This window comes from the organism of the source record quoted next, unplaced genomic scaffold, assembly GCF_019419815.1.
Source record: "Pyrus x bretschneideri cultivar Hongxiangsu unplaced genomic scaffold, Pyrus_bretschneideri_v1 Contig17, whole genome shotgun sequence".
Classification (NCBI taxonomy): Eukaryota; Viridiplantae; Streptophyta; class Magnoliopsida; order Rosales; family Rosaceae; genus Pyrus; species Pyrus x bretschneideri.
This window is the reverse complement of record NW_025999468.1, coordinates 4,645,032-4,703,866: the sequence shown is the minus strand read 5'-3', so window position 1 is coordinate 4,703,866 and position 58,835 is coordinate 4,645,032. Positions and strand designations below refer to the sequence as shown.

General features: G+C 37.7%; 4 protein-coding genes across 8 annotated transcripts; 2 read left to right on the top strand and 2 right to left on the bottom strand.

Annotated features, from left to right (window-relative positions):
- The first annotated feature begins 3,311 nt into the window (after positions 1 to 3,311).
- Positions 3,312 to 5,098, top strand: LOC103939737 (glycine-rich domain-containing protein 1-like). The gene has a single exon (XM_048581751.1). The coding sequence runs from the start codon at positions 3,389 to 3,391 to the stop codon at positions 5,096 to 5,098; it is 1,710 nt and encodes a 569-aa protein (XP_048437708.1). The 5' UTR covers positions 3,312 to 3,388.
- Positions 5,099 to 9,393: 4,295 nt separating this feature from the next.
- Positions 9,394 to 11,240, bottom strand: LOC103939730. 2 transcript variants are annotated; one of them, XM_048581540.1, is made up of 2 exons: positions 9,916 to 11,240; positions 9,394 to 9,879 (listed from the first exon to the last, which is right to left on the bottom strand). In XM_048581540.1, the coding sequence occupies exons 1-2, from the start codon at positions 11,185 to 11,187 to the stop codon at positions 9,601 to 9,603; spliced, it is 1,551 nt and encodes a 516-aa protein (XP_048437497.1). In that variant the 5' UTR covers positions 11,188 to 11,240; the 3' UTR covers positions 9,394 to 9,600. The 2 variants fall into 2 exon arrangements, with proteins under 2 accessions (XP_048437497.1, XP_018501150.2); XM_018645634.2 differs by having other exon boundaries at positions 9,394 to 11,240.
- A 1,607-nt stretch (positions 11,241 to 12,847) lies between these two features.
- LOC103939729 (protein odr-4 homolog) lies at positions 12,848 to 20,766 on the top strand. 3 transcript variants are annotated; one of them, XM_048581538.1, is made up of 14 exons: positions 12,848 to 13,405; positions 13,500 to 13,563; positions 15,698 to 15,746; positions 16,528 to 16,734; positions 16,806 to 17,021; positions 17,187 to 17,282; positions 17,889 to 17,977; positions 18,068 to 18,196; positions 18,607 to 18,727; positions 19,182 to 19,260; positions 19,362 to 19,471; positions 19,722 to 19,900; positions 19,994 to 20,090; positions 20,311 to 20,766. In XM_048581538.1, the coding sequence occupies exons 4-14, from the start codon at positions 16,654 to 16,656 to the stop codon at positions 20,605 to 20,607; spliced, it is 1,494 nt and encodes a 497-aa protein (XP_048437495.1). In that variant the 5' UTR covers positions 12,848 to 13,405; positions 13,500 to 13,563; positions 15,698 to 15,746; positions 16,528 to 16,653; the 3' UTR covers positions 20,608 to 20,766. The 3 variants fall into 3 exon arrangements, with proteins under 3 accessions (XP_048437495.1, XP_048437494.1, XP_048437496.1); XM_048581537.1 differs by having other exon boundaries at positions 15,698 to 15,767; XM_048581539.1 differs by lacking the exon at positions 15,698 to 15,746.
- A 3,477-nt stretch (positions 20,767 to 24,243) lies between these two features.
- Positions 24,244 to 30,554, bottom strand: LOC103939727 (phosphoglycerate mutase-like protein 1). 2 transcript variants are annotated; one of them, XM_009349837.3, is made up of 10 exons: positions 30,265 to 30,554; positions 29,584 to 29,645; positions 29,381 to 29,488; positions 28,183 to 28,262; positions 26,774 to 26,936; positions 26,176 to 26,250; positions 25,959 to 26,047; positions 25,076 to 25,195; positions 24,813 to 24,857; positions 24,244 to 24,727 (listed from the first exon to the last, which is right to left on the bottom strand). In XM_009349837.3, exons 1-10 carry the CDS (start codon positions 30,413 to 30,415, stop codon positions 24,613 to 24,615), a joined length of 1,008 nt encoding a protein of 335 aa, XP_009348112.2. In that variant the 5' UTR covers positions 30,416 to 30,554; the 3' UTR covers positions 24,244 to 24,612. The 2 variants fall into 2 exon arrangements, with proteins under 2 accessions (XP_009348112.2, XP_009348113.2); XM_009349838.3 differs by lacking the exon at positions 30,265 to 30,554 and adding an exon at positions 29,741 to 29,817.
- Positions 30,555 to 58,835: the final 28,281 nt, after the last annotated feature.

Here is a 58,835-nt window from a genome sequence, read left to right as displayed (position 1 = left end):
ACACGATGCAACATATATGGGAGAAGAAAAACGTGAAGACGAAAGGAGGACCATGGCAGCTAAGCCAACATAATGATGACCTCCAATCCCACTAATCTTAATCTATTATCTAACGTTAGCTTTACAGTGAAGAAGGGCCGAAAGCAATGGATAAAAACAATAGATGATGGAGGACCAAAAGCAACAGCTAAACACCAACAGCAGCTGAGCTGTTATCCACCCTACTTTTAATAATGACACATCCAATACATATGCATCCCATCGTTGAAATGGGTATGCAATTGAAGTGACCCCAACTTCTTTAAGTTTTACACTAACTAACCGAACTCACATCTACGCATTTTTTCTTACCTTAGCATAAATAAGATGAACACTTCTGGAATTTTCTTACCTCGTGTATGTATTAGCTTCTCTACAAAGTAAATAAAATCTAACCCTTCAGAGAGTTAAAATTTGGCAATTTCTGAGGAGATTCTCATGCGAAATGGAAGAAGAACTAAGAGAATCTATTTGAAGAATCTGATGATGAGACTGAGCATCTTCAGCAGCCAGAGAATGGTTCCCGGTATTATGTGTAGCTCAAGTTTGCTCGTCTTGGGAGGCATTTCACTGTAACTACACTCAACAGGAGCAGTTACGCTCGTGCCAGCCTGAAAAAAATCAACTGTTACAACCATGGTGCTCAATAGTTTCGACAGTTCCAGGTTGTGTCAATCCAAATGTCTCTTCTATGGTTGCAAGTTCACATTACGAGCACTAAATCAGAAGCCGGTTTTCATGTACTACCAAATTCATATATGCTTGTTACCAGCTTTCTGTTGGCCATGCCCGTTGTTAATGACTTAATATCAAGGTGTCCGTTGTTCTCATGTTAAGAACTTGACTTCGTGAATTTGTTCAGGTCCGATTCGAAATGGCACAGAGGAAGAAGAATCTGATTCAATGGTTCATGCCCCAGATCTCGTCAAGATTATTGAAACCTCAATCCACACTTTTAAGCTTTTCCTGAAGATAGATAAGAAAAAACCAAGCTTTTCTAGTGTATGTTTTCTTTTATATTTCCACCTCAAGATGTCTTTATGCAAGTTATAACAAACTTTAATAGTAAAAGTGCGTTCGGGAAATTCCTAGCTTACTCGTTAAGGATTCTCAATTATGAAAGTCTACTGCTCTTGTTGATTACGTTGCTGTTAATTTCGTATTCTTTTACAGGTCAAAGGGAAATGATCATGTTTTATATGTTATGATACTCTCGTATTACTATTAGGACTGTTTCTTTTACTCAAATGGTTACAACATGTCTATTTGTGTTGAAAAAATGGATTAAATTGAAGGAACTGCACAAAATTAAAGAGGAAAGCTTGGAAGAAGATATCGTGGCCGCAATCACAACAATATCTGTTCAGCTTTTGTTTAGCCTCGTTGATGCCATGGTTCTTTCAAGGGATCTACGGCTTGTGTGAAAAGTTATTTTTAATCAGATTCTGATATAATTTCAGTTATATGGTTCATTAGTTGATTCCTTGTGCAACCATATTATGCAACCACGCAAGCTCAGATACCACTTGTTCGAGCCGACATCTCTCACTTCCTCTCAAACTCAAAGTATAGGGTTTTTGTCCCAAATAATCTCGGTGCAATTTATGAACAGTTCCTTTTCTGATGTGGGACAATGGTTCTGTTAGTACAAACTACGAATTCTCTCATTGAAATAATTAGCCTCGTTGATGCCATGGTTCTTTCAAGGGATCTACGGCTTGTGTGAATAGGTAAAAAGCAGCTATTTTGTTGTGAGGAAAAGATGGAAAAAACTGGATTTGGTAGATAGCAAGTTGCGGAGAGACCCGTCTCCTGCTCTTCTCTTGTTAATAGATTTAGGAATGACTTAAGCATGTATTTCTTTGATGGTTAGCAGCATTTTCCAATGTAATGAAAACAGCAATCTATGTATGAATGTTGAGAGGAACTTTCTTTTTCTTTTCTTCCATTGAGACAATGTAGAAGACGATTGATCAGTTTACTATATGAAGAACAAGAAGATCCTCAAACCAAGTTTTCTGAGGAATTGTAGTATGTCATCATTCTTTTTCATGAACTAGCGTTGCTGGAAAATTTTCCTGCATCCTTTACCATTCCTTGAATTATTTCAATGAGAGAATTTGTAGTTTGTACTAACAGAACCATTTTCCCACATCGGAAAAGGAACTGTTCATAAATTGCACCGAGATTATTTGGGACAAAAACCCTATACTTTGAGTTTGAGAGGAAGTGAGAGATGTCGGCTCGAACAAGTGGTATCCGAGCTTGCGTGGTTGCATAATATGGTTGCACAAGGAATCAACTAATGAACCATATAACTGAAATTATATCAGAATCTGATTAAAAATAACTTTGGTTAAAAATTCAAGCTTTGACACTTGACGGGGGATGTTTTGGATTAAGCCACACAATGGGTCGGTCATAATTTGGTATCGAACTTGTCATTCAAGAGGGTCAAATCTAAGATCTCCCACTTACAAGTTTGTAGGATTACCACTAGACTGTAATACTAATAACATTTAGAGTTAACATAAAAGAAATATTATTTTGATGGACTTCACACACAAGTTGTGAGCACTTCAAACAATAAAATTCCCACCAAAACCGTAGATTTTAAGGAAAAATGCCATATGTATGAGTGAGTGAGTGAGGTTCAGTGTTCACACAAATGAAACAAGGCAGGAAGGAGGCTAAACAGCCGTTGTGCCATGCTCCCTGGTTAGTGGTCACACGTTTGAGTACATCAGTATCTCCAGCGATAAAGCGACACCGTTCCAGAATCCAGATGGCATTCCATCGAACATTCGACCCTATAAAGGTCAACTCAAAGCAGCCCCCTAAACACATGACATTGACAAAGAGAATTCAAGAGCCTTGTAGGAGCAGAGTTTGATCTGACATTTCCAGCTAAATACCTCATTTTTCTTGTTCCTTCAGTGAGGAATGGAGAGGAAGCAAGAACAAGAGTGGGCCGAAGCACAAAAGATTGTGATAAGCGAAGACCTTGTGGCTGCAGCTAAACAGCAGCTGCAGTTTCTAGCAGTTGTTGATCGAAACCAGCATCTCTATGACGGTCCTGCTTTGTACAAGGCCATTTATCGGTATGCAGTGCAGGTTAACCAGTGATTTTTAACGGCTAGAACCTTCTTCTGGCAACATGATGTTCCAATGGAAAATCAGATAAGTAATTCAAGAAAAAGAAACTAAAATAATCAGAATACTTAAATGTGGGTATTTAGTTTGTCAACTTTGGAAATTTCAGGTACAAATATTGTTGGCTTCCCTTACTTGCCAAGTATGCTGAATCTGAGGTTTCAGAAGGTCCTCTCGTCGTGCCTCTTGATTGCGAATGGATTTGGCATTGTCACAGGCTCAATCCGGTAGACAACTTCACGGATTAAAACTCACACATGGTTCTTCAAGTTCTTTCACAATCATCCCAACCTGCATTTCTTTGTTGGTTTTTCAGGTGCGTTATGTCACTGATTGCGCAAATCTCTACGGAAGAATCCTTGTGAACCACAACATTGTATCCTCCGTTCAGGGAATCTGCAAAAAGAAAACAGAAGAAATTTGGATCAAACTATATCCTGAAGAGCCATATGAACTCGATATGAGTAGCTGCCTGTCACATGGCAGTGCCAAAAATAATTATGCAACTTCAGAAAGCACAAAGTATAATCTAGTCTCGGCTGTCAGAAGGCAGATTCCTTTCTTTTACCAGGTAACGGAACAGAGATGTCATCTGAAATTTGTTATCCTATCCAAATTTTTGCTCAATAACTGCGACATGTACAAACAGGTATCGAGATCTTACATGAATAACAAACTCTTTCTCGAGGGAGCTGTGGACAGATACAAAGGGTTTTTGCATTTGATCAAGAGAAATAGGGAGAGGTCTATTACGCGCTTTTGTGTTCCGACTTATGACATTGACCTCATCTGGCACTCCCACCAATTGCATCCTGCTTCTTACTGTAAAGATCTTGTGGCAATAATGGGCAAGGTGTTAGAGCATGATGACACAGATTCTGACCGAACCAAGGGTCAAAAGCTAGATGTCGGGTTTTCTGAGACCGGCAAACAATGGGAAGAGACGTTCGGTTCAAGGTACTGGAAAGCAGGAGCAATGTACAGAGGCAGTGCTCCATCTCCTCTCCCCACCAATCTCAGCCAACTACAAATACAAACAGGGAGAAAGAAGGTTGGTCAATCTGATCGGAACAAGAATATTATTCAACTTCCAAAGACAACGTTTGTAGAGGTAGATTCCAATGTCTTCATCTCCCACATTTTTTCATTACGTGAATTGCAAGAAAGACACACTGGTTACTATCCCGGGTGCTTTTCTACCACAAGTTGTTTCCTTGTCAAACTTTTAAGGTTTTACCTTTTCTGCTTCCTGATTCACATTCAGGTTATGCTGGAAATCGTGGCGGTCAAAGACTTACCAACCGGGCATAAAGGCAGCCTCTTTGTCACCTTCAGTAAGAAACAGCCAGATGTCTTCTTCAAGACTGGAAAAAGGATAAACATTTCTTCAGAATCAGAGCAGAAAACGGTGTCTGTTGTTCAATGCGAACCTGCGGGAGAGCTTGTATTCGAGCTTATGTCGTATTCCCCTTCGATTCTGTCAATGTCAAAGACTCCTATACTGCTAGGAACTTCAACAATCACTTTAGATGACATCCTCAACCCTGTTTCTAAACTGCAAGTGGAGAAGTGGTTTCAGTTGACATCGAATTCTGCAGGTCCGGGTTCAAAGCCCATCAGCATACGCATTGCTCTCTCTTCGACTACTCCGATTCCATCACCATATGGTGGTGAAGACAAGGCAAATAGATGTGGTGAGGGCGGTGGTAACTGTGGTAGCCAGTGTGGTGGTGAAAATATGGCAAATAGTGGTGCTTGTGGTGGATGCGGTGGTGCATGTGGTGGTAAAAATATAGCAAATAGTGGTGCTTGTGGTGGATGCGGTGGTGGATGCGGTGGCGGTGGTGGAGGAAATTGTGGTGGTGGTTGTGGCGGCGGCTGCAGGAGTGCCCGGTTTGGGATATAAATCAGAAAATGACTAGATATGCTATACCTATATCCAAAATAAATCAGTCGCAAACTTCATCCTACAAGTCTACTTTCAGCTGTAATCAATGCAATGTATCAGAAAATAATTCAATAAAATTATCTTCTCAAAGAAGTTAATTCTCTCTATTTGGTTTCTTGTACTCCAAGCTTATACTTTAAGGGGGCGTTTGTTTGCCCTCACTAAGTTGGACTGAACTGGACTGGACTAGTTATTAGTCTAATACTGTGTTTGTTCCATGCTGGGACTAACATTAATGAGACTAAAGGGGATTAGCATTGACAAAACCCTTCACTAAGAAGTCTTAGCGAGACCCCCCAATAACCATGGGACTAGCTAAGACTATCCTCTCTTTCTCGTCCTCGTCATGCTCAACGACCACTCCCGACAGACTCCTCGTCATCTCCGGTCACCTAGATCAATCATTAACTTTCCGACTCCCTTTCAGATCCATTTCACAACCAACTTTCATATAAAATATACCAAATTGAAGCTGGGAGTGACAAGATTACGATTTTACTTGAATAGAGGCCAAAATGTGGTCGAATGTGGTCGGAAAATGGCCTGGACGTCTCGGCCTGTTTGGGCTTCTTCAAATCCATGACAGTTCGAGCATTCAAAGTTAAGATCTCGGTCTAGGGATGGTGATGAATTTTTTGGCGGTGCTAACTTCATCCAATTTAACGAGGGTTGGCCGGAAAACACATCGGGAAACCTGCAACTCGTCGGGAAAATTGGAGCCATGAGATTCCATTCGAACAACACATAGCTAGAGAGGGAGGGAGGACAGAGAAATAGACACTAGAATCAATAAGGAGTTTGACCAGGAATGAGAAAGAGACATGAATTGAGAGGTCTAAGAGGAAAAAAAGAGGGAGAGGGTGGGACGATGAGAGAAGAGGAAAAGAGTGGGACGGAAATGGTAGGAAAAGATGAAAAAAAAGATAAGATCATAATAAAATATTAATAATTGATATATTAAATAATATAATATTATAATTTGTTATTATCCAGCTTCTTAGTCCAATACTGCACCAAACGCTGCACTAAGTTAGTCTAGTTTAGTCTAGTCTAAGCCAGTCCAGCTTAGTTCTTGAAGCTAATCCAGTCTGAGATAGTCCGGCGCAACAAACGTCCCCTAAGTAGTTACAAGCATGCACACAAAGTCTTAGATTGAATTTCTTCCGTCCAATATCGCTCGTTTAAAATAATAATAATAATATTTTAGGACGAAACCCTTTTGCATAGTAAAACATAACATGGTTGCATCAGAACTTTGTATCATCAAATTTTCGCAATTTTTTTTTCACTTCGGATGGATTGTCAATCAATTTTGTCTCATGAAAGTACCAAGTGACGGCCATTTTTGAAGCACATAACCTCATTACAACAAAGGAACACTGAAACAACCTTCTAGATCTTCGTTTAGAGTGGCAATTTTCACACTACACTCACCCCCTTGTTTATATCCTTTGATACAAAACAAAATAATTTGTCGTACATTTTAGCCGCTAAATTCAGCAAATCAAATGAAATCAAAGGCATCCAATTCTTAATCATATTCTGATTTGAAATATTTATTTTCCATTCCAGTTACCGCCATTATTGTAACATATTTCTCATATTCTTTCACGTCTGTTGACCAACTTTTGGATGCACAACTTTATATGGTACATCATCAAATGATGACACGTGTAAAGGAAATAAAGATATGTGAATAAAAAATATTTTTATTTTATTTTATTAGAATAAGACATCATCATAACGATGTATCCGTACCCTATAAATCCCGAATTAGAGAATCTAGTCTCTCCTCTAGAGTAATGATAGTGGGGGAAGTGATCCCTTCGGATCCCTCTCACTAAAGCCCACCAATTAATTAATTCAGATCTTTAAAATTTGATCTAACGGTTACAAACAGGAAATCCTTTTAAAAGTTATAATAATTTTAACCCTTAAAGGTTCATATTAATTGATTGATAGGTTTTGATAGGAAAGAATTAGAGATGACTCTTCCCAACATAATAAAGTCCACTTAGATGACAGTGGCAGACAAAATCAAAAGTGCAAAAAACCAGGGTGGAAAGGGCGTATTCTTCCTATTATTTAAACTCTACATAACGTACAAGTTGCAGCTCCTTTTCATTGCAATTTGGCAATAGAGGCAGATTATCTACCCTTTTGTTACGTGCTCTTTCTATTCTTTCTTACGATCACGATTAAAGCACGTCAATATTTTATATTAATTTTTTAATAAAGATAATAAGACAAAAATAATAAGAATATAAATTGTTAATGTAGCTTATCCGTGACCGCATAAATAAAAGTAGATAAGAAAGGCACGGTAAGAGGAGGGCAGAAAATCTGCCCCCTTTTGCAATAGAATAGAACTGCAGCATTCTTCCTATTACCACATCAAATGGCTCAAAGGCTAAATTTAAAATAGTTATATATCCATCCATGCAGATCCCACCACAATGGCAACCACTTGTCTAGTCACGTAACGAGCGTTATTCTCACGCGAAATAACATATATCCCACCAGTGCTCGCAAGAATATCGCCGCCACAGCCGCTCACAACGCTTATCATAATCGAGCTAAAAACATTAAACTTAATATCAATGATATTATCTTTAATCCTTTACTTGTCACCATTCTTGGTGACCAAATGAGCAACTTGTTTTACACGAAAAAGCTAAAGCACACCATCTTTTACTCTACACTACTTCCAATGCAATGACCAACATTAAAAAAACACAAACACAAACCAATAATTTACACTAAGACGGCATAATACAACCAAAACAGCAGCGCGCTCTTATCCACCTTGTCACAACACCCATGTTATGGATTTGTAACTCATGTATAAGGATATGTTAGATAACCCACTCTGTTATGGATTTATAACTCATCACGTCCAGTCCTATCCATCTCACATTTTGACATAACAAACAAAGCACCAGACTCAATTTCATTTTAATTGCTCACAACCTATCTCAACCAGCCCACCAAACACGTTGCGTCTAGACGGGGTCTAGACAGGATTGCAAAATAGAACGACATAAAAATTATAAAGTATTAGAACTTATTGCAAGTATTGGGAACAGGCATATACTAAGCGTTCATCTAAGTCCTACAAGTCTCTTACAATTTATTAAAAAAACAAAATGCAAAATGAAGATTATCTATTTTCTGCCTAAATGAGACTCACGATCTCACATTTTGACATAACAAACAAAGCACCAGACTCAATTTCATTTTAATTGCTCACAACCTATCTCAACCAGCCCACCAAACACGTTGCGTCTAGACGGGGTCTAGACAGGATTGCAAAATAGAACGACATAAAAATTATAAAGTATTAGAACTTATTGCAAGTATTGGGAACAGGCATATACTAAGCGTTCATCTAAGTCCTACAAGTCTCTTACAATTTATTGAAAAAACAAAATGCAAAATGAAGATTATCTATTTTCTGCCTAAATGAGACTCACGATCTCACATTTTGACATAACAAACAAAGCACCAGACTCAATTTCATTTTAATTGCTCACAACCTATCTCAACCAGCCCACCAAACACGTTGCGTCTAGACGGGGTCTAGACAGGATTGCAAAATAGAACGACATAAAAATTATAAAGTATTAGAACTTATTGCAAGTATTGGGAACAGGCATATACTAAGCGTTCATCTAAGTCCTACAAGTCTCTTACAATTTATTGAAAAAACAAAATGCAAAATGAAGATTATCTATTTTCTGCCTAAATGAGACTCACGATCTAGGCGAGTCTAGTCAGGCACCATTTCTTATTTTTTCGAAGCCTAGAGATTAATCGTGATTGCGGCCAGCTGCCTACAGGCGGCACTAGGCGAAGGCTTTGAACACTAGACATTGCTGCATTTGATAACAATTTATGATAGAACAGATCCAACCACACCTGCAACACCCTTATCTAACTTGAAATGGTCTACAGATATATTCATCATTCAACTTAACACCTAAAATATTTGACCATCTTTATACCTGTTCTTGTCACATATGTTTGTAGTCTCTTACTACCAAACCAAAGAACAATATAAAGAAAGAGAGCAAACACAGAATTTAAACCAAAACTGTGGATTAATTACGAATACATGCCAAAATTCACCACGTTTTGAATAAGACAGTCATATCGATACACTAAGCAACTTTTCAGGTAACCAAAGCAGCCACATGTTACGCGAAAGGCTCGAAGAAATTCAAGACCAACTAAAATCCAAAGAGACGCAATAATTTGCACCAAAACAATTGCTTATATACACAAGAAACAATGTGAATTGTCATAGCAGAACAACCCAAAAGGTTCCAATTTCAAAACCAGAGAGATGTATCCACCACAAAGCCATACAATTAGATTCTTATTTCTTCTTATTTAAACTATAGAACCATTAGAAGACAAAACAACAAACACATTATATATGAATTTATTATTTATTTTTGTCAATTAGTAGACGCTTGGGGTGCCATGGAAACAACAACTTTACCGTCTTGAATTTGATTCAATACACCAGCAGCAGCTTGTCTTGCATCTACAGCCACCGGAGCCACCGTCTGGTATGAAGAAACGACACCTCCAGCTGCAGTGTAGTATACGTGCCTCCCGACGGCGTCATACCCAACCGGTGCAAACCCTTCACTATAAGCTGCAATCTTTGCCTGTTGTGCCTGCTGAGCCTGTAGTGCCTGCTGAGTTTGCTGAGCCTGTAGTGCCTGCTGAACCTGTTGCGCCTGCTGAGCTTGCTGAGCCTGTAGTGCCTGCTGAGCCTGTTGCGCCTGCTGAGCCTGTTGCGCCTGCTGAGCTTGGTGTGCCTGCTGAGCTTGCTGACCTTGTTGTGCTTGCTGAATTTGTTGTGCTTGCTGTGCTGCCACTGCATTATTGTACACCTGAGCGTCCCGGTACACCTCTGGTGCCATCCTCTGCGGTACTCCATAGTATGCCTGACCAACTGGTCCAGTTGCCGGTCTAGGAGCGGGAGCCTGGTACACACCGGTCGGAGTCGAAATGAGATAAACGGGCTGCTCCGGTCCAGATGGGGCAGCCGTCACCGGATAACCCCCAGTGTTCATATGCCTTTCTGGCATATACGCAGTTGAAAATTGCATAGGCGGTGGCATTGCCACCGGAGACGATCCTTGCGCCGGTTGAATGTTGTCTGGAAGTTTTTGTGTGTAATAATCGCCGGTGTAACCCCTAGGGTTTCCCATTTCGTCGCTTTTCCGGTGATATATGGTGGTCGGCTCGTGATTGGCAGCGATTTGCAACCTCTGCAACTCCTGGATCTGCCTCTGAATCTCCGCCGGAGATATCACCGGTTCTCCGGTGTGGCGATCCTCAGATCCAACCAGAGTGCTTTTCACAAGCGAATCGGGAACCGTAGGCGGAGTGACAGAGTCGGGAAATTTCGGAACCGGCACAGCCTTGTATCCCTTATCGAATCCGAACAAGAAATCGGGGTTCGTCGGCGAGGACGTGACGGGAGCCGTCGGAGAGGAGCCATCGGGAGACCCTATCTGAACGGAATTCAAAGCGTCGACGAACCACTGGCGCTCGGACTTGGTCTCGCTGGAGCCGAAGCTAGCGGAAGGGTTGGTGCCAAAAGGGAAGAGGAAGAGTCGAAGCCTGGCGGGCTTAGCGGAAGCGCGGTAGAGCCGGTCGTACTCGATCATCATGTGGTCGAGGTCCTCGTCGTTGGTGACGGAGATGAGAGCGTCGAGATCTTCGCCGGGGAGCTGGTACTTGAAGCAAACGTCGTCGTTAGAGGTGTCGCAGAGGGAGGAGAGCTTGGAGATGAAAGCGGAGAGCTTGATGTTGCGGTCGACGGTGAGGATTTTGGTGTCGCCGCCGACGTAGGCGAGCTGGTGGTCGTGGGGGCGGGGCTGGATTTTGCCACCGTAGCTGCACATGAACTTGACTTTGTAGGAGGAGGCGGAGGAAGGGGGTTGGTCGTCCCATGAGGGGGTGTCGCAGTCGATTTCGCGGGAGCGAGGGGAGGAGTCGCGGGAGTCCGGGTAGGGGCAGTTCTCCATCGGAAATTGAGAAATGCGGGAGGACCCGGAGGAGTGAGGAAATCAAATTAGGGTTGGGGATTTGGGAGTCATTGGAAATGAAAAGGATTTGGGATTTCGGTGGCGGAATTTCGGATTCGGTGGGAAATGATGACAAAAAATGGAAAGAATTTTCTTTTGGGGCGTGATTTAGTTTACTGGAAAGTGGAAATGTGTAAAAAAAAATGGAAAGAATTCACGCTACAATTCTTGATTACGGCGGTACATTTTTTTAATATGGAAAAAAAATGGTGTTATTCACAAAATTAATTTTTTTTTTTTTTATGTACCCTTGTTATTTTTTTTTTTTTAATATCCCTTTGCACTCTGCAAATTATGAAAAGATTCTTTCAACTATTCTCTTGCATGATAGAGAAAAGAAAATTTATAAACGCACAATTTGTTTGGCTTCTCACAAAATCATGTTTAGTCACATCTGTTGCGTATGTTTAATTTATTAAATTCATTGATAAAAAACAAAAAATAAAAAGTGTGAGAGAAATTAAAAAGGGTGAAAAACACTTCAAATAAAAGACTTTCATCTCTTCAAACCCTTAAACGCTAAGGCGTCTTTTGGGGATATCTGGACGTGGTATGTCAACAACTTTTTTGAGTGTTACATGTCGGGTACAAGGTTGAATGTTTTGCGCGACCATTCATAGTTTTCTCATCCAAAACTCAAAACAATTCTCAAAAATTTTAACCCCAAGCGTTACATTATCATTTTATTTAGTAAATGTAACGACCCGTCCCCAAATATTATGGTTTTTATAATTTTCAAGCGTGAGTTTACGAAAATGCCTTTCAAGGCGGAAAATGTTGACTTTTGTCGACCACTTATAAGATTTGTTTCCTTGGCATATCCTTGTACTACTCGATGCTACGAACGCGTGGGCGCAAGCAAAATTGAATTTGGAGCTAAAACTAAGTACTTATGGAATGTGGAACGTTAATGGTATTTTGGTAATTTTACATTCCACGAGATATTTTCATGTTTCTTCTTTTCTTACTTGTTTGCTATGCTAGTGGGCCCACCTCTATCCTCTTTGTCTCCCAGGCTCCCAGCCCTCTCTCTTTCTTCCCTCCCTTTTTCCTTATTTTTCTTCTTTTTCCCGTGACATCTCTCACCTTTCTCACTCACAACTCTCATTATCTCCCTCTCATCTCTCTCTGCATTATCTCTTTCGCTCTGGGCACACACACGCGCACAACCAACAACCACCAGGATTACCTCTGTAACGACCAGTCCCCAAAAATAATTTTAAAATGTGAAATTACGAAAATGCCCTTCGAGGCAAATGTGTTGACTTTTGTTGATCGCCCTGTCGTGTCACATAAGATCTATTCCCTTTGAGTGTCTTTGTAGTACTCAACATTACGGACACGTGGGTGCAAGTGAATCGTATTTGAAGTTATAACGAAAGAGTTATAAACGATTGAGGTTGAGGGCAAAATGGTCATTTAACATAAATCTGGAAGGCTCTAAATTTGTTGGATCATCAATATGGTGCCACGTGTGTGGCCAGGATGGAAGGATGAAAGGAGAAATGATGGAAATGAGAGAGATGGACGAAAGAGAGAGGTTGCCTAATCAGGAAAGAGGAAATGAGGGGAAAGAAGGAAGGAGAGAAGGAGAGAAACCGGTTGGGTTCTCGTTAACCCTCGTGACCCGACCCCATTCCTTTCAAATTTTTTTGGCAGTTTCTCTTCGGTTTTTTCTGCAAATTGCAACCATTCACCACCATAAATCAACACAAAGACCTCTCATCTTCATTTCTCCATCAAACCAGAGTTGTTTTGATCATTGTTTCACGATTAACACCCACGTCGGTCCCCGGATTCCACGACAGCGATTCCACAGATCTTGCAAACTCCAACGACAGTGACCACCCTTATTCAACTCCTTTTGAGGTCAGGAACAAAGCCCAAACAAGTTTGGGGGGATGGAACTGCGGATTTGATGAATCGGGGTTCACCCATTTTTGGGGTTTTTAACGGATCGAGGGTGATTTGAGGTGTTTCCCAACTGAATTGGACTTCAGCCCAGATATGAAAGTTGTTATTCTTATTATGATCTACATTCCTGTGAAATTTGGGAATTTTTGTAGTTGATTTTTCCTACAAGTCGAGCCTGCCAGCCACCGCCTTTTGGCAGCTTGTGCAGCAAATCGTGGGGGGGAAACCCCAGATCCCTCCTTAGGTTTTTTGACATGCCAAATCCGAATTCACCGTTTGTTTTCCCAAATTCTATCATTTAGGTATAGTTTTACTAAATGGTCTCAAATTGTGGTCAGGTGCATTGGTAGGAAGTGACTTCATCCTTGCTAGCTCGAATGGTTCCCAGGCAACAAAATATCTGTGAGTGGACCTTTTCTAAACTTGCATGTTTTCATAAAATCTTATGTTTGCATGCATTGCATATTTCATGAATGGAGCATGATTTATAATATGCTTTTGCGGATTTTTATATTTATGATTTGCAAAGAAATTATTATTCATTTAAATTGCTTTAACGAGATAATTACGATTTATCGAATTTATGTTTTACGAAAGGTTATCAATCATTGGATTTTCATAGATGAAATTCTATGGATTTGTGGATACGATTTATGAAAATGAGTTATGATGGAGTTATGAGATGAGACTTTGAGCTTTTGAGCTCCAAATTTGAGATGAGATTTTGAGATATACTTTCAGTACTTATCTAGCAGGTTATCATACAACACATCCACACAACAAGGGTATGTAGACGTCTATGGCCATAAGACACAGTTGAGGATATCTATGTATATATTTCTTCTCCGGTGTAACCCAGAGTCATATAGCTTCACCTTCGGGTGATGGGGCCTACCATGTTTCTTCACTAGCATAACCCAGTGTCATACAACTTCACCTTTGGGTGATGGACAAGTACTACCTTTAGGCAAATGAGGAGTGAGATATTTATGCCATACCCCCAATTTCATTGGCGAAACTAGTGACTAACGGCTTCACTAGCCACAGTTAGTGTCAGTGTGTGATGTTATATATTTCTTCTCTGGCATAACCCAAACTCGTACAGCTTCACCTTTAGGTGATAGGGCTTACCATGTTTCTTCACTAGCGTAACCCAATGCCGTACAACTTCACATTCGGGTGATGGACAGGTACTACCTTCGGGCAACTATGATACCCCTAGAGAGTACAACATTGATGTGATTTACGAAGGTTTTACGGATTTGCCTTCAGATGGCTATATTATCATTTCTACGCACAGTTTTATACGTACTAATTTTATGAACGTTTTCATGGCATGTAGAGTTTTTGGAAACTACTATGTAGTATTATATATATGCGTTTTCAAAACAGGGGGTTAGTATATTCATAAAGAAAATGATTTTCTTATTATTAGCATTATTAAAAATTTCAGTCCACTCACATTTTCTGTTTTTGTGCCTCCTCAAGAGTTAGAATCGAAGCACACGATCCCGACTTCAGGGCACTTCCACATAGATATATTTGAGTCTTCTCAGTGTATGACTTTTCCCTTCGTTCATACCTTTTTATTATAATTCCTTGAAATTATTCTTATTTAGTTGTATACTTTGAACACGTTCCTGCATTAGCATTTTCGTTCTAATTACATATTTTATTCGAAGGCATTTTAAAAATAGCTTCATCACCCTTAGGTGTCGGCCAACACGTGCCCATCCTGGTATTAAAGGAATATCGGGATTGGGACGTGTCAGCCTCCTCATGACTTCTGGGAGCCCGCAAACCATAATTCATAGACAAAAACCCCTGTAATACTCTTCCCCGTGCTGCACTATAGTAACCACCATGCTTGTGTCCTCCGATGAGTTCCGCCATCTACGGTGAAGGTAAACCCCCTTGAACCTTTTAGATCATGTTTTAGTGTTAGATTAAGCTAGTGTTAAATGAGTAATCATACAACACATACACACAACATGAGTATGTATACGTCTATGGTCATAGGACACAGTTGAGGATATTTATGACATACTCCTAGCTTCACTGGTTAAACCAGTGTCAGCTTCACTAGCCATGGCTAGTGTCAGTGTGTTATGTATATGTTTCTTCTCTAGCGTAACCCAGAGTCGTACAACTTTCACCTTCAGGTGATGGGACTTACCATATTTCTTCAGTGGCATAACCAAGTGTTGTATATCTTCATCTTCAGGGTGATGGTTATGCCTTTGGCGCGACTATGATACCCCTAGTTGAGTACATCATTGATGTGATTTACGAATGTTTTACAAATTTACCTTCGGGCGACTATATTACCATTACTGAGCACTGGTTTATACTTACATGTTTTATGAATGTTTTCATGGCATACTAGAGTTTTTTGAAAATCTACTATATAGTACTATATGAGTTTTCAAAACAAGGGGTTAGTACGTTCAGAAAGAAAATGGTTTTCTTATTATTAGTATTATTATTATTATTATAAACTTTGGTTTACTCACCCTTTATTTTGCGCCCCCTTTAGGATTTAGAATCGAGGCGTACGATCCCAACGTCAAGGCACTTTCACATAGGTATCTTCAAGTCTTCTCAGTGTATGACCCATTCCTTTGTTTGTACCTTTTTATAGTAATTCTTGATTAGTTGTATGCTCTAAATACGTTTCCGTGTTTGCGTATTTCTTTATATTTACATATTTTATTACTTTTTTTTACCGATACCACTTGGATGCATGTTAGAATGGCTTTGTCACCCTTGGCTGTTAGCTAGCACGTGTCTATCCTGGTATTTCGAGATATCGAGGTTAGGGCGTGTCAGTAAATGTTAGTCACAAATTCATATTATAACCTACGAGTAAGAATTTATCTATACTATTATTAAGAAAACCCTCATTGTCAACTTTTTGCTCATTTTTTTCCTATTTTGGCCTCACTTTTGATACACAATACTTACATAATGAGGGCAAAATATAATTTTGTATCTTTTGAGAAAATGACAATTATATCCCTATTTTTCCTATTTTATCTTCACTTTTGATACACAATATTTACATAAAGATGACAAATAGTAATTATGTAATATCAAGATAAAATATGCACTTATTAAAAAAAATTGTCTCATCATCATTTTTTCATACTCTTTTTTAAATTTTAAAAACTAATCTCACTCTTTAATTAAAAAAAAAAAATGAAATTGTTTACACACACAGAGTATGTGCACATCGGCTAGTATCAATACTTTAAACACAAGTACGAATGAATTCCTTAAACCCAAACCCGAATTAATTCCGACTGGTTGACCTCCCAACCCGCCAAAATTGCATACCCATATCACCACTTGAATTTGATTTAATAGGCTGACCCGTGATCATGCACGACTCGCAACCCGGCCCGGAAATTAACAAACCGGAGTTATGGTCAGTCAACTGACTGCGAAGAAGCTCGCTGATCCAACCAGAAAAATCACAGCTTCCGTACAACAATGGTGAAAGCCGTCGTCGGAGAGGAAACCCAGCTCAAATTAGCCGAGGATCGCCTCGAGCAATCCTCCACCGCCGTGCAGGTCCTCTCTCTCTCTAAAGATTGATGCTTCTGAGTTTTACGGTTTTTGATTTGTTTCTTATGAAAATTCAGGTGGGGCTCCTCGTAGGCAAGCTCAGCTCGTCTCTAGACCGAGGTTTCGCCTTCGATTTGGTCCCAACGCCACCGAACGACGCCGGAGAGCCTGCTTGCTCCGTCGTGGAGCCCGCTAGGGACGACAAGAGAAAGGGGTTTAAACCCAAATCTCAGCCCTCCGATTCCTCCTCTCTCTCCATTGACAAGGACTGGGTCGCCGAACATGCCCGTCAGGTCAGTTACATATACATAAAATGTTCCTCTATATATATGTATGCTTGTATATTTGCATTCCTATTTGTATATATGCATACAATTAAAGTCTAATATGTGATCTGGTTTCTGGGTTTTTCTCATTGTGCTTGAGTAGTTGTAATAGGAATTTGTTTGATGTTTCAGGTGTCCAGAATGTTAGTGGGTGGCATGAAGGTGGTTGGCATATACATTTGGGCTAGCGATAGCGCTTTTAAGAATTCGAACATCGTGCTTTGCCAGGTATTCTTTTGGCCCGGATTGGATTTGATATGTGGATGTTTCTTTGTAGAGCTTAGTTCTGATTGCTAAAATGTTTTTATCAAACGTTACTCAGTGGCACCGTTGCTCTATGAGCTTGGTTTTGTCGAGAAGTATGGGTGGCTTTAACTGTGCTTAATGCCCTGCTTAGTCGCAGAGAAATGTGCAGGAAGGATTATACGGGATTGATTGTTCAATGTTTCCATTTACAGCTTTTGACTGTTGATTTTTTATCCGGTCTGAAAGGCCTATCAAGTAAAGTTTGAAATTCATGAAATTAGGCCTAATACAACCATTCATTTTAGCGGATGCACCCTTTTCATTTTCCGAGAACTAATACAATATAAGGGTTGGCAACAAACTCTCGTGGTTATCTCAATAATGTTTTATAGTTACCAACTTACCATAAATCTAATGGAAAACAAGGAGGTTATTTCACTTTAAACTCTCTTGGTTGGTTTACTTCCAAATAATGGGTCAGCTATGACCAATATGGGACTGCCTATATTCACTTTAAAATTTGAGTTATCGTATGCGTATTCTGTGAAAAAATGATTTTTTATTTATTAATGGAAAAGACCCCTGCAGACTGTAATGGGAGTTGCCAAAGCAGCACCCCTCTCAGAGAGTGATTGGGATGAGAGACTGCTCATTCACATTTGTTATAGTCCAAGGAGGTGTGTTCCCAACCTGAACTGTCCCACTTTATTCTCTCTTAATTATTGTCAAATGTTATTTCACGCTGATTGAAGAGGTTATTTCTGTAGGTGGACATGTCGAAATTGTGCAGTAGCTTCAAATATTACATCAAGCAGCCTAAGACCTTGTGACTTCAAAATGGGAAGGGTCCTAAATTCCCTTCAAAGATTTAGGTGCATGTACAACTTTGATATCAGGTACTGTCTGCTTTTCTTATTAATAAGCCTTATTTAACCGAAGATAGAGGATTCTTTTATTTATGGCTTCTGAAACTGCAGGAATTTGTTTTTCCTCTCAGTGGTCCAGGCTGTTGTAAGTCCTGCCTACCAGAGTGCTCTTGTGCTATATTAATATATATTCTTAGAACTTATAAATATACTTTTCCTGTTATTTTTACACACACCAAAGCCAACACTGAAGTTGAACCTTAAATCTAAACACTTTGCTTATATTGAGCTTCTACCTTCCCAACGTGATAGATATTGAGATCTCATAGTACCGAGGGTCATATCCAATTTACTAATAGTATTTTTGTTATTGATGCTTCATTACAATACTGGTGCTATAATGGTGTTTAGGTTTTCTCATGGTAGTTATTCTTTCCCAGATTGCCCATATTTCACAAGAATTCATCAAATCTCCAAACTGTTACTGAAGCTCTACGTCATGGTATTTCAGTTCATGCGAAAGATTTAAAAAGTGCAAAGGCCATGATTGATGGAAATTTGGTAAGTTGCTCATTGACTTGTTCGGTTGTTCCTTTGAAAATTACTTTACACCTTTTTGTTAATTTGCTGGATACTTGTGTGTATGTTAGTGCTCTGGGCGGTGTCTATTTTAATGTTCTGGATGACCTTGAATTGGTTCCATCGAATTCTTATGTTGATATCTGTTGTGATGTAATAGTTTACCAATCAACAGAAAAAATAAACAAATAAAACCTCGAGTTAAGCTTGCTTGCGTGCAATTTTCTCTGAGTTTCTGCTTTTTCACTTGTGCCTGCATTACTGACCAATTCCAATACCCACATCGCATGTGTAATCAATCATCTTACAGCATAAAGCAGAGTGTTTGAATTGTGCTTTCCCCTTTTATTTGCCAGAATCAATAAGCATGGTTTCTAGCTTGCTACTTTTAACCTCAAGTTCTCATCTAGATTTTTCTATCTTGCATAAACTTTAGGTTGTTAACAATGATCTATGCACATCAGATGGTCTGCATGAAGTCGAGTTGCTTCTACCTTTTATGAAAGATACTGAAGGTGTGTTTATGCATTATTTAATTTTTCTCTTCATTTTTTTTTCTTGAATTTCGTTTTCCATTTTGAGATTCTATCCTAATATTCATCTATATTGTGTAAAGCCTGCAGCCAAAAAGATACTGCTGGTATTCTTGATTTAAGCGGTTCGGTGTGTTCCTTTGCATACTTAAATCCTAAAGAACCAATTTCACAAGCTGTTGCTGATATAAAGGTATACAAGAGATAATCACTTTTAATTATCTGTTCGTGATGTTAGACTGAATATTAATTATTGGTTTTAGTTTCAAAAAGCCATTTGGAATTCACATTTTATCATTAATTGACTGTACTACCTTTTTAGAGAATTCAGATTAGAATTGATTATAGGGATTCTGTATCGACAATGTAGTTTTCGCTTGTTTAATTTGCATAGTGCTCATATCCTGAAACATCAAGGATTGTTTTTATGTTTGTACTTGTAGGATGACATTATCACGAGTCTGCAGAGTAGACTAGATATTATCTGTGATGAGGCAGATGGCGAGGCAGTTACAACTGAAACTAGCGGCCAGCAAGCAAAAGATGGTGCTGATACTCAGGAAGCAAGAGATGGGATATCCAGTGAAACACCTGCTTCTCATATTGTTCTTCAATCATTCAGGTCTGTTAGGGATGTTATGTTTTAATAAAATGAGATTTTCACATTGCTGACCGAGGTCGCCACTGACCACATTTGTTATGCATTTTAAAACAGAAAAACATGCAGTCTTTCACTTCCCCGAAGAGTCTTTGTTCCTTGGTTAGCGGGTACATTTGTGTGTGACTACCTACAACCATCTGAGACTTTTGAGGTTTGTACTTATAGACTAAAGACATAAAATTGGAAATTTTTTTGAAGTTTGTACTTATAAACTAAAGACATAAAATTGGAAAATAATGATGCACCCTTTCCGTCTTTGGTTCTTAAGAGCTCTATTTGGACAAAATGTTGAGAAAATGAGCTTTTTAGTTATTCTCTTTATAGCTCCATGTCTTGGTAGCTCTGACATTTTGCTTTCCATGCTCGCTTAGGTTCTGAAAGATCGATGTGTCGAATTGCTGTCTATGGAAGCTCCAACAGATAACGCAACAATCTTGGAACCAGAAATAGATGCCCCATCTGCAGTGACCAAATCTTTTTGGGATGTGGCGGTGCCACTTCCCTTGGCATCCAACTCCCATTCAGAGAAGAGCGGACTTGACAAATTGAGGGGAGAAGGTGGCCAAAAATCTTCACAGTTGTCTAATTTCAACATCATGGCTGCTGTTATATTCCTTCTTCTCTCTATAACTGTAGGATACATTCTCATATTCGTCAAGAGATCATAGTTAAAGCAAGCCTCACTTGTTCACACTGGTTAACTTTTTTTTGTCCTATAAAATCAATTGACTTCGTCCTTTGAATTTCCTTTTACTTTTAGGGTAAAAATATGCAGCTGAATTATTGAACATTTATATGATAAATCCATGGAATTCCTTTTGTTTTAATGCATCTTTCCAAACGCATAAAATGGAGCGAATGATATGCAGATCAAAGTTCGAGATACCCAGAATTCCGTTTGATAACCATTTTGTTTTTAGCTTTTTGTTTCACTTTGTCTGCCTGAGGCAGACATAGAAAATAAAACCCACTTGAGATTGTTTTCTGCTTTTAGTTTATTCTGTGTACCAATCCGTGCATTTATCTTCTGCATCTTTCACCACCATTGCTTCGCAGACCTGAGCGTTTCATCCCTTATTTCTCCCATGTACTTACCATGCTTTTAGCGAAAAATTGAAAACTGAAAACGAAATGGACTGTGTAATTCTTTCCATAACCATGGCCTCTAATTACTTGCAAGTAAGCATCCTTCTCCGGATGCTTCTCGCAGTTCTGCAACGTCAGCAGGAGGGTCAAGCTCGTGAGGAATTTTTCCCGGATAGACTCCATCAAACTGCCAAGACAAGACCAAAACTTACAGTTCTGCAGAGGTTTTCCAAAGACAAGCTCACCTCCTATCAACAACTAGCACTGAACGAAGCTCACAGTTAGCAAAGCTGCATAGAAACAACAGAAAAGACAACAAGAAAGGTAATCTCCTTCGTCTGGACTTTAAAGATGAAAATTACATATGGAAAATAACATAAAAAAAAGTAACTTGTAAAACAATCAACAATATTCAGTTAGAAAAAGAATATATTCAATTAGACAAGCAATCAAAACCAGAGCTTTCTCCGATATGTAATCACACTAAATCGCTTGTCAGTAGAAGATCATTTGCAGGAAAAAGAGGCCGATACTCGGTAGTGTTTCTTCTCTGCTCACATGGATGATCACCCTGCAGCTGCAGTGCCAGAGGACACACACATTTAAGTGCAAAGTTCAATTAAAATGCAGTGGTTATGTGAACTGTGTGCGGAGGAATTTTGAAATAAACCTCTTCACAGTAGTGTGCATATAGGTATCACAATTTACCTGTTGGAGAAGTCTCACTGGCATGGAACAGCTTCAAAGTAAAATTGATCTTCACCCAGTTGAAATGTTAAACATTTGCAAAGGAAAAATAACTACTGAAATAAGGATTCTCAATTTCTCTCGCCTCACATTCGGCACAAAATTTTGCACAGCTGTCATTAGTTTTAACATAAAATGAAGTACCAGATGGTCCCGGCAAAGCTCAACACCTATAAATGGTGGGTGTTTAGACGTAAAATTTTTGGAGGGTCACAGTTCCCTACAATGCTACCACTAATCAAAACAGGTTGTTTTCTCTTTTCTCAACTTCCACCAAATGTAACATCATGACTCTTATTCGTTTCAAAGAACGTAGACTCACCCAATCAAGTATTCAATCAATTAATCAAGTACATAACTGAAACAATTAAGATTTAACACCTTTCCACATTGCCAAAAGAGCTGAAATCTACCACTTAAGTCAGTAACACGAAAGTTAACGAAATAGTTTGATCTTCTAGATTTATTGTAAAACTTAGAACTACATTATCACTCCAATCAATTCCAGCAAGTCGTCAGCTATGAAAATTGAAATGGGAAAACATGTAAACTAAGTGTTCAGATGCTAAGCAAGATTCAATCAAGTGATTTCAGTTACAAGGGGCAACCACATACCTACTTAGTAGAATAAAGATAAAAGCCTAAGAAGAGTATTACAGAAACAGGACCCTGTTAATAACATGACGTACCAAATGTTCCCGGCAAAGCTCAACCACTGTACATCGTGGGCTGATTGCCTTGAAACTGAATGATGGTTACTGCTCCCATCATTGCAACCTGTATACGCTTTCCGTCTGCATTATCCTACAACATTGCCATTGGTCAATACTCAATACACGTTGCTTTTTAGATCTTCAACTTCCACCAACCAAGTGAAACGTTCCGACTCTTATTTGTTTGGTATATAGGATACTGTCTCTTCAAGTGTTCCAACATAACAGTGCCTTAACAAACAGCAGCTAAATGTTTCGAGAATCATAGGCTCGTACACAACTGAAACAATAATTCCTAAACCAAACATAAAATTCACCCTATATACTTAAAAGTCGAGAATCATAGACTTCACTGCCGGATCCTTGACCACATACAAAAACTTGGAGAAATTAGGGATTCATATCTAATAACTAATAAGTGAAGTTGAAACTTGAATTCTACCAAAAATAAAGCTATAAAATTGACCGAACCAACACGCAAACCTGTCTCGTTGTAGTAAATTAAGGGTCGTCAGTGCTCAACCACCACGGATCGGATCAACGAACTTCTGTTTCTTCTGAAGAAGAAACCCTTCATCCCCATCGTTGTTTGTAGAAGATTCACACCCAGAAAGCCGCTTCCTTTTCAGATTTTTCGATGTCATATCCAGAGATGCGGCTGCCCTCCTTCTCAGCGACCTCTTCTTCTTGGGAAGGATGATGGGGACTGACGAAAACCCGAAACATGTTTTCTTGTTGGGCCTTCTTCTCAGAGACGACCGTTTCTTTCTCGGAAAGATCGTGAAGGAATCACGACCAGATTTCGATTTCTTGGCAGCACAGAAGCGGATGAAATCTGCAACAACAGAAAATTCATCAAAAACCCACCTTTTCTGTTCCTCCCAATTCTGAAGGACCACCGCAACCTCCGAAAAAAGATTCAAATTCGAATTCATACTCACAAAACCAAATCAATTCAGCAGAATGACAGAGTGGATTTAGGGTTTCAGATCAGTAGTCAACAGAGAGAGAGAGAGAGAGAGAGAGAGAGAGAGAGAGAGAGAGAGAGAAAGCTTAGGGCTTTAGGGTCAGAATTCACAGAGATGGAGAGAGAGAGAGAGAGAGAGTGATCGATCAGGCGCTGTTTTCAGAGATAGGGATAGATAGACAGCCGCTATAAGGCGGTTCAACGGTCGACACGAGAGCATTTAGATTTCAAATTTCAAATTTCAGAGTCAAACGCGGTCAACTCCCTCTCCCCTTTTTTTTTCCTTCCGCGTAAAAACCCTAAAATCATTTTACCCTCTTCATGTTATTTCAGTGTAATTCACAATTTCACATAAATCAAATCCAAAATTGTTTTGTCATCAAACAATAACAAAAGATAACGCAACTTGAATTATTTTAGAGAGAATTTTTAGATGCAAATTTATAAACTAAACAATTTAGATTATTAATCCTCAATAGTGCACTTTCACTCATAATTTTTAGTCTGTAACAATATGATCTACGTTTATTTATTTATTTATTATTTTATAAGATACGCACTTGACAAGAAGCAAGTGGTCAGACAAAAAAGATGTGCATGATGCTCGCCTTAATTGTCAGCTGCGCACACAACGGCTACTTCAACAGCTCTATGAGGTGGGCACAATCATGTCCTCCCAATTCCAACAGCCATAATTTTTTTTTTAAATAAAATGCTGTTAAAATTTTGGGAGAAAAACAAATTCTTTTTTAAATAAAAAAATATCGAAAAGACAAAAAAAGGAAAATGAGTTACCACACAAGTTTCATATTTGCATTATCAAACATTGTCCAAGTTTCACTGGGGCATACTATAAACCTTGCCCTTCAAGCTGTCGCTTATGACACTAACAAATAGGTATGTTCCAATCAAAGAACGTCTGCTATTTGTGTCTATCTGACAACGAAGACAGAGTGTGATCTAAAAACAAGTAACTTGTAAAACAATCAACAATATTCGGGTTAGCCCGAGACTATCCGAGGCTATCCCGAACCTTTTAAAGCGACTAAATTTCCGTCTCCGGTGTAAAAATGAGCCACCAGCCCCTGAAAAATCAAGGCTTCAGAAGAATCATATTACTTATGGAAGACTGTCCATCCATCATGATGGACTGGCTATAATTACTTGGAAGCACCCTTCTCCGAATGCTTCTCATCGGCAACATCACTAGGAAGATCAGGCCCGCGTGGTATCTTCCCAGGATAATTAGTTGTTGAAGAATCAGACCCCAGCAAACTGCACACAGAAAACAACTTATTAGAAGTTCCGCATAAGCTAGATGTGTGTGCGCGCTGTTAAAATTAACGAACAAGAAGCTCACCTCCTATCGACAATTACCACTGAACGAAGCTCACAATTAGCAAAGCTGCATAAACAGAATTCCACTCTTAAGCTTAGCATCCATCCAAAATTCAAAAAGAGAAAAAAAAGGGACTCGCTCTCCTTAGTTTAAAGAATAAATATATGAGACCGGTAGAACGATTTTTGTACACATATGATTATAAACATTATCCCGTGCTGTGGAATGTAATGTGCATGCTCTTGAATTAAAAGTTGGCATAAAACAACCACCATAACACTTACTGAGTGCATATTTCGCTCTTGATAGACGGATGGCAATCATTTCCAAAAGCACTCAAGGTATGAAACAAGAATCCACTGTGCGAAACAATGGCAATGTCTTTCTCTTTACGAGTCCACAACCTGGACCAATTGAGAGCGGGAAAAGAAACAACTAACAGTTTAACACCTTTCCACATTGCCAATACAAGAATAATTGTCAAAATAGCTGAAATCTATAAAGTAAATCATTAACAAGTAACTTCACGAAATAGTACGAACCATTAGATTTATTGTAAAACTAACAATTACATTAGTACTACAATCTATTCCAGAAAGGTCAGCTACGACAATGAAACAAATGTAAGCTAAATGTTCAGATGCTATGCAAGATTCTACTCGGTAGAATAAAGATAAAAGCCTAAGCAAGAAACTATGCACGACAGAAACAGAATGATGCTAACAAAATTTGTTGCACTGGTAGTTGGGTCAACACCTATGCAATGAACTCATGTGACACATCCAGCAACTATAAACAGATTTCTGGAATAAATTAAATCCTGAGTTGCTTGAGGTGAGAAAACAGCACAATAGCCGATAGGTGTATCACAACACTTATAATTGAACTCCGGAGAAAACTTGGATTACAAGTCAGCAAAGCTAAAACCTCCATAGGACCATGAAATGGCATAGCATACCCACAACACAATTTTCCTATAGGCACCAATAAAAGAATTCATGTTGTTCACGACATCCTAGTTAAATTTAGATATCATTCTCCTGTCCTCTGCACCATAGATTTCTTATCACTTTTACTTTCCCTCAATGATTCTTTTCGTGGTGATGAATAATAAAGAAACCAGTAACCAAAAATGCAATGTAACTTAAAGAGTAATTAAGAGATCACCAGTTCATAAACTTCAGTCCCCTAGCTGCCACTTCTTCATTTTTCTCTCTAACGTCAGGCGTCCACAATATGTCATCCTCATTCTCTATCTAAACAAAGGGTGAACCAGAATACATTCCAATCAATCAAAGTTGATGGTTAGACAAGCAACCAAAACCAAAGTGAGAGTCAAATGACGGCATAGCTTTTCTCAATGTAATTGCAATAAGTCACTTGCCAGTGAAAAATCAATTGCAGGAAAAAGAGGCCGATACTCGCTAATGCTTCTCCTCTTGTCGCATGGATGAACACCCTGCAGGAGAAGAGAAAACATACATTTAAGCATGATGTTCAATTAGAACCCAGTGATTGTGTGAAGGGTGAAGAAGGAAATCAAATAAACCCACTTTAATTAATTTATGTGAAAAATTAATGAATAAAATATGTTCAAAAAATAAATATCTCATAAGTTTGTAATTCTGTACGAGCAAAAGGGGGCCTGCTCAAAGGCTCTGTATATAGTAGTATGGATCCGTGTATCAAATTTATATTCAAATCTGACTGCCTAACAGGGTAACAGGTCAGAATAAAATAAAATTCTTTTAGATAACACTGAGTGTGTTGTAAAGTTATACCAGTTGCAAAGCAAAAATAACTACTGAAATCAGGATTCTCAAATCCTTTTCCCTAAGGTTTTATTTTATTTTATTTTATTTTATTGTTTGCATGAGTGGAGTTAAAATTACCCAAACCAGACTCCATCTCTCTGCGTTTTTGGTACCTTCCATACAAAGCTTACATAGCTGTTACTAGTTTTAACTTTTAACACGACATACCAAATGTTCCCGGCAAAGCTCCACTGCTATAAATGGTGGGGAGTTTAGACTTGAAATTGCAGGATGGTCACTGTTTCCAGCATTTGCAACCATTAGAGGAGGTACATCTATCCCGTCTGTGTATGCTTGACCACCAAAAACACCCACTGCTGTCTGCATGGTCCTACAAGGCAACAATTGGTCAAAATAGAGTCCTTTTTCTTTTTTCAACTTCCACCTATTGAAACATTCACACTCTTATTTGTTTGGCGTTTGTACTGCATTCTCCAAAAAAAAAAAAACAAATGCACCTTAGCAGCAGCTTAATGTTTCAAGGGACATAGGCTTTACAGATCACTCAATAATTAGTCACGTGCAAAAATGAAATAATAATTCCAAAAGCAAGAACAAATGTTCACTCTATTACATGAAACCACAAAAAGTTAAGTTTCTCTAGAGAGGGGCAAATTATCATAGCTGTTATGAGTTTTTAAAAGAGATATATCTAAAAAAAAGGACCATATGCTTAGCAGTCTCAAGTTTCTGAATCATTTCAACGGCACCTCATCATCTAAATGTCTATTTGAATCCAACTCACTTCAACAAATGTAAATTCTTATCTAATCCACTGAAGCAAAAGACCTGCAGCTGTTCATTTTATTTTCTTTACAAAAAACTAGAAAGAATTGTTATAATTATACAGTGCAAGGTAAAAAGCTCTTTTTGACACATGAAAGGAGCCCAGCCAACCTAATTGAAAAGGTAGTATCATTCCTCACTCAGAAATGGAAGCAAAGATGACATTAAGGATGAAATAGTAAAGGAATAAAGGCTTGTAGCATGTCCCCTCTTAAATTAAACTAGTCCATAATTTCACCTATTTCTCATAAATTCTGGGGAAATTGGGTTCAATAACCCTATTGCAAAGGCAGCAATCAAAATTAGTGCTCCTCCTGAATTCAATCTGTACTAGCCCTCTTTGACAAAAATGCCCACTTTTATCAAGTATCCATATGTTGTCCAAATGGTATTGATATTCATTGATATGTTATCCTAATGTTATTGATATTTCGTTGATATGTTGCTCATATTTTGTTGATATGGATAAGCCCCAAGTGAAAGGCAATTAATTTCGCCAAAGAGGGCTATTATTGAATACATTTTTGAAGCAAGGCTATTTCATCAATATGTCGTTGATATAATGCTATTGGTTATTTCTTTTCACAAAATGAATGGGTTCTTCTTAGCTTGTGTATTAGACAATGCATTTCTTCATCGAAAATTCTATCATAAAAGTAAGCGTCATGCAAGTTCACAATAAAAGATAAACAGAAGAAAAGGTGGGGCTGCTCCACCAGAGTGAAGTAATGACCCATGCTGAACTTGATGATAGAAATTTTAGGAGAAAAAAAAATTTGAAAACTCGATACCTTAACAAAGGAGATGTTATGACCAAATCAATTTTCTTGGAAAGTCCACATGCTTGAACATGCTTGTGCAGATTACTAACCTGTTATGACAGCACAAAATTATCACATGGTATTTGTTGATCTATTATGAGAAAAATAAAACGAACACTTAGTGGCAGACACAAGGAACTTCAAAGGAGAAATAACTCCAATAAAATCCTCCTTGTAAAACTGTTCTTTTGGTGGAATGCCAAAAAAGTTCATTAAGACCGTGTTTTGTACACCCAATGGAACTAAATAGTCCAAAATCAGTGTTTGTACAACTCTTAGCTCTTTAGCAACAGGATGAAAATCATTCAGTTGCTTAAGATCAGTTCACTCCACTTGGAACTAATAACCCCATGTGGAACCTTGGGACTAAAACACAACAGCACCCTTCCTCTGGTTAGAATGACTATGCATTCATGGTATATCTCACCATCACATTGAAACTGGAAAAAAATGTATTGCAGTATTTTGATTATTATTCTAAAATACTGATTAAGAACTTAATGATGTGTGTCGGGTTGACATGGTCACTACACCATCAACAGTTGGATGTTTGCTGGACGTGTACCTAACATTGCATGGGGTTCTATCTGTGCAGAATCACAATGATGCAGTAAAGGTTTTTTGGTGGCATTACATTAAAATACTGGATTCAAGTTTCATGTGAAGTACACCTTTGTGAGCATTTTGGTTCTTAATAATCTAATCTGTCAGCAGTAATAGTTACTTTTGATGGGATGACTATCCATTATTGGCTCGCTCTTTTGAGATGATGCCAAGATCTCAAAAAATTTCTGTCCACTTTTGCGTTGATTTTGTACTTTCGTTAAAATATGAACACTTTGAGACTTTCATAGATGTTTACATATGTGCACAACTTTCCTCATATGTTAATCAATAAAATAATGAATCTGTTAATATTTGAATGTTTTAAAACTGTGGTTAAGTTAGGTCTCTTATTATGTTTGGAAACAAAATCCATTACACCAAGACCAGACTCTCGGTTCAGTACAACATTAAACTTACAGAAATATCAGTATATCTAGTACAGCCGGCACATACTGAACAAACCCTAAAACTCTTATCGGTGTAAAAAGTTCGAAAAGATTTACAATGATAGCATTCTTTTATACCAACATAAACTCAACTAACCAATTACATTAGCAATTACCTGACTCCAGCCAAGAGGGGTAAGATGTGCATCAAAAAGATCATAAGACATGTATGCCGCATGATCCTTCTCACCTTCCACATTGTGAATCCCTTGTGCATGCCTTACCTGGATATATGATCATTCTGTCAGAAAAAACCTTAATGCACTTCAAAGACCACAGATTAAACGAAAAGAAAACGCGATTTAAGCCTGTAACAAACCAGGTGAAGAGTTTTAGTTCGGTGCAACGGGTAGAGACTTGGACCTGTAGCGGCATCCATATCTGCATCAATCAAACCCCCAACCCCCCAGAACAGTTAAAATTAAAAAATAAAAAAAATCCACAAAACAGAGATGAGCATATCTCAAAGAATATACCATGAAAATGAATGATGCCAATATTTCAAAAGAATATGGACTAACATTCGCGTCGCACAAAAGCTACAAACAAAGGGCAGAAAACCAGCATAAACTACAATTATTTTGCTTTTTAACTGAAAATAAAAGGAAAAAGAAAGATTTCACCTTTTTGACTAGTCATTTTCATTTCATTCGTGCGATATTTTAATCAATCTAATCTAAATTACCGAAAAAAAAATTTAACTTGTTCACATATACATTGCTCTAACCAACTTGACTCTGCGACAAGGGGATCTTAGATCTTAGGAAGGAATAAATTGATGGATATCCAATCGCATTACTACCTAATCACCCAACAAACACATAAAAATATTAAAAACTAAACAATAAAATAATAGAAAAATGGTTAATTGTGGCGCCATAAAGCAAAATCCTTGATTAACTAACTAATTAACGCTAGAAATGGAAGATCAGAATAAGAAATCAAAACGCACAATTGAAATACAGGTGGTGAGAGTTAAGGACGAAGAGAATTGCAGTACCTGGAGGTGAAGAGAAGCACAGAACGGAGGAGCGTGGCGGCGGTTTTGGCGGTGGTGAGATGACTTTTGGGAGCTTAGAAATGGGAATGGGGACAAAGAGGGGATTTTGGGAAAAGAGAGGGGTATATATAGCAGAAATGGAAACGGTCATGGCTGACGGCTAAATTAGGGATTGGTTAATTTACAGGGACACGTATGAAACCCAGGGAAAGAAGGACCTTGAGATACGTGAAGGGTTGCACTTGCACATGCCGCGGTTCAAGCCCCCTCTCTCTGTATTATCAAATTCAAATCAATCACAATCAATGAGATCAACCAAAAACTTGGAAGTTGGATAAATGCAGTTGGTTTTTGACACAAGAACGATTGACTTACTTACTTCAGAACATGGTTATGACAATATTCTAAATTAATAAAATAATATGTATAACGCATGTGATCTTGAGTTATCGTCAATTCTCGTTACAGTTTTTATTTATCTTTTCTAATTTATCTTCCTCGCTTATCTTTTATCATTTTATATGTCCAATTCTCTGTTGTTTATTTATTCGAGATATGATTGTGGCATTCGATCATTCAACAAGAAGACTTTTCCAAAATGCACAACTAATTCATATATATCCCTAAAATTGTGAACCAAACACAACACAAATGTTTATGAGCTCATTTGGAAGTACTTTCAAATTGAATCAAAGCGCTTGGGTCAAATTGATTTTGGGTTCTAAAAACACATTAAGCGCTTTTCGAAGAAGTATTAGACATGTGCTTCTTGTAGGAACTTTTTTAAAGATGTGTTTGTTGCACCGTACTATCTTGGACTAGATTAGTTTTAAAGACTAAGCTGAACTGCCTTAAATAGACTAAAGCTAGACTAACTTAGTGAAGCGTTTCGTGTAGTGTCAGATTAAGAAACAAGATAATTAATAAATTCTAAGATCCATATCTATTAATATTTTTTTTCTTAATTCTCTCCTTTTTTTTCCTTTTTTTTTTTTCTTCTGAAAACTCTTCCTCTTCTTCGAAAACCAATTCCACACTTTGAGATCAAATCAAAATCAACTTCCTACAATTGCATATCAGATCAAAACCAACTCCCCACAATTACAGATCACATCAAAATCAACTCCAGACAATTTTAAATTCCACAATTTGAGATCAAATCCAAAACCAATTCCACAATTTGGTGTCTTAGGCTGCTTAACCCATCTTCATCGTTGCGCAACCCCAAGCGGCTATTGTCCCAATCCAAGACCTTTGCTGTCTTCATGCCGTCGTGGGCGCCAGCGTTTTTAGCCTTCAATATTCCTTCATCACCGTTGTTTTCCTCACCCACCACTAGGTTCACAAGGATTCCGTGATTTGGATTTCAACGGCCATGTCCTCAACCATCACTAGGTTCACAAAGATCCCGTGATTCGAGTTTCAACGAAGACCATCGACGGCAATCTATGCCCACGACGGTCAGAGGTGGTGCAGTTATATGGGTCTTGTTGGAGGATGAAGAGACGAAAGAAAGCAGAGAAGGAAGATGGTCTTAGCTAGTCCCCTCCATTTCGGGGGCTCTCGCTAAGAACTTCTAGCGAGCTTGTTAGTCCACACAAGCCCCATTTAGTCTCATTAAACATAGTCCCAATATGTAACAAACATTGGATTAAAATCTAGTCTAATCTAGTGAGAGTTAAGGAAGTCAAACAAACACATTCTAAGTGTTTTTCTAAGATTCACTTAGATTTTCAGTAAGAGTTGATTTAAAAATTATTTTTGCTAAAAATATTTTCAGTAATTTTAAAGCACTTCAAACACAAGCCTTGTATTAGGAGTGTGAGCTGTTGGGGGAGGAATACATATAGGAAGGAGAAGGGGATTTTTGTATTTCTCAAAAAAAACAATTTTAATGTTTGGAAAAACCAAAAAATTATCATGCTAAGGGTGGGCTTTATTTTAAATTCGAGGTCCAATGCTCTGCATGTGGAATGCTGGACTTTTGAAAATTTTGAGACCGAAACGGTTTTGGTAGAGTACCTAGCCCATACTCAAATCTAAGGCATTTTGGCACACTTGTACTAATTTATTTGGGGAAGCATTTTTGCCTACCATCATAAACTATGATATATGCTCATTATATATCTAATCATTTGTTATTTGTCTTTTCACTTAAACTTGATTAATTTTTTTCAAAATTGAAAGAGTAACATTCAATGTGAAGTATAGTTATGTGAAAATGATATATGACAGATGATTAAATGTATGGTGAACATAAAACATAGTTATGGTGGTGAGTAAAAGTGCCCTTGAGTGACATGTCTTACTACTTAATTTGTGCAATAACTATTACCTAATATTTTCTGATTCTGAGATGGAACGAAATGGACAACAGATGAATTGTTAATTTGACGATCTCCATTGATTATGTGTTCGTTTACCGACACAGCAAACTATATGTTTGAAACCAACTAACTCTTGCAAGCAGGGAATTGTCTTGGTGATTACTGCATCATGGATTCGCACCCTTCCCCCTCCCCCTTGTTAAAATTAAGAGTTTAGTGTTTATCAAATAATCCAATTGTATTATTCCTCTCCAAAGTTAGAGCATTTATAAACATATTGATTCAGCTAAGTCTACTATTATTAAAAATTCCCAAGTAATTGGGTTAACACTTCTATATTATTCTTAAACAGCTAATAATTTAATTACGTATATTCCTAGCTTAGGCAGAATGATTTTCTAGCAATGTTAAACACATTAATCGTCTTATAATTCAATGCGTGGCAATTTTTCTTCACGTGTTTAGTGAAATGACAACATTATGTAGATGCAGATTTTATACATGATTGATTTGACGAGGTTCTACCTAAAAGAATAAACATCATTAGCCTAATTGACAAACAACCTAAAAAAGGGAGATGATGTCTGCCAAAGGGCCTTCGATGGCTAAGTTAGAAAAGTAGTAGAGAGAAAGGATAACTTGAGAGAGTTTTGAGTTGGAAGTGATGATTATAGTCTTCTTTGTTTGACCTGGCTATTTATAGGGAAAAACCCTAGCAATCAATTGGGAAGGGAGGCCGCATAGCATTCTAGGCAATCCATAATGATGCATGCAAATCTCTGTAGTCCTATCAGATATCAATTCTGAAGGTCCTTGTTGGTGAGAGCGCGAATGCATTGGACACCCAAGGGGAGACTCTGAAGAGTCGGTGCCTTGTGGACTGTTGGGCCGGGTATGGCCCGATGGCAGGATGTATTATGGGCAGCCTAGAGAGCCCATCATATGTGTCATGGGTGGTTAGGAACGCTCATGGTCCATTAGTGGCATGAATGCCCATTACCTTAAGGGTAGACTACGTCTTATTCCCTTAGGGTAATTTTGTGATCTACTCATGACATCTAGACTAAACCATCATATTGAGTATATTTTTCATGTGTCCTTATTCTATTAGATGTGGTTAATTTATGTGTCCACAAGTTATTGTTAGAAATTAGAATAGAATTACTTAACCGAAATCATCTTCATAATTATAGAAAGGTAATTTTATAAGGGAAGTGTTATTGACACTCCAAAAATCTTATTCTAAACTCCTCATAAGTGTATTTTTCTTTCTAAATATAGAAAGTTTGGAGTTTAGAATGAGAAATTTGGAGTACCAATAACAATTCCCTTTTATAATTGTATTTATTTCACGATCCTTCCACTGTCCACATATGGTGGTTTTTTTTTTTTTTTTTCAAACCTATATATTGTAACTATTGGGGTAAATTATTAAGTCAATGAGCTTGCACGTTAAAATTTCCCTCATTGCTTCCGATGGCTCTCTTTTGGCTTCTCCTACTCAGTATCGCGACTTGCTTGACTCTTATAGTATCTCACTCTCACTCACCTTTATATTTTTGTTGTTGTCAATATTAATGATGCCTAATTTATGAGCTAACCTCACACTACTCATACGACTATGAGTGCTACCAAACGGATTCTCTGATGTCAAAGGTACAAAGGATTTTGCCTGACATTGACTCTGCTTGCTTTCGCTACCTTATCTACATGATTGGACAAGTTATTTGGATACTCGGCGTTCCATCACGCTTCATCACTGGATACTTTCTTTATCTTGGCTCTAATCTCATATCTTGATGCTCCAAAAACAGCTGACTGCATCTCGTTCTACCGATTCAGAATACCACGCTTTTGCTGATGCTTATGCTGAAACTACGTACTTGGATTTGTTTCCTCCTACAAGAGCTTGGTGTTCGTTTATCATTTCCTGGTCTCCTGCACTATGATAATCTTAGTGTCACTTACGTCATTTCCAATCTGGTTCATCATGCTTGCACATGTCATATTGAACTTGATTATCATTTTTTCGTGAAAACGGGGCTCTTGACAATCATCGTGTTTGTTATATTTGTTCTACTAATCAGCTTATTAACCTCCCTACCAAGGCTCTTCATCAACACTGTCATTTGGCTTCCGATGGCTCTCTTTTGGCTTTTCCTACTCAGTATTGCGTTTGACTCTTATAGTATCTCACTCTCACTCACCTTTATATTTTTGTTGTTGTCAATATTAATGATGCCTAATTTATGAGCTAACCTCTGACTACTCATACGACTATGAGTGCTACCAAATAGATTCTCTGATGTCAAAGGTACAAAGGATTTTGCCTGACATTGACTCTGCTTGCTTCCGTTACCTTATCTGCATGATTGGACAGGTTATTTAGATATTCGTCATTCCACCACGCTTCATCACTAACTACTTTCTTTATCTTGTCTCTATTCTCATATCTTGATGCTCCAAAACCAGCTAACTGCGTCTCGTTCTACCGATTTAGAATACCGCGCTTTTGCTGATGCTTGTGCTGAAACTACGTACTTGGATTTGTTTCCTTCTACAAGAGCTTGGTGTTCGTTTATCATTTCCTGGTCTCCTGCACTATGATAATCTTAGTGTCACTTACGTTACTTCCAATTCGGTTCATCATGCTTGCACATGTCATATTGAACTTGATTATCATTTTTTCGTGAAAACGGGGCACTTGACAATCATCGTGTTTGTTATATTTGTTCTACTAATCAACCTACTAACCTCCCTGCCAAGGCTCTTCATCAACACTATCATTTGGCTTCCGATGGCTCTCTTTTGGCTTTTCTTACTCAGTATTGCGAGTTGTTTGACATTTATAGTATCTCACTCTCACTCACCTTTATATTTTTGTTGTTGTCAATATTAATGATGCCTAATTTATGAGCTAACCTCGCACTACTCATACGACTATAAGTGATACTAAACGGATTCTCTGATGTCAAAGGTACTAAGGATTTTGCCCGCTACTTTATTTGCATGATTGGACAGGTTATTTGGATACTCATCATTCCACCACGCTTCATCACTGGCTACTTTCTTTATCTTGGCTTTAATCTCATATCTTGATGCTCCAAAAACAGCTGATTGTGTCTAGTTCTACCGATTTAGAATACCGCTCTTTTGCTGATGCTTGTGTTGAAACTACATACTTGGATTTGTTTCCTCCTACAAGACCTTGGTGTTCGTTTATCATTTCATGGTCTCCTGCACTGTGATAATCTTAGTGTCACTTACCTCGTTTCCAATCCGGTTCATCATGCTCGCACACGTCATATTAAACTTGATTATCACTTTTTCGTGAAAATGGGGCACTTGACAGTCATCGTGTTTGTTATATCTGTTCTACTATTCAGCCTAGTAACCTCCTTGCCAAGGCTCTTCATCAACCCTGTCATTGTGTTCTTTGTTCCAAACTTGTCCCATCAGGCTCGTCTAGTTTGTTGAGGGGGTGTTAGAATAGAATTAATTAAATTTGGATCCTCTCCATAACTTTAGGAGTGTAATTTTATAATTGTACTTATTTTAGGATTACGTATGAGTTCTGTCAAACCTTAGTTATGTTGTACCTATAATTATTAGTTAGGAGTCATATTTCTAGAATTGCATATATTTAATTATGTCATATTTCTGTTCTTAATCGAAGTATCAAAGTGGATCCTTAATTAACCTATAATCTTGATTAAGGATCTTTCTTGTTTTGTTTTCTAGCAGGCCCCACCTTATAGTCTGACTGATGACAGTTTGCTGAATACTAGCTCTAAGATGCTTGAAATACATATAAGAGACAAAATCAATGAGAATATGACTGGTAATGAAAGCATGAATGCCTGTTTCCAAATATTTTGTTTTCTAATATTTCTTTTGGATTCATGTCTCCATTTGTTATTTCTTAATGCAGATAGAGCTCAGTTAACCTTGTTCTGCTGAAAATACAAAACTCGAGAGATTGATGTATTGTGGGGTCTCATTTCAAATTGTCGTTCAATCATTCATGTTGTCTTTTCGTTAGTTTTCCTTTAAATCAATGTATCTTTTAATTAGTTTTCCTTTAAATCAATGTATCTTTTAATTAATAGTAACCTAATGTTGTCTTTTGGTGTCTCTAATTATTCCTTATATTTTCACCATTGACCTAGTTTAATTAAAAAAAAAAAAAAAGAACGAGGTTAACACATTATATGCCTAACTACGTACCTAATGCTGTCTTTCTTTTTTTTTTTTCATTATATGCCCAACTACGTACCTAATCACTTTGCAAGGGTATAACCTAATAATGAAGCAATTCTAATTAAGTTTTTGTGAAGAAAAAATTTGGTATAAGAATTTAAATGTTTTTTTGGCTAAAACGTTCACTAAAATATTTTACAAGAACGTAATGTTAAATTAATTCAATCTTCTTTAGCAAATGATAGTTTTGACTTGGTGTTGGTTCTTCTATGGAGCATATGGACGAACATAAATGCATATTTATGGAGGGGTGTGGCAATGAATTCACTAGATATTCAATGCAAAGCCCAAGCTTGGCTTTATGAGTTTAAGAAATGGCATGGGAAACATAGCTGCAAAAAAGTCAGTACACCCAAAAGTGGAGGAAATTTGTAGCAACATGGATGAAGGTCAACTTTGATGGGGTATGGGACAAGAGGGGTGATCAGGGTGGTATTGAAGCGATAGTCCAACACTGGAAACTTTGTGGCTGCAATGGCATAGTCCTTTGGAGGAATTAAATCCCCAACGCTAGCAGAGTGTATGGCTACTCGAGAGGTTGCGACCTTTGCGCAACGGTGGGTCGGGGCGCATGTGGAATTAGAATGGGATGCTCTATTGGTGGTTGCAACACTTCAACGAGATTCAGCAACAAACATGGATCAGTTTAGTCATGTCCTTGATGATACCCGTCAGCTAATGGATAATATTCCTCAGGGGAAGGTTTCATTTTGCAATTGGGAGGCCAATAATGTTGAACATAATAGAGTTGATGAGATTATGAGTGCATAGGATTATGACAAGCATCTTTGTATTATTGGTAGTGGCCTTGGTTGGTTAGAAGTAATGTGTCTTACTAATGTATAAATACAAATAGTTGTAATTATTCTACACAAGTTGAATATAAGTGAATATTCAGTTTTAACAAACTTTCCCTTTCTACTTTCTCTCTCTTGTTTACTTAGTTCTTAAGCTTTTACATTGTTGACATGGTATCATCGTCGAGAGTGGTTCATGCCTCCGATTTATGATCCGTCATGTTTCTGTTACTCTTCTCTGGTTCGTGATTGGTGCTCAGTGATTTCTTTGATCGTCAGCTCTTCGTCTTCTCCGATCGTGTATTGGTGTTTGCTTGGTGTTTTTCGTCAGATTGTCGGTGCTTGGTTGAACGTCGTTTCATCGGTTGATTTGCTGGGTTCTTTATTGTCTTCGTGCATCAGGTTTTGTCGATTCATTCCTTTTTTTTTTTAGATCAACGTGTTTGACTCGTTGTGATTCTGTGATAATCTGTAATCCTAAGATTTGGGGATTTGGTATTGTGTATTCCAAACATTCTTTCTTTCTGCAATTACTCGCTTGTTGTTGTTGCTGATGGGTTCAATTGCCTTTGTGTGTTGTTCTTGTGTATTAAAATTGTCTCAAGATTGTTGAAGCTTTACATACACACTGCTAAAGCTATGGTGACTCCAGTTTAATTAGCTCTTACACAATCTCCAATTTCGTCTTTAATTTTGAGTGTTGGGAATACGGTCAATGTGAAACTTGATGATTCCAATTATGTTATCTGGAATTTTCAAATAAATCTCCTATTGGAAGGAAATGGAATTGCTAGATTTGTGAATGGTTTTATTCCCTGTCCTGATAAGCTTGCAGATTATGATTCTAAAGAAGAAACTGTTGATAACAATCACCATATCTCTGATGCATACAAAGTATGGAAAATTCATGACAAAACTTTGATGACTTTGATCTCTCTACGTTGTCTCCTTATGCTTTGTCATGTATTATTGGGTGTCAGAGTTCCAAGGAGATGTGGCTAAATCTTCGAGAACGCTTTTCTAGTGTTAATAGGACTAATATTGTTCAATTCAAGATTGACTTGCAGAATAAAGAAAGGTCATGACTCTGTTGATGCATATCTTCAAAAGATCAAGGAGTCTCGGGATCAACTAGATGCTGCTGGTGTAATCATTTCGGATTAGGATATTGTAATTGTTGCCCTAAGAGGTCTACCAAGTGAATATAATACAATTAAGGCAGTCATCCGTGGTCGGGAGAATCTTGTGTCACTCAAAGAATTGAGATCTCAATTAAAGGCAGAAGAAACTAATCTGAATGAAGCTTCTAAACAGATTCCTTTGATGTCTGCTATGCTTACTCAATCCTCTGGCCCCAGTTTTGATCATGGTGGTTCATCTGGAACAAAGTCTGCATCAATCTTATATCAAGGTTTTGCTGGTACTCCTAGTGCTTCACTACCATTCATGCCAATGACACCTATGCCACTTCAGGGTTTTCAACAAGTGCCTTAAGGTTTTCATCAATTACCTTATGTAAGTAATGTCTCAATATGGCTTTGGCTCATACAACAACTTTAGGGGCAATAATTACAAAGGAAAAGGGAAAAGGAAGAAGTTTTATGGCAATAACTCTGGAGGACAGTATTATGGTTCTAATACTCAATTCTATCCTTAAGGAGGCTATTGTCAGTCATATTTTTATGACTTTCAGCACAATGGAACCCCACAATCTATGTCTCCAACTTATAATCCAAGTCAAATTTGTCAAATTTGTGATCACAAAGGTCACTCTGCATTGTTTGCTTTCAACATGGGTGTCAGTTATGCCACAGAGTTGGTCATGTTGCTGCTATATGTTTTGATAGGAATAAGACTCCTTCAGGGTTATCTCAGGTCACTCTTCTCAGGGGTTTTCTTCACCTATGCCTGCTCAAATGCCTACTGGACAATATGGTCAAGTTTCTGTGTGAAATCCATATAGTTCTCCTCAAGGAATGTTTCCAAAGTCTCCAGGTTCACAATTTCAACCTTCTGCTATGCCACATATGTATTCCTCTGCTATGCCTCAATATGCCAGCACGGACTGGAAATTTATCTTCAGTTCCTTCACAGAATTTCTGGCTTTTTGACTCTGGAGCAACCCATCATATGACCTCAGACTTGTCAAACTTGAATATAGCAACTCCTTATCCTTTTAATAACACAGTGACCAGTGCTAGTGGTGAAGGTTTAGCTATCACACATATTGGTTCCTCTTCTCTTCCCACTAAGGCCCATAATGTTAAGTTGAACTCTGTGTTACATGTTCCCAAATTGTCTCAATACATATTATCTATGAATTAGTTATGCAAAGATAATAAGTGTTGATGTATAATTGATGATGTTTCATTCTGTATACAGGACAAGGTCACTAGGAGAATGTTATTCCACGGACTAAGTAATAAAGTTGTCTATCATCTCATTCCCATACTCAAACCACAAAAGTTTACTTCTCATTCTCCTCCTCCAGTTACATTTGTGGGTCAAAGAGTTTCCTCTACATTGTGGCATTGCAGATTAGAGCATCCTACACATTCAATAGTCACTGCAGCCCTAAATAAATCTCATATTTCTTTTCCTTGTAATTCTTAACCTTACATTTGTAAAGCTTGTTTGCATGGCAAGTTTACAAAACTACCTTTCCCTGTAATTGCTTCAAAGTCTGTCACTCCTTTTGAAGTAATTCATACTGATGTTTAGGGTCCCTCACCTAGTATGTCTATAGAAGGTTATAAGTATTATGTTTCCTTTATAGATGAGTGTACCAGGTATACTTGGATATTTCCGTTAACTAATAAAGCTGCAGTGTTCAATGTTTTTGTCCATTTTCTTGCTTTTGTCTCAAATTATTTTGTTGTTCATGTGAGAATATTGCAAAGTGATGGGGTTGGGGAATATATTAGTACTCAATTTTAGCAGTTTCTTCTTGACAAAGGCATTGTTCATAAAAAATCTTGTCATCATACCCTAGAACAAAATGGGTTAGCTGAGAGAAAAAATAAACATATTGTAGAAACAGCTATTACACTTTTACACCAAGCCTCCTTACCTTCAAAGTTCTGGTTTCATGCTTGCGCTACTACTATTTTTTTAATAAACAGAATGCTTACACCTGTCCTATAAATGCAGTCTCCATTTGAAAAACTATATCATTCTCCACTTAAGCTTGAACATTTGAGAATTTTTGGATGTTTGTGTTATTCTACCATGAAACCCTATAGAACCAATAAACTTGAATCTAAAACTACTAAGTGCATCTTTCTGGGGTATGCTACACAATACAACAGGTATATCTGTTTCTTTCTCAAGATCAAAAATTGTTGGTGTCTAGACATGTTCTCTTTGATGAATCCAAGTTTCATTCATTCTCTAATGTTTTATCTTTCACTCCCAAAGATGTTTCTAGTCATTCTTCATTCCCAGTGCCTATTGTGCATTCAAACACATTCATTCACACCCCTAGGGTTCCAACCACATTTCCGTTTCTTGGTTCCACAATCCTACTCCTCTTCCCTCTCGATCACCACATGTTCTTCCATAATAGCTTTGGTGATCTTGTCTCCTCATCCACAAGTTATGGTTCTTCTTCAAAGATCATTCATTTTGTGTATTCAGAAGATCATCTAAATATTATAGTGTCTCAAATTGATGATTTACAACCAATATGTATTACTTCTCAGAATTGTCATCCTATGCAAACCAGGTCTAAGTCGGGGATTGTTAAAAAGAACGTGATTTCTGTTCAAGTAGACAAGGAGTCTGAAATCAAGGAACCTCAGTCTTTTGCTAGTGCAATCAAGTCTATTCAGTGGCAAACTTGTGACATCCCACATCGCCCAGGGGAGTGATCCTTAAATGTATATCTCATCCCTACCTAGCACGAGGCCTTTTGGGAGCTCACTGGCTTCGGGTTCCGTAGGAACTCCGAAGTTAAGCGAGAAGGGGGCTAGAGCAATCCCATGATGGGTGACCCACTGGGAAGTTGCTCGTGAGTTCCCAAAAACAAAACCATGAGGGAATGGTAAGCCCAAAGCGGACAATATCGTGCTACGGTGGTGGAGCGGGCTTGGGAAGTGATCCAACTGTCACATCCCGGCCCGGGGCGGAACCACTTACCGGGCCCGCTCCACCACCGTAGCACGATATTGTCCGCTTTGGGCTTACCATTCCCTCACGGTTTTGTTTTTGGGAACTCACGAGTAACTTCCCAGTAGGTCACCCATCATGGGATTGCTCTAGCCCCCTTCTCGCTTAACTTCGAAGTTCCTACGGAACCCGAAGCCAGTGAGCTCCCAAAAGGCCTCGTGCTAGGTAGGGATGAGATATACATTTAAGGATCACTTCCCTGGGCAATGTGGGATGTCACAATCCACCCCCCTTAGGGGCCCGACGTCCTCGTCGGCACACCACGGCCAGGGTTAGGCTCTGATACCAAATTGTCACATCCCGGCCCGGGGCGGATCACTTCCCGGGCCCGCTCCACCACCGTAGCACGATATTGTCCGCTTTGGGCTTACCATTCCATCACGGTTTTGTTTTTGGGAACTCACGAGCAACTTCCCAGTGGGTCACCCATCATAGGATTGCTCTAGCCCACTACTCGCTTAACTTCGGAGTTCCGATGGAACCCTAAGCCAGTGAGCTCCCAAAAGGCCTCGTGCTAGGTAGAGATGGGAATATACATTTAAGGATCGCTCCCCTAGGCGATGTGGGATGTCACAAAATTGCCATGAAAGAGGAGATGGATGCTTTAATTCGGCAACAAACTTGGAAACTTGTACCTCTACTCCCTGACAAGAATCTTGTTGGTTGCAAATGGATTTACAAAATTAAGGAAAATCTAGATGGTTTTGTGGCTAGATACAAAGCCAGACTTGTAGCTCAGGGGTACTCTTAAGAGGCTAGTCTTGATTACTATGAAACCTTTAGTCTTGTGGTTAAGCCAACTAGAGTTCGATTAGTTTTATCCTTAGCTACATCTCACAACTAGAAACTTAAACAACTCGATGTCAAGAATGCTTTTTTGCATGGTTTTCTTAAGGAAAAAATTTACATGTCTCAGCCTTAAGGTTTTGTGGATTCTAGTTGTCCAGATTATGTGTGCAAATTGGAAAGATCCTTATATGGTCTTAAGCAAGCCCTTAGAGCCTGGAATGACAGGTTTTCAAGTTTTTACTTGAGCTTAGGTTTAAATCCTCATATGATGACCCTTTTCTATTTGTGAAGTATGATAGTTTTTCAATCATTGTTCTACTATTCTATGTTGATGACATCATTCTCACTGGAAGTGATAATGTGAAGGTTCAACATGTTATTACTCAGTTAACAAGAGAATTTGAAATGAAAGATCTGGGTCTCTTGCATTATTTTCTTGGCTTACAGATTGAGTATCAGCCTCAGGGTCTCTTTGTTCATTAGGCCAAATATGTCAAAGAGTTGCTTCAAAAGATGCACATGCTTGATTGTAAACCTTGTCTCACAACATGTCATCCTAATCAAAAGCTTTTGAATCATGATAGCGCACTTGTTTCTAATCCTAGCATCTACAGAAGTATTGTTGGGGTTTTACAGTACCTCACCTTTACAAGGCCAGACATTTCTTTTTCTGTCAATCAAATGTGTCAGTTTATGCAGTCACAATTAGACACTCATTTTGCTACTGTCAAAAGTATTTTGAGATATCTTAGAGGTACCATGCATTTGGGATTGTCTTTTAAGTCAAGTTTCTCTTAGTTAAAAGCATACACGGATGCTGATTGGGCAGGGGATCCCAATGATCGGCGTTTAACTACTGGCTTTGCCATCTTTCTGGGTGATTCTCCTATGTCTTGGAGTTCCAAGAAACAACACACAGTGAGTAGGTCCTCTACTGAAATTGAATATCAGGCAATGGCCACAACCACTGCTGAAGTTATCTGGATACAACAACTTCTCGGAGATTTGCATGTTCATTGTTCTCATGTTTCAGTCCTTCATTATGATTACATTTCTGCTATGGCTCTTGCTACTAATCATGTTCTGCATTCAAAAGCCAAACACATTGAGATTGATTGCCACTTTGTTCGTGAGAGAGTTCAACAAGGGACAATTATTTTGCAGTTTGTTACTTCTGCATATTAGCATGCAGACATGTTCACTAAGGGCCTGTGTTCACCTCAATTCACTTGAAATTGTTCCAATCTCATGCTTGACATTTTGACGCATGAGCTTGAGGGGGGATGATAGAATTGATGAGATTATGAGTGCATAGGATTATGACAAGTGTCCTTGTATTATTAGTAGTGACCTTGGTCAGTTAGAAGTGAGGTGTCTTACTAATGTATGAATACAAATAGTTGTAATTATTCTACACAAGTGAATATTCAGTTTTAACAAACTTTCCCTCTCTACTTTCTCTCTCTTGTTTACTTAGTTCTTAAGTTTTTACATAATTGACAACACATCGCTTGGCAAGGTATAGCTTTACTATAACCAATTGTTTAATATGGTTTGAGGAACCACCAGATTTGATTTTAGATTCTCTATTTGAGGATAGTAATTCCATTTTGTAATCTGGTGCGGGACGCTTTTATTTCCTTAGACCAGGTCAAATTACCGGCAATATACGTATTCCCTCATTATTAATGAATATCGTACTTCATTAACATGCACCCTAGTCTTAGCACTATACGTATTCCCTCATTATTAATGAATATCATACTTCTTCTAAAAAAATGTTAAATTAATTTTAAAAAGTTTAATATAAACAAAAAATGTGCACCTAATCAAATTATTACATAAAATTGTAAAAACTTAAACTTTGGGGATTCTACTGTAAGGACTCTTCCATTTGAGATAACATTCCTTTAGGGACACAAAGATTCCTTTTATATCTTTGAATGAATACTCAAAGATGGTGGTAGGAGTCCCTAAATAGGACTCCTACCGGAGATGATCTTTAGATCTTGTTGTCGACATGTCTGGGCTTATTAATTTTCCGTGAACCAGATATATAGATATTGATATATGTTGAAGGAAGACCGTTGGATTTAGGTCCAAAAATGTCGGGACTTCAAATTTTCCTTAAAGCTGCCCCCGCCATTGACAAATATTTTCGCACTTCCAACTAATCTGTTGAAGTGTTGAACCCAAACTTAAAAAACCTAGCTAGACACCTGATGTTGTATACTAAGCATAGATTTTTCAATGATTTGCCACAAGTGGGATTAGATTTGTTTATCTTAAACAATCACCATGCATTCTATTTGCAGTTCAAGTACTTGATCAACAACAAAATCTTTGCATTTATATTCCATTAACCTATAGCTAGCTAGAACATATATTATATTCCATTACCCTATAGCTAGCTAGAACATGTAATATGTGTGTGTGTGTGTGTGTGTATATATATTATTCAAGTTTCATGCGCATATATAAAAATATATATGTTATTTTTGTCTTTAACTATAGTGGGGTTATTTTCTAAATATTGTTATTATTTCCATCTCAAGCTGAGCGTTTAATATTTATATTAACCAATAGCTGGGGTTAAGTTTAACTAATCCCTTGTAAATGTAGACTGAACATGCAATCCATACAATGCATCTTTCAACATTAGTACTCTAGTTACCTTTATCCTACATTAGAAATAAGTCGTCTGGAAATTGTTTTCCGAGTGTTAATCAAGGCGCAATCTGACAAACTAGAATATCATATGTAATAACATGTCGATGAATTCAATCTAAGGTTGACAATGATTGAAAACTTTGTGACTTGTAACCCCCATCCCAATATTCGTTCTTCTGGTTACGTGAATCCTTGCTCACCACATTTACATGACGGACAAATTAGGTCATCCAAGTCGTGGGTCGTGGATGTGACTAAACTGCCCACGAAAGAAGAAATTTTTAAATGTGATAGAAACATGAGTGGTGCACCATGTGTTTTTATCTAAGTGGTGAAAATTTTTATTTTTTAAGTTATTAACTTTTTGACACACAAATCTCACAATTTATATAATGACACGTGGTTTTCCACCTTATATGTCCGTCATACTGAAAAATCTCTCCCACGAAAGGCCTATCTTTAATGATATTTTTGGCGGAAATGAATATGTATAATTACGCACACAGATAAACGTGGAGATGATATTGATCGATTTGAAATGTGAGGGACGAAAGTTATAAGTTGCCCGAACGTCTTGAATTGTTGCAAAAGAAACCATTAATTAATTTTTTTAAATGGGGTGTGAATATTTTGATGTGTAGCAACAACGTCACCCTCAACCAGATTTCATTGTTTTTGTTCCTTTAAGCATTGGATATCAACACGATTCGTTGTTTTTGTTCCTGTAATTAAGCGTAGTCCTGATATATATTTTCTTGTAACATTAAACAAACAGATGCTTGTTCCAGACGGTTGTTTTGTTCCTGTAATTAAGCATAGTCCTGATATATATTTTCTTGAAACATTAAACAAACAGATGCTTGTTCCAGACAATTCTGTTGATATTATTTTTATAGGTATAGCACTTTGCATGCTGTATTTTTTGTATTTGACCATGCCAACCCTAACAAGAGGAGAACCCACGAAAGTTATGCATAAAGATAAGACGCACCAGTGCTGTAAAATTAACATTCTTACACCATCTCATAATTTCAATATTTTGCTTTACCTTTTCATTTCTCAACAATCGATTTCAATAGAAGCTTACATATATACGGACATGGTTCTACATCTCAAATCCAAAAGTGATTCAATTTTTCAGAGTATAAATATATATATATATATAGGAGAAACAAATTTCTTTAAAAAAATTAGAGCATCCAATATAAATAGATGAGTTAATAATGAGTGAAGATCTACGATATTTCATCATCTTGTTACAAAATGAGTGGAATATCGATGTAAAATTTTATGTCAGGAATTGTGAAGTATCTAATATTTACATAAAATGTGATATTCGTAATATGTATGAATAATATATAATAGCCAACTATTAAATTGTTGAAAAAACGGAATTTACAGAAAGTTATGAGATGGTTTAGTAACAACTTTTCCTTAGCACTATTAAATTTAACATCATTTATCAACAATCTCTTAACCTGTTGAAATTTCTCTTTCCTATGTAAAAAATAGTGATGTGTTTAATTTGCTTCTCCCCTTTAGATCATTTTTTGTGTTTACACAATTCCTTCTTGAATGGTGTGTGTCAATAATTTTGACTAGGTGACAAACAAGAATGTATACACTTTTTAAGTCGCAGTTGCATGTGATGGGTCGTAAGGCTTGTGTAAGCTGCTTTTTATCTACTTCTATAGTTTTCGATCAAACCAACCTATTTATATAGTTTCTTTTAACCAAGAAATAAAAACAAAGACAAAAAACAAAAGAGAATGTCACTAATAAATTAGACTAGCTAGCTAGATGAAAAGCAAACTTTACACAGAAGCAAATGAAGTGTGGACATATGGAAGTGGAAGAGTGTAGAAGCATCACTTATGTTTTTTTGTATGACTTTCGTGTATAAAATCAAACGAAGCAGTAATCAAATTGGTACATGCATGTAATTTAACGTTACATAAACAGATCGACTGGACTGCAGAGAAAGACATGGATATTTCAATACTTGAATTGACACGCCTTTTGATGATGATGAGTGAATCTGCGGAGGATCTGTGTGAAAATATGAATATGTGGTGGGGTTGCCATGCATCTGGTTTTCTTGCCAGGAAAAGACTCAAGAGTGAAGACTCAAGGATTTCCTATCCATGGAAACGTACACAAAATTTATAGGGCCAACCCAACATCATGCTTTATTTTTGCAGTGCATCAACTTTTACACTGTAACGATAATATTAAGCTCACTGACTGGTTCCATGTTGCCGGATGAAGATTTTCAGTGCTTGTTCATTATTGATAATTGGTCGGCTGTGTGGATGAGCCCACGGTGGTTTTCTCTTGGCTTAATTGTGTTTTGTATATGTTTTTGCCATCTAGCAGTTTGTGTGGCCTCGCTGTTAGTAATGGTTATGTGTGTTCTTTGGTTTTGAATCTGTCATCACTAATCTATTATGACAAATTGACACAGTTACTTTTTGTGCATTTTTTGTTTACTGTACATAGTTTCCATGTAGAAAATTTATTATGTTTGCTAATTGTGCGTTTATTCTCTTGAAATCAAGAATTTGATCACTAAAGAAAATGTACTCAGTTGACACATTTTTGTAATCAAGTTTCTCTTATTTATGGATTATCATCGCTTCGGTTATAAAAAAAAAAAAAAAAATTGATATTTGGTGAATTGCTAGCACAAAATTTATTGCTATACTGGAAAAAATGACGCAGTTGATGAGCCATGGGATCCGTGACTTTTAGTTATAACTTATACGGTGCGTAACTGCTGTCACTTTATTATTAGTCACATAGACCTTTTACGTATATTGTTCACTATTTTTATGGGCACAAATTAGGATATCAAATTCAGGCTTAAAGATATATAGAACTAATGATTGAAACAAGTGGTCAGTGGTAATAAACAAAAAATACGGGAGGTCTTGTGTTCGATGTTCCAAGTTGGTGAGTCCGTTTGACTGTGGTCATGGGTAAGGTGAAATTTCTCATAGTCTCTTTGGGCTCGGAATGGATGAATAACCATGGCTTGCCACTAATTGTTCTCCTTTATAGTGTAAATTAAATGATATTTACAAACACTTATTATCATTTTTTATATAAATCGTATTTATTTAATACATTGGTTTATGTTCGGTCCATGTTTGAGTGATATCGTTTAGGGACTCGAAAGTTAATCTACCTAATATTACTCATGTTGTAGATGATAGAAAGAAATATGATTCAAGGTTATCAATATTTTATTGATATTAGGGGGCACCAAACACTTTTTTCCCTAATAGTAGGGATAGCTAATCTCTAATTTCACATGGGCCTCTATGTATAATGGTTAGTTTTGTAACTCACACATATATTATACTACCACAACAGTCATACACAGAGACACAAGGAAGCAGCTTCTGTCTCCAAAAAGGCGAAAAATGACGAGCTACTTCTCATCCATAGAAAAAGGCTGAGTACGCAGAGCTAGAACTGTAGCACTTTGGCCTCCTCTGCCCCCCCCACCTTTGGACCCCCTACCCACTGTGAATGGTGCTAACGAACAACCCATAACAAGACAAAACTAAGTGAGAGAGAGAGAGAGAGGGAGAGAGAGGAGAAGACCAGAAGTGGTTTGGAGACGACCTCACCACCTCATTCCGATATTGTGGGCTGTCAAAAGTTGTATTGTATTCTGTGTGATGTGCGTGCATGCATTATGCAAATCAAAACCGCTTTGGGAAACCGCTTAGTGTCGGGGTGGTAGGGGAAAGAAGCCGCGGTTTTCTCACACCACCCATAAGAGCCCTGTGCCTCTCGTGGCCGTACCAGTCTTGTCATATATAGTTTGAATAGCTTAATCATAATTTGATCTCTAGTCGTTGTTAATTAATCTCTCAAATCTCTGGACCTGTTTCTTTGATGTTGAGTTTTTTTTTTTTTTTTTTTCATGGGTAGAGCTATACGCATTGCTTGAACAAAAACTTGTGACCTCATGTGCATGGCCTAACCACTTAATTAGAACAATAAATCTCTTCAAACAAAAATTTAATTTTTGTTGCAAGTAGTGGATTATCTTAGTTTTCAAAGCATTTTATTCAATTTTGCACTCTGAGTTCAAACATTTTCCCTTTCTTTAATTTAAGAGTAAATTGTAGCAATGATCCTTCAACTTTAATCAAATTGGAACAATGGTTCATCAACTAAAAATCCATTATTATTGGTCTCTCAACTCATCAAAATGTGTAGCTATGGTCATTTTTGTCAACTTCATTAAAATTTTGTCAAAATAAGTTATATTGGAAGGACCATTGCTACAATTGGAGTCCATCAACTCATCAAAATGTGTAGCTAAGATCCTTTTCGTCAACTTCTTCAGCATTTTTGTCAACATGAGCTATGTTGGAAGGACCAATGCTACAATTGTATTAAGGTTGAGGAATCATTGCTCTAATTGGGTTAAAGTTAAGGGACCATTTCTCCAATTAGATTAAAGTTGAGGGATCGATGGTAATGAATTTTTAGTTGAGGGACAATAGCTGCACGTTTTGATAAGTTGAGTGACCAATGGTAATGGATTTTTAGTTAAGGGATCATTGCTCCAATTGAGTTAAAATTAAGGGACTATTACTACAATTTACTCTTAATATAAATTAGAGTAGTATTATTGTAACAAAAATAAAATAAAATAACTTAATTTTAATCCTACACTTTTTTTTTGTCACCTAGTATTACAGCCTAGTGGTATTTCTCTTTACTTGTAAACAAGATGTCTTAGATTTGATTCTCGCCAAAGGCGAATTTGAACAAGATTATTGCTAGCTCATTGTGAGGTTAAACCTACTCGCTCCCCCTCTTAGTATAGATAATATCGTTTGTTAAAACTAAAATAAAAAAATAAAAACAATCCTACACATTTGTGTACAATCAAAGTATATTAAGCGTTAAGCGAGTTTGGGCGATAGTAGTACTAAGATGGGTGACCTCCTGGAAAATCCTCGTGTTGCATCCCCGACTTTTTTTTTGACAAAAATAAAAGTATATTAAGCACCACATTTTAATATCACACTGTTTAGTAAATATTGTGTAAAGACCATATCCTTCTCCCTATTGATAAATAAAATTCTTTTTTTTTTCTTAAACATAGAAATAAATTATAACCTTTCTTTTTCTTGTCAAATTCCTCTAAGTTTTTGTTCCTTAGAATTTTTTTTTTTTTTTAACAAATGATATTATTTTTACCGAAACATGGTGATGGATAGTTTTTGTTGTTATTTAAGACATATTACTTCTGCCACTTAGTACTACAGTCTAGTGATATTCCTCTTCACTTTTAAGTGAGAGATCTTAGGGTCATTTCTCGCTAAAGGCAAATTTGAATCACATTATTGCTAGTCTTTTGTGAGGCTAAGGCCACTCTTTTCCTTTTAGTATAGATAATATCGTTTGTTCAAAAGAAAAATAAATACTATTACTTCAAGTTTGTATTTGGTCTTGTAATTTCCAGCTACTTAATTATATTTCTATAGATCAGATTGTGATATTAAATCATGATACTTAAAAATTAACATTAAAGCGACCAATACGATACTAGAAATCTAAAGTCAAAGCCAGGTTTCTTAATTAGCACGTTATATTTTTAAAATTGGCGAGGTGTAATGCATGTATATAACATATATAGTTTTGCGTTATTTTTAGTATAGATGATTTTAAGGAAAAATAAAAAATACACAGTCAGATTATTTGAAATACAAGTGATGGCTCAAATAAGCTTATTTTAGGAATCCAATCAATTGGAGGGAGTAGTAGCATATTGAAGAAGTTGACGTTCTACTATAAAACCAATTTGTAATATGAGAAGTAATCCAATTACTTATAATTATATGCAAAGCCTCTTCCCCTGATGTGAGATACATACTCTCAAGACGTCCCTTCACGTGTGGCTAGTTTTCAAGCTTAACACGTTGATAGCACAAATCATGCGACGTAGAGCACATGTATACGGGGCCATTGGGCTTCCTACAAGGGACAATTTTCTCTGATACTATGGAAAAAGTTGAGGTTCCACTAAAAAACCAATTGACAATATGAGGAGCAAGGCCGTTCTTGAGATTTTGGAGGCCCTGTTCGAGACTAAAACGGAGGCCCTTGCATGGTCTAAAATTTTAGTTGCTATATTTTCTTTTATATTTTTATTTTTTATTGTGTATAAATTGTATTACGCAAAATAAAATAAAAAATTAAAGAAAAATGAAGCATAGTGTGGTACTATGGTGGTCATGTACCTATATGCGTTCTCTATATTTTTGGTTCGGGTCTCCTTACTTTTTAAATATAAAAAGCATGGTGTGATGATTATGTACCTATCATATCACCGTACAAATACCATAATCTGAACCATTCAAGCTCTTCTTATCATCTAGAGTTCATCTTAAGAAAAATTATGTGTTAAACAAATCAGAGGTTATGATATTAGTAACATCTTCTAATGAACATTTTTTATTGCATTTTTCGTCACGCCCTAAAGTGAGGATGATTCTCACTCCCCCTCTCCTGTTGATTGCCATTAAATTAGTTAAAATTTTGAGATTCATGTTTTAAACAATTAAAGCAACTTAATCTAATGATAGGTGTAGTTGTACTATAATTTTCTTTTTGATATGGATGACTAAATAGCCTTCAAATGAAATGAAACATAGATGACTTTTAAACGGTAACCAAAAGAATAAATGATTTTAATTATGAAATGTATTCTATTAAATGATATCATATAAGAAAGAGGGGGTTTTTAAAGATTATATCATATGTAAGAATTTTAATTTATTATGATATTTCTAACTACATATTTATTAGCAAAATTATCTTTTGTAATGAAAGATTTTATTTTTTTGAACAATATAATGAAAGAAATTAAACTACAAATATTTAAAAATGGAAAAAATAGTGTAGCTCAAAAATCCCAAAATAGTTACGCCGCACATGCTATGTATGAGAAAGTAGGGAGTCGAACCTATAAACTACCACATGGAAGAATTAGTGCTTGACAACCATTCTAGGAGAACATCTATATATTATTTCCCAGCTTACATATATATAAAGAAAAAATTTAGAGTTCAGGTGCCCCAGAAATCGGGGGCCCTATGCGGTCGCACTCCTCGTACCCCTTCAGGGCCGGCCCTGATGTTGAATAGCCTAATTACTTATAAGTACATACAAGGTCCATTACTTTTCCGATGTGGGATCCATATTCTCAAAATATATATATACTTTTTGTGGAGTAAAAAATAATCAAGAAAATTATGAAAGTGACACTTGGATTTTTGGGTTAAAAGAACAAAATTACCCTTGAGGCACACCGAGATTCCTACGCACATGCAATGGACAATAATGGCTCAATCAAGAAAGAGTCAAAGGTGATCAAAATGGTATTCATTCAAATCTCTCTCATCACTCCTCATCAAATCCTTATTCAAAAGGTAACTCCCAAATTTCCTATTTAATTTAAGATTAATTATTCACGTAATATCTTGCAATTATTTTCCAATTACAACATATATGGCCGGCCACTATTCTCCAAATAGGGTCGGCCACTCCCCTATAAATAGCCTTATTATCCCACTAAAAAGTGAAGCCATTTGCTACACACAAACTCCTAAACACATTCTTTTCATAATTCTAATTTTGGCATCGGAGATTCTTCGGTCAAAGCCCCCCATTCATCATGGGCACGTGAGGCTTTTGGCCTTAATTTTAGGTGTTATTATTTTGCAGGTGCATTTTCGTCAAAGGAGAAGATGGCGAAAATTTGCATCCATAAATTGGTGTTTTCATTGAGAGTTTGATTCATAAGCTCAAAGAAAACTCTCGCATTCACAGTTTCTCATTTCTTGTTCGTTCGTAAATTTTTTTGTATTTTCTTATTCCTAAAATTTTTTAATTCTTTGAACAGAGGTAAGGGAAAAATATAATGACAAGAAATTTGAAAACCCCGACGAATGAAACTTCCTATGTTCAAAGATCCAAATCGAATGATAGAGGATGAGACGTAGCCCCACCACGACGATCCACGAAGCTCAACGCAATGGTAAGATGTGCAACTTTGCCACCACGGAACACCACCACCATGGCGCCATAGAGACCACCATAGTAGTGAGGAGTGGGCCAGCTTCATGGTAGTAAGCCTATAGAGAGCAGGGAACAACTGCTCTAGCAACCCAGGAGGTGGCCTAAGCAGCCTACGTCGCAAGCCAGCCGAGCCAGGCCCGTCACGAGTCGGCCCAAGTCACTGCCCCAGTAGCGTATGCCCAAGACTCGCTAACAATCATCTCGGCCCAGGCCGTAGCCCCAACAACGTAGATTCAACACGCTTTCATCGCCGCACACCGCCCACGCGCCCACGCGCCCCACACATGGCTTGGCCCACTTCCGCAGCCCAACTTGCTCCCGTGGCTAACTTGGCAATCCCTACCGGTCCAAGACCAGTTCAACCATCCCAGCTTTAGATTTCTAGACAGACGATTGAACCAGGGGCATTTTCACCCCGAGTTTTTGCATATTTGACTATCCTAGCTCAAAATTTTGCACACAGAGTCTACTACACTTCTACTACCTATGGAGAAACCTACCATCCAAGCTTTTCCAACCCACATGGCGAATAACACTTGTTCGACAAGTTATAGAGTTGACAAACGTCCTCGCCCAGCAAACGACCTTGGTGAATTAACGTGCCCTATAAGAGATGTCTCGAAGCAGGATAAGGGTAAATGACGAACATCACCAACAACGTCCTAGCAAACAACTCTTCAATCAACCACGAACCGAGCCTTCTTGCAATGCACATTCCCGCCTGGGTCTTCGGGATAGCGTATACTTTCATCTTAGTGCGCAGAGGAGTGTGCACTCCCGATTAAGCCTCACAGATGAGCATACATTCATGGTTAAGGCCACATTCCGATTATCAACATGGTTAATCTTTGAGGCAAAGTGTTCATTCGCATCTAGGCCCACAATAAGCATAATTCACCTCACATCGGAGTAGAAAGCACAGTAGACAGAGAGAAGCAATTACTCAATCCGGCTTAAGTTCAACTAGTAGCCTACGAGTAACCCGCTTGCCTGCCAGGAATGTACCACATGCACTGTAGTCGCGACATTGATGAGCCAAGCATATGGAAGAACAAAACAAACCAACAGGTCACAACCAGAGGTAGCTGGAAACTCTGCTGCCCCAGCAGAGGTTAATTCAGGAAGAAGTTTAGAAACTCTCGACCAAACAATTACGCGATTTCAACCCAACAAAGATACTAACGGGGCCCTCCGACGAGAAATGACCAACATAAGCAGGTCACATTTTAGTGACAAGATTGAGCAAACAAAACCATCCCACATGCACTGGCGGATACAAAGATTACTTTTGTTTTGACAAATGAAGCAACTTAGCCTAATGGCACGTCGAGGACACACAGGTACTAGAAAGACACATCAGCCTAACCACCAAGAACCAGAGGCATGTCTTGTTTTCATCACAACTCTACACTCAAAGTTGTGCCTACCTGCTCCACTATTCCCCGCCGCCCTTGATCTGTCACCATGGCTCCTAGTCGTGCCACCTTGCAGATCATATTAGCGTCGTCCAAGCCCATGACACTTCAAACTTCAAAGCATCCAACGATTGAGCAGAATATGAAGCTTTACTAGCAACCTCTACTAGCAAAAGACTTTGTGGTGGAGAAACTTGCAATCCATTCAGATTCTCAGCTGACCACCGACTAAGCTTTAGAAGAACACATGATGAAACATCTACGAATGACGCAATACTTAGAGAAGGTCCATGAACAAATTATTATGTTTCCCACTTCCACAAGCAGTTCGAAGTCTCAAGTAGATCGCCAAACAAGACCTCACAGGCTGAGGATTATTTCAGTTGTCCAGCAGTCCATCTTTCCTCAGTTGTGTTCACAATAACGACTTCCATGCTCTTCGGTGCGAAGGGTAAATCAATTCCCCCACACCTATCTGCGTATGTTCTCCAGTGCAAGAGGGTACATTAATTCCTTAACACCCATCTGGGTAAGCTCTCCAATGCGAAAGGGTAAACCAATTCTCCGACACCTGTATAGGTATGCTCTTTAGTGTGAGATGGTACACCAATTGGTCTCCAGTGTGAGAGGGTAAGCCAATTCCTCGACATCCATATGGGTAAGCTTTCCAGTGTGAAATGATAAACTAATTGCTCTCCAGTGCGAGAAGGTAAACCAATCCCCCGATACCCATCTGGGTAAGCTCTCCAGTGCAAGAGGATAAACTAATTACTCACAAGTACGAGAGGGTAAACCAATGCCCCAACACCCATATGGGTCTACTATCCAGTGCAAAAGGGTAAACTAATTGCTCTCCAGTGCGATAGGGTAAACCAATTCCCTGATACCCATTTAAGTAAGCTCTTCAGTGCGAAAGGATAAACTAATTGCTCTCCAGTGTGAGAAGGTAAACCAATCCCCTGACACCTATCTGGGTAAGCTATCCAGTGCGAAAGGATAAACTAATTGCTCTTCAGTGTGATAGGGTAAACCAATTCCCCGACATTCATTTGGGTAAACTCTCCAGTGCGAGAAGATAAAAAATTGCTCTTCAGTGCGAGAGGGTAAACCAATCCCTCGACACCCATCTGGGTAAGCTCTCCAGTGTGAGATGATAAACTAATTCTCTGACAACAAACTCAACAGCTCAATGCCCAAAAAGCCAAAACTTACAGCTATAGTGATTTTGTGGGATCTTCAACTTTTTTCAAAGCAGCGTGCCTAACACCAATGGTTCTATGGCTAAAAGTTTTGCAAGACGCTTCAAGAAAGCAAAGTTTCAAGAAAAATGAAGATGGAGTAAAGCGAAGAAAAGAATTTATTTCTAGCAACTTGATAAACTTATATGAAGGTCGTCAAAATCCGACATAAGCTAAATAGAGCAGACTACTTATTTAGCAGCTTGGATGACATTTAGCTTTCCAGCAGCCATCATGCCCTCAGTAGACACTTCGCACTCAGTAGTTTGCCTATCCAACAATTTTTCTTTACCAGCTTCGATCTTGGCAGCTTTATTCTTGATTGTTCCATCTACAGCAGTTAAGAAATCAAACTCAAGCAATTTCCTCATTCTTAGTAAGTAGTCTAAACCATGGCCTATGCCACGACATTTCCTCGACTTATGCCAAGCCAACCCTTGGCTCTAGCCAAGCCGTGGCCCTTGCCACACCACCTAATTGGCTCATGCTGAGCCAACTACTGGCCTTTGCCAACCAACGTGCCGCACTACCCCGACGATTGCCCCGTGGCAGCACCACCTAAGAAGAAGACAAAGAAAATTAAGTTTTTCTTACCTTGGTGCGGCGCGGAGAAGACAAAGAAATCAATGGAAGACGGTTCTTTGCATGGGCAAGCGAAGAAGAATGCTAGGGGAGGGGGAACAAATATCCTTTAGCTTTCTCTCTTTCTTGTAAGGATAAATAATTGTCCTCCAAAGTTGATTCAATCCCCTACTTAGGGTAGGCTTAAATAAGCTTTGGTGGCGATTTATTTCCCTTTCCTAGAAGAATCTAATTTCAAGTCCAAGTGGGAATCTACATCAAAGTTGGAGATATCTACACCTACTACCCTTTCCTGCGAGCAGCCCAGCAGGTGTGGGGGAATTTATGGAGCCAAAAATAATCAAGAAAACTAAGGAGGTGACACGTGGAATTTTGGGTAAAAAAGGACAAAATTACACTTGAAGCACATCAGGATTCCCACGCGCATGCAACAGACAATAATGGCTCAATTAAGGAAGAGTCAAAAGTGATCAAAATGGTATTTATTCAAATCCCTCTCATCACTCCTCATCAAATCCTTATTCACAAAGGTAACTCCCAAATTTCCTATTTAATTTAGGATTAATTATTCACATAATATCTTGCAATTATTCTCCAATTACACCATATATGGTTAGTCACTATTCTCCATATAGGGTCGGCCACTCCCCTATAAAGAGCCCTATTATCCCACTAAAAAGTGAAGCCATTTGCTACCCATAAACTCCTATACACATTCTTTTCAAAATTCTAACTTTGACATCGGAGATTCTTCTGCCAAACCCCCCCTCCCTCATTCAGCATGGGCACGTGAGGCTTTTGGCCTTAATCTTAGGTGTTATTATTTTGCAGGTTCATTTTCGTCAAAGGAGAAGATGGAGGAAATTTGCATCCACACTTTTGTGTGTGTATGTATACATATATATTCATCTCATACCTAAGCTATGATGTGCATACTAGTATTGTATGTGAAATTAGAAATATTATACAGACAGCACAACTGATCAAGTATATTATTTAAAGGGTTGGTTCTGGTCCCTAATGAACCTAGTTGTTAGAATGAAACCTTATTTGTTTAAATAGTTTGATCAAGGTCCCAAACATCATTTAAGGGATTTAACTCATGCATTTATGCATTCAATATCCCACAAATTATAAAATTTAAACAAATCCAAATAATATTGTTACAAATATAACAATTAATTAAACATCAATAATAGAGTAATTTGCTTTTCACATAGTTCTAGCAAAAAAATAAATAAAAAGTGTACCCACATAATTGTTAATATAGTGCAAGAAATAACGATTGATATATTTTAAAACATAAAATAAACACATATAATTAGCCTACTTTCATAAAAAATATTGGTACAAATTAAATTTTAAAAAATAAATTAAAAATATGAGTACATATTAAAATTCAAAACTATGGGTACAAATTAACTTGAAAACATGGGTACATATTAAAATTTAAAATTATGGGTACAAATTAAAACTAAAAAAAATATTGGTATAAATTAAAAAATGATACAAATTATAAATAGTAATATATGAAAAAAAAATTACTAAAAAGATTATATTTGAAAATGATTAATAATTTTTTATTTTTAAATTGACATATAATGACTTGTAAATAATTTAATATTCAAATAATGGCAAGAAGAAAGGTTAGAGGACCTTGATAAAAAATGAAAAAGGAATAAGATTTCAATAAATAAGAATGAAAAATGAGGGATGAGAAGTTAATTTAAACTATAAATAATCAAGACAAAATAATAGTCAACGAAACAACAATTTAGAATTTGTTTTCGTTTACATATCTAGTACATACATGGACGTAAAAGGATCTTATTTTCCCAGTGGCAGGGTTTAGCCATGTAATGACTATGCATGGTTTTTGTTAATAATATTGGTGTGTTGTGCATGAAAGTACGGTGAACGAGCAGACAATTAGTTACACATATATTGAACGTACTGTACACGAGTAATCATAAACAAGAAATTAAAACAAATTAAGTCTTAACTAATTAGTAGTAAGACAAATTAGCTAGATCCAAATTCTAATGTATGTGTTGGGTAGAGAGGAATAGTCAGCTCTTGTTGGGTGGATATTTGGGTCGGTTTCGAAATCAGCCATCAAATTTTGTCTGCTTAAGAAAACAACTCACGCGGTAATTGAGATAAGCACACGATTCAGCCTTCATGAAAGTATATTCTACCTCGCGTTTTCTGAGGAGG

Excerpts from the sequence above, each read along its gene's own strand:
- LOC103939727 (XM_009349837.3), bottom strand. The coding sequence starts at position 30,415 with ATGACCGTTTCCATTTCTGCTATATATACCCCTCTCTTTTCCCAAAAT. Across the intron at positions 25,196-25,958 it reads GGACTGAAGTTTATGAACTG|GTTGTGGACTCGTAAAGAGA; the intron begins GTGATCTCTTAA and ends CAATTGGTCCAG. Across the intron at positions 24,728-24,812 it reads GTGGTAATTGTCGATAGGAG|TTTGCTGGGGTCTGATTCTT; the intron begins GTGAGCTTCTTG and ends TTCTGTGTGCAG.
- LOC103939737 (XM_048581751.1), top strand. The coding sequence starts at position 3,389 with ATGGATTTGGCATTGTCACAGGCTCAATCCGGTAGACAACTTCACGGA.
- LOC103939729 (XM_048581539.1), top strand. The coding sequence starts at position 16,654 with ATGGTGAAAGCCGTCGTCGGAGAGGAAACCCAGCTCAAATTAGCCGAG. Across the intron at positions 18,197-18,606 it reads ATGTACAACTTTGATATCAG|ATTGCCCATATTTCACAAGA; the intron begins GTACTGTCTGCT and ends ATTCTTTCCCAG. Across the intron at positions 19,472-19,721 it reads AAGCTGTTGCTGATATAAAG|GATGACATTATCACGAGTCT; the intron begins GTATACAAGAGA and ends TTGTACTTGTAG.
- LOC103939730 (XM_018645634.2), bottom strand. The coding sequence starts at position 11,187 with ATGGAGAACTGCCCCTACCCGGACTCCCGCGACTCCTCCCCTCGCTCC.